Source organism: Nuphar pumila, chromosome 14, assembly GCF_984573655.1.
Source record: "Nuphar pumila chromosome 14, dmNupPumi1.hap1.1, whole genome shotgun sequence".
NCBI classification, from domain to species: domain Eukaryota; kingdom Viridiplantae; phylum Streptophyta; class Magnoliopsida; order Nymphaeales; family Nymphaeaceae; genus Nuphar; species Nuphar pumila.
In genome coordinates, this window is record NC_143262.1 from 84178877 (window position 1) to 84250965 (window position 72089).

At 37.5% G+C, this 72089-nt stretch overlaps 2 protein-coding genes and 2 pseudogenes across 7 annotated transcripts; 2 read left to right on the plus strand and 2 right to left on the minus strand.

The window, feature by feature from the left end:
* The first annotated feature begins 3870 nt into the window (after positions 1–3870).
* Positions 3871–5526, plus strand: LOC149817177 (putative pentatricopeptide repeat-containing protein At5g37570 pseudogene; annotated as a pseudogene).
* Positions 5527–9484: 3958 nt separating this feature from the next.
* Positions 9485–38661, minus strand: LOC149817178 (uncharacterized). Of its 4 annotated transcripts, none has more exons than XM_089987161.1 (19): positions 38430–38661; positions 34472–38147; positions 34104–34350; positions 28238–28404; positions 28065–28144; positions 27611–27742; positions 27402–27518; positions 27067–27159; positions 22124–22201; positions 20878–20934; positions 18609–19215; positions 18471–18526; positions 17806–17885; positions 17554–17636; positions 17399–17478; positions 15124–15203; positions 13575–13620; positions 10138–11639; positions 9485–9554 (listed from the first exon to the last, which is right to left on the minus strand). In XM_089987161.1, exons 2-19 carry the CDS (start codon positions 38115–38117, stop codon positions 9542–9544), a joined length of 7164 nt encoding a protein of 2387 aa, XP_089843287.1. In that variant the 5' UTR covers positions 38118–38147; positions 38430–38661; the 3' UTR covers positions 9485–9541. The 4 variants fall into 4 exon arrangements, with proteins under 4 accessions (XP_089843287.1, XP_089843286.1, XP_089843284.1 ...); XM_089987160.1 differs by having other exon boundaries at positions 9487–9616; XM_089987158.1 differs by lacking the exon at positions 9485–9554 and having other exon boundaries at positions 9796–11639; positions 34472–35212; positions 35315–38147.
* Positions 38662–53003: 14342 nt separating this feature from the next.
* LOC149817179 (succinate dehydrogenase subunit 7B, mitochondrial-like) lies at positions 53004–61082 on the minus strand. 3 transcript variants are annotated; one of them, XM_089987755.1, is made up of 6 exons: positions 60982–61079; positions 60798–60905; positions 60239–60297; positions 60082–60156; positions 55609–55711; positions 53004–53906 (listed from the first exon to the last, which is right to left on the minus strand). In XM_089987755.1, exons 3-6 carry the CDS (start codon positions 60293–60295, stop codon positions 53830–53832), a joined length of 312 nt encoding a protein of 103 aa, XP_089843881.1. In that variant the 5' UTR covers positions 60296–60297; positions 60798–60905; positions 60982–61079; the 3' UTR covers positions 53004–53829. The 3 variants fall into 3 exon arrangements, with proteins under 3 accessions (XP_089843881.1, XP_089843880.1, XP_089843882.1); XM_089987754.1 differs by lacking the exon at positions 60798–60905 and having other exon boundaries at positions 60982–61082; XM_089987756.1 differs by lacking the exon at positions 60982–61079 and having other exon boundaries at positions 60855–60899.
* Positions 61083–62970: 1888 nt separating this feature from the next.
* The window catches only part of LOC149817180 (UDP-sugar pyrophosphorylase 1-like), a 16971-nt pseudogene continuing 7852 nt past the window's right edge, over positions 62971–72089 (plus strand).

A 72089-nucleotide genomic window follows, 5' to 3' on the forward strand; every position in this document is an offset into this window, starting at 1 on the left:
AGTTTTTGAGCCGAGCTGAATGGAGAGCTGCTCATCTAGTGTTTCAGCCCTATGATCCTATCTAAGGGTGGTTAGAAAAGGAATTGGATCTCAGCTTGATCATGGCTGGTCCAGATCCAGGTATTTTAGATTTTCGAAGCATTTAGTTCAAGAAGATTTGGGTCATTGTAAGTACAATATCATCATATTCATTACCATAATCAATCATTAAACCTAGGAAAACTTATAAAAACATGCCCAACTTTTGATCTATATTTAAAAACACCCCCCCCCCCCCCCCTAACCTGTGAGATATTAGCCCTGGTTAACAAAGCAATTTTCAAAAGCTAAGTGTGTATGTGTAATATTTCAAAAGTTAGTCAGATTTCTGAATAAGCGAAAAGTAGGGAGTGTTTTCATAAATTTTTCTTAAACCTATTACCATCTATATGTGGAGAGCTTTAGAAGCCTGTTTTTTTTTTTGCTATTCCTTCTTGTCTAGAACTAAAACCAAATGTCCAATCAAAATTGAACTTGATTAAATTGTTTTTTCCTTTTCTTTTTTATTTAAAAACAAAATAATATGAAATGAACTAATAAGCTATCTATATCTGACAAAATATGCTGGGATTTTACAGTATCCCAACCTGATCAATAACCAAACAAACCTTATATTTTAGTCTGTATCCAAAAAACGTGTTCTGGATTTCGTTATGACCTCTGCACCACTTTCACAACAACAAACAAAAAATTCAATGTCTACAAGTAGAATTCTGAAAGCCTCTTGAGAAAAGAAACCAAAGTCCTTCATTTGGTGCATATGAATGGGGAAGGTTATTTTAGGTTTTGACTACAAATTCAGGCAGAGTTTCATCATACATTCAATCCTAGCTAGGGGTGGCAATTTCTGACACGACCCGCCAACCCGCCTCTTAGGCGGGTTCGGGTTGGGCTTAAGCCAACCCGTTTAATAAACGGGTCGACCCGCGTAACCCGTTTATTAAACAGGTCGGATTCGGGGTATGCCAACCCGGCTGACCCGTTTAATAAACGGGTTAGGCGGGTGGGTCAACCCGCCAACCCGTCTGCCCGACCCGTCAACCCGCCAACCCGACCCGTCAACCCGACCCGCCAACCTGACCCGAGAACCTGAAAACCCGTTTACCCGACCCAACCCATTTATTAAATGGGTTGGCGGGTCGTGGCGGGTTACCCGTTTATTAAACGGGTCGGGTTCGTGTTTGCCACAGCCGCCCCGTTTAATAAACGGGTCGGGTTCGGGTTGAGGTATGCTGACACGCCGACCCGCCAACCCGACCCCATTGCCACCCCTAATCCTAGCCATCCAATCAACGGCTAAATAGTTCTTCTGGATGGCTAGGATTGAATGTATGATGGAACTCATCCTATTAAAAATGATGGGATCCGTGCTCAAAAATTGTGGTCCATTTGTGCTGCTAAGAGTCTGGCATTTATCTGCATCTATATGTGGGTGGAGCCAACTGTTACTTATGACAATCATGGCTACAAGACTATATACTTTCTAACCCATTACTGTTAATTTCCTTTTCTGGTAACATTTTCCTGTCACCCACATGTATCATGTAGCGTAACGGTGAACATTATTAGTATTATTGACCATATATGAATAAAATATGGATTTTAATATAATATCAGGGGTGTCAATGGATCTGGTTTGACCCATACCAAACCCTATATGGTCAGGGTTTGGTGACAAATAAGAAGGCTAGATTAGAATCTGGGTCAGACCTGAAAGGTCCGATTAATATATGGATCCGAGTACGGCTTGTGAAATTTCATACCAGACCTGGACCCAACCCCAGTTCCAATTAAGATCGACAGTTTTTTAATGTAAAAATGGTAAAAAAATACACACATTCAGCAAAGCTTCATGAACAAGAAGACTTGGTGATTAGAAATCCTACATTTAGTCAAGCACACATTTTGATTTGATTGTGATTCAACGGATTCAGATATGGTTTTGAATTTTTGCTATTGAACTCGAAAATTAACCTAATTTGATGGATATCCAAACAGGATACCACCATCAGGATTTGAATCTATTTACCCAAACATCTAATTAGTCGAGTTTGGTATTGGCTACATCTGACCCAAATTCGAACTGTTTAGATCCGTAATCCTCTATGTAAAAATATATTCCGGTCAAAGAGAACTTCATGGAATTTGAAATCATACCTCTCTCTCTCTCTCATGGTTGATTGAATATGTAAGTTATTGAAATCTACCTAAGGGTAAATATTTGCTATTAATGAAGGTACATAACTATTGAGTGGAAATCACTTTTTTCTTTAGAAAGTTTCAATTTTTTTAGATCAAAAGTTACATAAATATCTAGATTGTTTGTTTTGTTTTGGATCATGTGATTATGATACATAATTAGGTTTTTAAAAGGGTTCAAAATCAATGGCCCACAATGTGCCAAAACTTCATAACTCAAGAAAATTGTATTTTTACATGAGAAAATCACACCTAACAAACAAACTATGTTGAACACATCCATGTGGTTACATTGAGTTGATACAACTTGGACTATGATTTCAAGCTCAATAGTTCTTCACCTTCATTAGTACCAAACATAGTGACAAAAGTTAACAACAACAACTACGCCTTCATCCCAAAACAATTGGGGTCGGCGATATGAACCAACAAAGAAAATCATTATGGGTCTTCCACATGAATCCTTCTCCTCCATTCATTTCTATCCAATGCCATGTCCTCGGTGAGGTTCAAAGCATTCATATCCTTTCTTATCATGACAAAAGTTAAAAACTGCAAAATCAAAATTTTCAAAAACAGATAAGAATTTTAAAAAATTTCATAAATTTTCATGGATAGGTTTGACTTTTTACACTGCCACCGTGTAGATTTCTAATTTCTCTTATTTTATCGAATCAATCTCTAACATGGTATTTATACCCGATTTTAGTGGACTTATGAGTTGGGAATATAGACCTATAATGAAAACGGGTCGGGTCTTGGGTATTGCAAATGAAGACCCAAACCTGTTTGGATTTTTTTATGCTCCGCCCAAATGGTTCTTCATATTGTGAACCCAAACTGGCCTGTTTATGTACCTGAACCCGTTTTATTCTTGAACCCACTTTGTATTCCAACCGATTATGTACCCAAAACCTATTTTATACGTGAACAGACACGAACCAAATCCAAACTTGTGATACATTTTGAATGTGATATATCATCGATGTCTTTTTTTCTTTCAACTTCAAATGATAGGTTGACATAAAAAATACTTTTTTATATTCAGATTTTGGGTTATTTGCAATAGTTAATAAACTTCTTATTTCTTAGCAGTATAAATGAATAGTTGATTCTATTAATTTACATACTTTTTTATTGACGGGTAATCAGGTTTAGAATACCAATCATATCAAGGCCGAGCCGAACTCGAACCCCTTAAAGACCTGAACCATCCATACCAAAACCCAATAACGCATATGGGTCTACTTTTTCAGTCATACCGAGACCCTAATCATATCCGAATCAAAATGGATTTATTAAAGACCAACGTGATACATATACCCGAACCCGTTAACCCGGATGAGTCCACAATTTCTAGCCCTAACCCAACCCAAATTACATTGAGTCTTAGTTTTAGGCCCTATACAAAATCGGGTCTGACAAGGCCCCACCGCGAGCTGACCCAGAGCCCATGGAATGCTGTCATGTGATTGGCTTTGTGTCACATAAGCAGGCACTTAAGCAATCCCACATGATCTGGTTCAATGACTTTACGGATGACCGGATCCTGATCGTCCAAACGGATCAAACTCGACTGCTTCCATCCCCTCATGATATCTTTCTGTCATAGGAAGCCATGCGCCAACAACCATGGGGGTTGATGCCACGGCCTCCCTTCTCAAGTCATCATGCACCTCCTTCCCACGCCTCAAGCAGATCCACGCCCACATCTTCAGAACCAACATCCACCATAACAACTCAATTGCAGCCACCCTCATCTCCCTCTGCAATCCCCTTCAAGCCACTCCTTATGCCAAGATGGTCTTCAACTCCCTGCACCAACCCAACCTCGCTGTCTACAACCAGATGGTGAGGTCCTTGACTAAAAGCTCTCTTTGGTTGGACGCCATCCTCCTCTACCGCCAGATGACGAGGACCAACATCAAGCCTGATAATTTCACCCTCCCCTTTCTGCTCAACTCTTGCGCTGGCCTTTCGGAGCTTTCCGTAGGCAGCGAGATCCATGGCCGCTCCGTGAGAATTGGGTTGATGTTGAACCTTGAATTGCAGAATGCACTGACAGACATGTACGCGAAATGTGGTGACCTGGATCTTGCTCGCCGAGTGTTTGATGAAATGCCTAAGAGAGATGTTGTGTCTTGGAATGCTATTTTAGGTGGGTATGCTCGAATCGGTGATATGAGTGATGCCCGCAAGTTGTTCGATAGAATGCCGGTCAGAAACGTGATTTCTTGGAATGCCATGATCGTGGGGTATGTGAGATGTGAGGATATGTCTGCAGCGGCCAAAGTGTTTGAGGAAATGCCTGAGAGAAATGTTGTGTCTTGGACCACCATGGTTGTGGGCTACACAAAATGCGGGCAGGTAGAGAAGGGATGTAGTCTCTTTGAGCGGATGCCTCACCGCAATTTGATTTCTTGGACTGCTATGATCACTGGGTATGCGCAGAATGGGCAGCCGAGGGAAGCTCTAAAAATGTTTGATAGAATGCGGGATTCTAAGGTGAAGCCTGATGCTGTCACTATGACCAGTGTCATCTCCGCGTGTGCCCAATTGGGTGGTGCAGAATTGGCGAATTGGGCTGATTCCTTTGTGATTCGCAACAATATTGAATTGAACAATCACGTGCTTACGGCGCTTGTTGACATGCACGCTAAATGTGGAAACGTGGAGAAAGCATGCCAATGTTTCGATATGATCCCTCAAAGAGATGCATTCTCTTATAGTGCACTGATTAGTGGCCTAGCTTCTCATGGTTATGGTAACAAAGCCCTTGAAGTGTTCCAACGCATGCAGATAGAAGAAATTGAACCACATGAAATTACGTATGTTGGTGTTCTAACTGCTTGTAGCCACACTGGGCTAGTCGACGATGGCTTGCGCTTTTGGGAAAGCATGGTTAAAGATCATGGAATGGTGCCTTGGGCAGATCACTATGCTTGCGTTGTGGATCTTCTTGGCCGGGCTGGTCGCCTTGAGGAAGCACATGAGCTAGTGAAAAGTATGCCAATGGGACCTCATGCTGGTGCTCTCGGTGCATTACTTGCTGCTTGTAGAACCCACAACAACATTGACATAGCAGAGAGTGTTGCAGAGAAGCTCTTTGTGTTGGAGCCTGAAAATACTGGGAATTATGTACTCCTAGCTAGTATCTATGCCTCGAGGAATCAGTGGGCAGATGCTGCTCGTGTGCGGTGGACACTGAGGGAGAGGGGGAACAAGAAGCTTCCCGGATGTAGTTGGATCGAAGTAAACAAGGTAGTTGGATTGCCAGTGCCTAGATGACTGAATTGGTAGATTGCTAGAGTCGCTAATATTGCTTCAAGGGCATGTTCAAGGTGTGAATTGAACCAATTTTTTGAGGCATGTGCTTTTCTGGCTTGCTCTAGTTCACTTCCTTGATTGCACTCTTCGTACGAAGGGGAAGACCATCCATCAAGTTTGTGCAATTGGCAAGTATTCTGTTGCATGTGAATCACATTCAAGAAGTTACCAGCGATTAAAGATCGATTTGATGCTTTTGATCAGCTTGTCACTGTGAAATGAAGTGTTTTGGAAGTGAGAAGGGAGTCCATGTGGGGAAGCTCAAGTCTCCTGAGCGCCAAGTAGAGCCGTTGCAATTGTAATGCCCACCTTGCTATGTAACTAACCATTGCTGGTGGGCTCATAGATTGGAAAAATTAACGAGTAAAACTGACAGGCTAGTAGAGTAATCCGTATTCCAGAATATCTAAAGCTTGATTGAGGATGAAGTACTGCATTGTGGCATGCTTATTTCAGTTGATAAACTGTCATCCTAGTTTTCTGAGATGAAATTCTGGGATTTTGCATATTAAAAGAAGGCTTAGACCTATATAATTTGAGAAGCTGTAATAACACAAAGGCTTAAGAATTTCTCATTTCTGTAAATATCAATGTCTTCAAGCATACGATGACCAAAAGATGAATAAAACAGTAAATTCTTATGGAGGTTGATGAGAGATCTTGATCGTACCCCTGATGTAACTAATAGTCCAAATTTGTTACTCTCCTGTAACATGATTACATGAGAAAGTAACTAATTAGTGCTAGATCTTGGCATCTGTAAGACAACAAATATGTTTCATGTTTATGTTTGGCTTTTGCTTGGATTTTGCTAAGCAGTATTTTCAGGCCCGCTTGGGAGCTGTTCATCAGTTCATCTGAAAAAGGCCAATACTCCACCTATGCGGGTGCATGCACACGTCTCTACATTTATGTGGCTGGTGATATGATGATGAGTTGGTTGTGGTGGCAGGCATCTGTGTAGTTCTTACTCCTTAATAGCATAACCCATGAAATGGACTAAAATTTTCATGAACTGCTCAAGTATATACTGAAGTACTAAACCCCAATGAACAACATGCCTGATCTTATCCCCAGCATGTGAAAGCTTCCCTTATCAAGTGTTGATTCCAGAAACCAGCACCCACTGACTCATTTCTTCACAACCATCCATGCATATGTCGGATCCTAGATCTTCCTTTCAGAGGTTTCTCATGATATCTGCTGCATTTGCCCAATAGAGACTATGAAGTGTATGGTGCTTCAGCTGTTTTAAAGAAGATTATCTTGACAAGGGAGTTTAGGAGAGACTTGTGTTTAACAGAGAGATGCAGGAATACCAGTCTTGCACCATATTTCTGATAGATTATACATGAGAAAACATGAGACATGTCTTTTGTGGGCTGGCAGCACCGAATCAGCTCTTGGCAGGTTCAATCTGACCCACCAAAGTCCTGATCATCACAGTTGCACGGCAGACTCAAGTGTATGAGGAGCACATGCTGAATGCCTTTTCATGGTTATTTATGCAGTCAAGTGCCCAGCACTGGAGGATTAAGCAGTGAAGACCTTGTAGTGGCGTTTATCATGCACCCACGTGCCTATAGAAAACAGCATTAAGTTGGAAAATTGCCTGACGATGCATCCTAACTTATCCCACTTGTTCAGGTAAGCAGGAGCATTGAAACCAACAATGAACCAGCTTACCATCTCTCAAGGACAATGGACGCAATCTAAGAACCCTTGAGGCTACAATCTTGAGAGATTTCATTTACTTTGATGTTCCTACCTACAGCGGAAATTGAAACCAGAAAATTTCAGGAAACTCTATGTTTCAGGTGGCACCAAAAACAAGTTTTTTTCTTTATTTGGGTAAGCATCCATACAAGAAGCCAGTCATTTGGACATTCAAGAAAAAATCTTGATTTTCAGCAGCATTTTGTATTTTTATTAAGCCTTGCTGCATAAGAGTCTGCTATTGCTTTAAACAGCATATTCACATTGGGAATAAAAGAACATCTTTTTGAAGATTCTACTTGAGATTTTAAGTGCCCACCTTTTGTGGCAAGCACTTAAATGCCATTAATGGAGCCTAAATCAATGTTGTCAGTATAGGTATCGGCCCTGTATCGTTTGGCCAACTATTCAGATGAATCAGCCAACACCGCTACTCAAGTGAACAGTTCTGAATTGGTCAAAAAATAATAATAAATATTATGTGTCAATCAGAATGTGATGTGTTAAAGCCATTAAAATAATTTTAAGTATTTTTTTACATTTATTAAAAATAAGCTGATTCAAGGGTGAAGTGTATCGATTCAGCAGACTGACAACATTGGCCTAAACGGCAACACCATAATCAAGTGGGCTTATTTTTCATGCTGATCAGATTGGCTATGTAGTTAAAAGCCTCGACTAGGCACCGACTAGTCCGCCTAGTCGGTTAGACGTAAGTAAAACGCAGAGGCTTTGCAATTCTTAGATGGGTACCTTAAAAGGTACAAATTTTGCCTACGAGACACCGACTAAGACGCCTAGTCGGCGACTAAGCTGCCACCGCCTAGGCACAAGGGCAGTTTAGCTATTTATTATTCTTATATATATTGTTATTTTTTGTATATATATAATTATATATACCTGTATGTGTGATTTGTGCTTAGTTATTATATATATGTTTGTACATGTGTGTGCTACTTTGCTTTTGGAATTTTTTTTTGTGAAACATTTAAAGCTTGCACAGTTAATTTTAATTGATTATGCTTTTTATATATGTGTATGTTCCTGATGAATTTTTCTATAAAATCCTGAAAGCATCTTTAATATTATGAATTATGTAATATGTTATTTATATATGTATGTGTTATTGTGCTTCTATGAAATGTTGAAAGCATATTTCGTTGATTATACTGAATATGATATGAATAATTGAAATATATATATATATATTCTGATTGTGTATATTAATATCTTTTGTGAAAGCATGTGTAATTTGTACTTTGTAATGAAAACATCTTATTAGTAAAAGAATTGAACATATTTTTATGTATATTTTGTGTAGTTTTTTATATTTTAATTGAGGTATCGACTAGTCCAGCCTAGTCCTCGACTAATCTTTTTAGGGGTCTACCCATAGTTGGCAAACCGGGCGAGTCAATCTAATATTGTTCAATGAAAAAAGTTAATAATCATGTATAATTATATGTTTTTGCAACTTCGCTATTGATATATGAGCTCGAAGTTTAGTTATTTTCATGTCTTATTCATATGCTTACACTATAAAATATAGAGTTCTTATTCGTCCAAGTGACTCAGTGACCCAATAGGGATCTGATCCGAGCCCGAGTCACGAGTTTGCCAACTATGGGTCAATCGACTAAGCACCGCCTAGCGCTTTTGACTACATAGCAGATTGGACACAAAAGTATATTTTGACACACTCAACAGCTTCGACAGAAAACTATGTTGCATTCATAATTGATTAGAATACCATCCGGTAAAATGCTGTCATTTCATGAATAGGGATGGCAGTGGACCGGGGCAGAGGACAAGGTCTCCACCCCCACCCCGTCTCAAAATTCTATCCCTTAACCTCCATCCCCGTTTCATGTCCTCCATCCCCAGTCCAAACGGGGTGAGGAGGGCCGAGGCCCCGATTCTCCCCGGTCCACTACTATCTTTAAAGGTATTTTAGTTATTTTACTAGCGGGGATCGGGGACGGGGTGGAGCGGGGCGGGGCGGGCAAAAGCGTAAGTCCATCCGCGCCTCCATCTCCATACGGGTTTTGAATTTAACCTTTATCCCCACCTCCATCCCCGGTCCAAACAGGGAGAGGCGGGAGCCTGTTTTCCCCTGGTCCACTTGCACAGATACATGGGCATTTTGGGATTAACAGAAAGAAGAAAATTGCTCAAGAAAACTTAAACATAAAAAGTGGCATACCTTTAAATATGGCAGCAGATAATCACCAGGCCTCATTTTCCAAACTTACCATGCCCGTCAGTAATGCATTCTGGCAGCAGATAATCACCAGACCTCATTTTTCAAGCTTAACATGTGCGTCAGTAATGCATTCTGAAATGGAAATGCTCTAAAGTTAGAAGAATTGTCACAGTCTTGGACAGAAGCACATTATGGAAACAAAAGGCAGCTGCTTTTGACCATGCAATATATTCATCTGTTTAAGACAAGTTCAGGCATCCATCACATGGAAACAGAGGCACTGTCCACATCCGATCTGTTGCGACACTCAATTCGCTCAAGAATTTGGTACTATATAGATAAAAAACAGAATATATTACAATGTGACAAAATTAAGAAAATTTTTGGAAGATTTATAAATTGAACGATCCATTTCAAACTGGACCCTTGTTCGTTTGGACCAAAAAAGAATGAGATACAGGAATTTAATGCTCATGCAATTATAACATTTTCAGTGTTGTTGCAGTTGATGGTGTTGCTGTTGTTGCTGTTGGTGTGGATGTTGGCAGTGATGACATGGATATTTTTGTTGCTGATGTTCTTGATGATACTTATGGTGTACTTCTTGGTGGTGAGGGTGGTGGTGGTGGAGGGGGAGGGGAACAGTACCAAACCTTTTGTTTACAGCCTCCGAAGAATGAACTTCACCACCTCCTCCACCACCCATCTGCTCCACATGCACCCCGTGGACACCAAAACCATCCTTAACCACATTCCTTTTGTTGCCTTTGAATCTCCAGCCATTCCTACTCCGGATCCAAGGTGGCCAAAATTTCTGATGGCAACGAGAATTCCACCTCTGAGGCAAGAACAGCCGCCTTCCCATACCATCCGTTCCATAGTTTGAACTCCCACCAAGAGGCAATGTTGCACATGTATCAGCTGCATCTGGAGGCCTTGCCGGTGTCAAGCCTTGCACTGCAGGTGCCACCTGATAAGGCTGTCTGAGTCCTTCAAATCCAGGGGGCACCAAATCATTTTCTGGTTGCTGCATAGAAGGTGAAAGTTCAGGAGGAAGAGGTGGAGTTGACTGAACAGGCGGACTGGGAGTCGACCAACTTGTATAACCACTAGTTGTAGGTTGGGACAGGTGCACGCTTGGCTGATGCACCTGCGACACCTCAGATTTATATGATGGAGGTGTGTGAGATGCAACCTTGCCACACACAGTAGTCATGGGATCAGAACACTGCTGCAGAACATTCACATCTAATGTGGAAGGATTAGAAGGAAATTCACAGCCTTGGATATCATCAGGTCGAACTTCTCGGATTTGGTTCCCAAATGACTGAGTTGCCTCATCACTCACAGAAACAAACTCTTGAACCTGCTTGCTTTCCTTGCATTCAACCATAACTGGTTGTTCAAGCCCCTTAGATTGCATGGCGACACTTCCTGCTTGATCATTCAAATTTTCTTCTACTATCTGAACTTTATTTTGCTTGACATAATACAGTTGAGCACGAGTCTCATCCAAAGGTTCCCACCTACTCTTGCGTTTGCGCTGCTTTGATTCAACAGTTACTGCAATGTCAGACTGCTTTTGTTCAATGCAGATGGATATGCAACCACTTTTATCAGTTGAATCTTCACAGCATCTGATGCTATTATGAAATCCAGGAGGCAGTTCAATTTGCTGACTAGTATCGGAATCAGGATTGACACCAACAAATTGATTGGTACAGTTGCTAGATTCAGTTTGTTTCGCATTCTGACTGTGCCAGCAATTCTTATGCCATGTGGTGCCGCTATACTGGGTCAAGAGTGTGGAGGTCTGGACAGGGTTATGACAAGGAGGTGAATTGACTGCTTGACTTGTAGGATTGACATCCATTTGTCCAGACAGCTGATCCCCCCAATATTTACTGTTCTCAATGATGCCAGGTTGGGTTGTGACAGAGGATGTGTGGACAGATTTATGAGAATCTGGAGGCAATTCAGTTGGTTTACTACTGGTACAGTCGATCGCATCAGTTTGTCTTGCTACCTGACTCTGCCAATTCTTGTGGTTAAACCGAATCCAGTGGCTGCTTGCATCATCACGGTCAGTGCACCTAATCTTTCGGATTGTGAGCGGAATGTATTTATCCCTGAAGCTACGTGCTATTTGATGGACCTGCAATGATAACCCATAAAATTAAAATTTGCACAGCATAGACAACTATCTGGCCATATGAAAATCATTACAGATGAAAAGACAACAAATTCCCATTACAGACGATAATTGACATTACTTCAGCTTCCAACAGAACCAATTTGTGCACTTGTGCATGCCTGTGCACACCGTTGTCTGTTTGTGTTAACTAACAACCCTATGTTGTAGCTTGACAAAATACCCACATTTGTGATGATTCGAAGAACGCATGCCCTAACTATCACCTAAATAAAAGCTCAACTGTCATCACTCAAAACTTAATTTTCATGTACATAAAACAAAATGACAATTTCTAGAGATAAAAAATTAATAGCAAACCTTAATACAACATAACAGAACAATATTGTGACAGAAGCAGCCCAGAAATATTAAATGCAAGGCAACTAAGTGTTCCTACCACCTAAAACATTGTGCAGTGAAATAAGCACAGAGAAAAGGGACTCGTCATCTTAATGATCTCTGAGAATAATTTAACATTCTTTTGTTTCCTTGACCTTGAGAATCAATCTAAAAAAGAATGAATAAATATACACAGTTTTTACATTTGTGTATATTTATGTGTCTTATATATATTTAAGGATTTAATTTTCTATGTACTTTTCTTCATATTCATTGGATATTCATTGGATAGTTTTCTATGTATTTAAGTTTTTACATTTGTGTATATTCATTGGATAGTGTGTTGTCTTCACACACTCTTAATGAACATTTAAAGTTCATAAGTCACCAAACACCCCAACACCCTGGTATACACACAGACTAGTGATGCAGCCCAAACGAGAGAGAGGGGAAGAAAGGGAGAGAGAGAGTGAATCTTCCCCTCAACCTGGAAGAACGAGACAGAGAGAGAGGGGGGACCGCGCTACTACGCTGCCGAGCAAGAAAGTCCTCCACCGCACTCCGCCACCGCCGAGCAAGAGAGAGAGAGAGAGAGAGAGAGGCTTCGAGAAGAGGAGAGAGATGGGAGAGAATGGGGAGGGGCTCGAGAAGAGGGAGAGAGATGGGAGAGAAGTGGGAGGAGCTCGATAAGAGGGAGAGAGATGGGAGAGAGAGAGAGGGAGAGATGGGAGAGAACGGGGAGGAGGGCCTCTTCCTCGAGAAGAGGGAGAGAGATGGGAGAGAAGGCAGGTGTCGAGGCGGGGAAGGGCGGGTCTGAAATACTCAAGAACCGAGCTTTATCGGGCCGCCGATCAGACACAGCTGGTTTGCTTGGTCTGAGCCTAAGAGCTTGTACAAGCTCAGTTCATTTACGGTACGAACCGAGCCTGAGCCGTGCATCCCAGCCTCAAACACCCATTAAATCATCAACCCATAAAGAAACATAAATATGCACACATGCACATCAACATATATGAGGCACAGGTCATCTACAATGTAATACCAGTATACCAGACCCATAACAGCTCAAGATCAGTTGACCTAAATAGAAAACCAATAAACAGACCATAATATACAGAGATTAAAGAATATCTACTAACCCCACCCAACGGACATCCTTACCACATAGTGCATAACTATTGGAGAGAAACATTTAGAATATAGTAATCCTGAGCTTCAATGTGTCATGACCAAAAACTAAAAAAGTTAGATATATGCCTAAATGCAAAGAGAAGCCTGACAAAACCAGTCAAGAAGCCCCTCATCCACTTGTCAAAAACACAGCAATAATCAAATAACCACTTCAAAACATGATATCACGAAAAGTGCCATAATATTCAGTCAACTTCCTCAAACCTTTCGAATCAAACAAAGAAAGCTAAGATAAAACAAAGGAATTTGTAAGAAGACAGGCAGCTCTCTAAAGAGATGCTTATGCAGAATTTCACATGCAAACAAAAGTATGATATGTAGAAATTAAGAAAATATCTTAAGATAACTAAGAACTATGTATGAAACCTGAACATCATTATGCCTGGTCAAAGCCATTATGGACTCCCTGAAACTGCAAATAAGAAATATCACAAAAAAAGTATTGTCAGGATACCATGTAGCAGTAACTTTTCTCAATCATGTGACCAATTAAAAGGTAAAAAACAAGAGACTGTAATATACAAAAACTGCAGGCAATTGGAAAGCTGTGAATTGGTTTAAACGCTTATATTCCTTTCAAAACTGACTTGAAAGAAAATTGTTAAAAGTTCTTATTAAAAGTGGAGTTCCATTAATGCAACCCCAGCAGGTAGAGAACTAATATATAATTTTGTCAATAGTTGGTGATATGTGACAAAAGAAGCTCACCGGCGTCACAAAACCAAGCATGTCTAAGCAGTTCATTACAGTATTTGATACCACATCTACAAACTAAAAGAATATTTTATGGGATCGTTTCTCAATTGTCACCCCAGTAATCAATCATCAGTTTGTTAAAAATAGGGCCATCATGCTTGAAACCCTAGATGCATGTGGTTTAACGATAAATTTGAAAAAACAAGACTTTCGGATGAAGTTTCAAATCTACAATGTTAGAATGCAGAAATCAGCTTGTTAATGGTCTGAAGATCTATACCACTTAAAGGTGAAAATACTGCCAGGAAAAAGAAACAGAAGCAAGAAACCATAATCATAATCCACCCAAAAAGGTTTGATGAAGCCACAGTTGTAAGACTAGGATACATTTCTTTCAAAGAGAAACAAATGATATTGAATCCTCCTATCACAGCCTGGGAGGCCCGAAGAGACAAGTTGTGCTTCAAGATTATTATGCAATCATTTTTTGTATAGGATAAGCATATTTCAGAGAAGATGTTGCATCATGGACTGATACTCCGGTGAAATCAATGATGAAGCAACCAACAGCACTTGGTATGAGATACTGTTTCTGTCAATGGAAATGTATCTACAATCAAGGAATAGACACAAAACTTTCATAAACTCACAGTAATCCCATTCAAGTGCGACAAATGTTCAGGGTTCTCCTTGGCTAATTCCATCAAAAAGATGTATATAGTAGGTTTTCTTGAAAATGATCAACCCATTTTTAAAAGGTACAACTAAATAATATTTGAAAAGAAATATTTTCCAAGATAGGAAATTTGAAATAATATAAAAAGTTAATAATAGCAACTTCAAAACTTCTGAATGGAAAGAGACTAACAAAAAGTTTCACCGACTTCATACGAAATCTTTCATAAATATTATTGTGTTTGTGCCCTAAAAAACAAATCTCAAAACATAATAGAACAGTTCACTCAAAGTTGAATGTAACATCCACAGATTGTTTACAATGAACAGTTTATTCAACCTTAATATGCAAAGCATAATTGGACCTCTACACCCATTGCCAATAATTCTAGAACATGTGAACCATGATTAAAGACCAACTACATTCACCACTAATGAGTAGTGACAAAAGGAAAAAGCATACAAGTTATCTACAGGAAAAGGAGAAAGGGACCAATGATCAAGTACAACAGTAAGACATAAAATCACGGAAGCAAAGTCTAACCTTTCCATTCCAGTACAAGGAGGCCCAGCATTTATGTGTTCCAGAGTAAGAATTTCTTTTGCAGCAAGGAAGTCTAACACCTGCAACAGAGGCTGATATTAGCTATACTCACATACTTAAAAAACTGAATAATATCTGAAACCTACAAACCAAACTTATGTAAGCAAACTGCACATAGATTTACCTCCACGAATTTGGTCATCGGAAAATTTATCTTAAAGATTATTGCAAACAATATGTTTGACAATATTAAAGTATCTAAAAGCATCAAATCTCTTAATGATTTAGGTAGGGTGAAAGTGCAAAAAAGAAACAAAAAAACATGATTATACATTCGCTCAAATTGCAAATTGTTTGAGACCGAGTAAAAAAACATAGCAAAGCGGTCGGATAAAGTTAAATCCAGATGAAGCCTAAAATAGACAACCAAATAGCCATAACAAAAGGGTGGACAACAATGATATGTGGACTCCAAGAGATATTTGTCATGAGATTAACTTGCAATTATACATATTGTGCATATATCTAGAGCAAATAAGATAAGTCCCAAATAAATGGGGATTACTATTCTTAATACTCCAACAGTAGTAGACAGATAATTGTAATAACTAACATGAAGAGAATTGTATTTAAGGTTAATTGCAAAACTTATCGACATATTAACAGAAAGACTAAGAAAAGGGAAAAAGAAACTGTGTAACTAGTGAGGCACTCTACTCCTTAAGGAAAACAATACAAGGTGAACTAGCAGCAAGTGTGGCATTACCAATGACAACATTCACTGCCCCTCCCCCCAACCACCCAAAAACGGGCACATATGTATGTTTTTCATGTGGAAAACATTAGGTTATTTGAACTTTAGCAAATCAAACCAGGTTTATATAGTTGATTTTTCAAAATTTTGTAAGACCTTTCTAGCCTCAAAAACAAACTCATCAACCTTGTCACCTCCAAAAAAAAAAAAGCACAAGTATGTTTTTCATGTGGAAAACATCAAGTTATTTGAACTTTGGCTAACCAAACCAGATTTATGTAGTTGATTTTTCTAAATTCTGTAAGACCTTCCTAGCCTCAAAAACAATCTCAACAACCTTGTCACTTGTTCCCACTCCATTGAGACATTGTGCCGCAATACTCCCATATGTCAGTTACTTGTCCATCTCATATGGAGTATTTACACAATAGATCATCTCATACTTCATTTCATATGGAAATAGTTGTTTAAATTAGGGAATAAACTAACCACACAACAAAATGGCTTTCGTAACTCTTGTTGTCCTTGCTTGAGCAGAACTATACTTAGATGCATATAACAGAGGTGACACTATGACAGTGTGCTATGTTATTCCTAGTAACAGCCATTATAGCATCGTGAGAAGCATAACCATGTCTCCCCTTCACTAACCCTGACTGCCGATTTTGGCTATAACTGTCCCACGTATTGTGGCCGAGACAGCTTTTGGTAATATTTCTGTTTAACATTTATGTCTCATAGCAATAAAATATCATCTACTTATTATTGGACAGAGTTTCTACCAAGTGGCCAAGAACAGATTTAATGTTAGTTGAAATCTCTAAAATGAGTCAGTCTCTTGATCTCCAACTTCTTATCAGCAAGCACTCATAGATTTATCTGTTAATTTTAGGTAGTGTAACAGGAACATTCTATCTTCTGCCCCTTTGTTATACTATTTTTATATTCCTTTTTCCTCTTATTTATTTTCTTTGATACATAAATATGCATACTACATGTATATACATCCGAGTGACAGAAAATTTGTAGCAATAATAACAAGTCACCAAAAAGTACAATGCAGCCTCAACAATCATTAATGAGAATCCACATCTCACCTCACTCAACTCATTATGCAGACAAAAAATTATAAAACCATTAATTAACAATGACAGGTATAAAATATTTATAAAACAGACAGATTTACAAATAAACAAAGTCATAATATTAAAGATAACAAAAAATACGAAAGAACACAGAAAGCAAGAGAGAGAGAGAGAGAGACTAAATCCAACCGATTGGCATTGTCCACCATCATAGCTGCACATATGTACATGAACACACACAGACATATACATGCATGCACAGATGCAGACACATGCACACACGCATGCAAACATGTCTGACTCAGATCATATCATAATTGGACCTAAGTATAAATATACTCATACAAATCTATGGACATATGCATTCTTGCGTACATACAAATAAACATACAGACATACACGAACAATAGACTATACATTCATGCACCACACACACCTTCAAAAGCTTTCGAATAATAGGAATTTTGTTAAAGTTCTTTTGGTTTTGCTTCATTATGTTGTGCAGCATTTGCAGACCTGCAAACAAATAAGATGTATCATAGTTTTGAACTCCATGAAAGTCAAGATAAATGACAAGGCAGCCATTATTACCATTTTTATTGATTATATCAACTAAAACGGTTCGGGACTTGGTTTTCAACAGTGCATCAAGAATTATTGACAAATCTCGTGTGCTGCAAAATAAGAATAGAAAGGAAAAAAAAAAAGATCAGCCAGGAACATGGAAACCTCACAAAAAATCCAGAACTATTATCTTCTGAAAAGGAAATTAGGAAATTGATAGCCAAGTTTCATTAAACTTGACACAAAAGATGTTCTAGGGAAATGATATCAATTTAAGACCTTTGATGAGACCCTCCATTAACATTATCACCAGAAGATGCTGTGATGAACAATAGCTTCAAATAACCTTTTGCAGCATCCTGCCCACAAAAAAGATGCTTAAGAGAAAAGACAACAGTGTAGACTAAGGACAAAGATTAACATAATTGAAGCATGAAACGCTATCATTTTTGGCAAATATTTTGAGGACCAAACAAGACAAAGGCAACTGATCTAAGGGGAAGGAGTCCATTTGTGATTTCAATCAAGCAACATAGTGGATAAAATCTGCCAATTAAAAAATTAAAATTGCCACTGAAGTATACTTTTCACTCCAAGAAAGATATAATCAAAAGCTGCCCAGCATGCGTTTTCTCAGATCATATAACCATTCCACAGAGGCAATAAAGCAGAAAACAAAGAACTTAAAACAAAATCAAATAAATAAAAGCAGCACAGAGGATGGCATTCCAAAAAATACCAAACAGTTTCTTGTCTAAAACATTTCTTTGACACTCAGAACATTGACGACATGATCTTCAGATATTATAGATATATTATAGATTGGTAATAAATTCCAGATCCTCAAAGCAAGAATCAACTGCATTCAACTTCCAAACAGTACAACTGGTCCAATTCAAGCTTCAAAGTGAGATATTAAAGGTAACACAGTAAAGAAATATTACTTTTCGTCTGCTGATCCCGCCTTCCACTTCCAGCAGTTCATTTAGTTTTTCTTCAACTGAAAAGAGAAAACAACATGGAAGTGAATTTGCTTATATGAGTTAACAAAAGGAGCACAATCACAGCTATAAAAAGTTTACCTCCTTCAAACCGATTTCTGTCAGCAACTATTAAAATCTTTTTGGGCCTGGATGCCCTTCCCTGGAAAGTGCCATTCTTTGTCTTTTTTACTGTTTTAGAAGATTTCAACAGCACAAGACGAGTTGGAACCTTAGTGTTGCCTTCTGTAGGCAGTGACAAAGGTTTGCTTTTAACGTCAGCAGTTTCCAAATTAGTATCTTTAGGTGGAACAAGAACAGCATCCTTGATGTCTGCAGTTTCTGAAAAGGTCACCGGAACAGAAGCAACATTCTTGGTGTCGCTGCAATCTAAAGAGGTAGCACTAGTTGGAACGGGAAGAGCATCCTTAATACTGGTGGTTTCTAAAGAAGTATCAGTAGGTGGAACAGTAACATCTGGCAATTTATTTTCAATGACCATTTCAACTTCAAGATGCTCATTTCCATCAACTTCTTGAAGCATTACTGGTTCAGGAAAATCTTCTTCTGAATCACTTTCAATAACGGCTTCGGCATTCAGGGGATCACCACCAATATATCCTCTGCATCCAGAAGCACCACAGAAACATTTTTTTGCAGCAGCTCCGAACACTCGCACATAGTTGTAATCAAAGGTTACTTCCTCACCCTGGGATACAGTTAAAGGAGAGAAATGAAGCAACACTTACATAAAGTTGAAAACAAAGGATATCCCAAAAAAACACAACAATGTCCAAGAAGTGAAACATTGACTATAATTGAAGACCAACCACAACAAGTAACCAAAAGTAAAAAACAGGCTATGAACCATAGACAAATCAAATACTGAAAAAGGATATGCTGATCATCCATCAATAAGTACTTTTTCCTCTCTAGAATAAAAAAATAAAACCCTTATCTTGGGCTGGCCAAATGAAGAGAGAACATACATATAAGTCTCTTACTATATGGTGGATAGAGCAGTATGTATTATTTTCCATCCCTAAGTACTGTATTCTTGGTCCAAAGGGAGCAGAACATGAACCAGAGCCACAATCCGTTCACTGCTTCTTGGCTACCCTATTACCCAACACACTCCATGCGAAAATAAGGACATAGCATCACAATTGCGAAACAGATATCGAGCCATCTCACTGTACCACAAAGCATGCAATTACCAGATGGGTAAGAGCCTGTTTTTTATGCAAACATCCAATGCAAGCAATTTGATTTCATAATAAGCCTAAGAAGAGAATGATACATATTGGATCCCATGCTCAGGGCTTAAGAAGAGCTTGGTCCACAGAACTTTTGAGCTGTATGACACAGACAGACCACGAGTACGAGATACGACTCGAACACACTTGGTACAATACGAGAGTTTTGCAAAACTAAGATATGGGGACACAGCAATACATCATTCATATAAAAATAATTTTTTGCTTGTATGCATTTAAAATTCTTATGAAGCAATAAAGCATCAATACCATGTTAAATGCAAAATCTCCATCAGCAATTATAAACCATTATGATTAATAATAAATACAAGTCAAAAATTAAATATAATGTATTCAATGACAAATTCTAAAAGAAAAACACACAGGTAAACCCAAATTAAACAATCAAGATCAGAAAAATAAATAAATAAAGTACAGGATACAGTTTAACCATATTCAGCATAGGTTTGACTGTGTCCATGAACTTCCATATCATACCTAGTGTTGTGTCAACACAGAAAACACATGCCAAGTGAAGTGAAAATATGACAGTTCTCGAGTCATGTGTTTGTTCATTATAAAGCCAATTTGTTGGATTTAGAGATTTACTATTTATCTTGATATCCAAATGTGAATTGAGCATGGAGAAAGCAGACCATTCTAGAATTGAATTTGATAATTCATCCTTCATGTGTGTTCTATTCTTTTTTTATTTCAAATGCTTTTGAAAATTAAGTATGACAATAATATAAGCTTTATTTTTATTTTTTGACAGTTTATTATTAATTATATTTATGAAAAAAATACAAAGTCCAAAAAAATCAAAGCCAACACACTGACCCATGAGTCACGGTCTGGGCAACCTGATTCCTAGTCACGAGTTGGACAACTATTGGCAAAAATGACATAATAACAACATAACAAGATCACTCAACAGACATTGGCATTATCAAATTGAGTATGAGTCATCCTTCAACCAAACTACCCATTAAATTGTTAACTATTTCCACATGCACCTTAATCACTGGAAGAATAGTTTGGAGTCTGGACCTTTGAAATTTTCAGATGCCCTAAAGCTAGAATGAATAAGATAACATAGTAGAAAAGAAGATTACCTTCTTGATGTCACGTAATGCAAACAATCCAATGCAAACTTCACCATTCACCATCCACTAGTACAAGAAATAGAAATTAGAGTCAACGTTAGGGACAGCACAAAAGCCAGTGAATAAGAGATGTTATTACTAGAGAATAAGTAAATCATAACACGCACTCCATCATGGAAACATAAATATTAAAATGGAATAAATAGGAGAACTTTTCAGTAGTTCTACAAGTCTCAAATGTCTGAAAGATAATTAAAAAGAAAAAGCTCGGTTTTGGCATCTTCTCCCACCCTCTTGCTTGGAAACATATGGTTAAGGCCAGTTGCTCACGTATGAATATTTTGATTTTAAACCCAACATCAATGACTACAAGCATAACAACAAAATCAGCAATATTCAGAAACACTGAAAAAATGTGACATTTTGCTCAATGTTTTAGATGGCCAAAATATCATGATAATTTTAAAAGACCGCAATTTCAATAAAAATATTATAATTTTACATGATATTTACATTTTTAATGGATATTTATCAGAAAAAATAGATTTTTTTATTTTTTGTTCTTTTCACATATATAGTTCCTATTCTTAAATTTACTATTTTTGTCATTTTTTGCTGATATGAATGCAAAAAAGATAAATTATCAGCTTTTCACAAGATTTCACTGCCATTATTTTCCCACTTTAAGCTTCTGTCACTATGACTACAAGAACGTTTAACCAAACTGGTTAATGAGTATGATGAAACCATACTCATCAACCTCAAAAAAATGGAGTTGAGTGCACTTATTTGTTTTATAATATATGCAAAAAATGAAATAAAAATTAAAATGTTAAAAACATTAAAATAAAAAGTACCAATATTAGATGATATGATCATATCAAAATAAATGTGTCCCTTTACAAATAGGTGATATTTCAAAAACCACAGTTTTTCAAAGTGGATCAGCATTTGACAACATTGCAATAACATTTAGATATTTTCAAAATACCACCAATATTTGTGACTATGGTCTAAAATTGCTCTCTTCTTCCAAGACACTGAAATGCTATATAAAAAACAGTTGGCATAAACCTCATTAAGTTGTAACAGAATAACTTTTAAGACAACAGAAATTAGTACAAAGATAAGAGAAATAAACCTCCCCGACAGGATTATCAAAGTTCATAACTATAAAAAAAGAACATATACACAATTACACATCAAGAAGTATGAACGGAAGAGAGATGGCAGTAACATAACAAGGGAATTGTACCTTCTCTGTACGGCAGTTAGGATCACAACTATGATTGATAAACCGTCCCAGATTGCCTTTGGCACAAGCGTCAATTACCTATTATCAGTGCAGAACAGAAAAATGTGTAAAGAAAACTGCTGATACTCAGTAGCACCAGAATTGAGATGAACAATAAACTTGAAAGAAGTAGTAGTTAAAAGAATGTAGTAAAAAGCAGCAGGCAAGCATAGCCATCCATGACCTTACAGAGACAATTCTTTCAAGCATCAGAGTGAAGGAATGCAAGCATATGATTAATGAACTGGTGCCATGAAGGCAGCTAAATAACATAAGAACATCATTCTTACAAGAACACAAAAAACACACAGCAAGAACGACCGAATTAAGAACCAAAAGTAACAAGATTGAATGATTAAAGTTACACCTTGAAAATGCTCTCAGAAACAAACAATCAAAAAATTGATGCAGTTCCTTTGTCTTTTTACTTTTCCCGTATGAAAGGATTAAGTTTGCATATTTATTAAGACAAGGTGAGAAAAAACCACCAATTAACATTCACTGAAATGGAACTAAATCATAAATCATATTCGAGGACTAATTCAAGACAGGTCCAAGTAGGCCATCTTCCAGTAGCACAAATCAATACATCTTGACTGAATATGACAATGAATGGAAATCAACCTGCAGGGCTGCTCCACAGAAATTCTACTGTTCCTCTCTAACTAGGTAGTAACCACCACATGACGTCAATGTTTACTCTTGCTGATCAATGTTGTAATAAGCAAGAGTTTCTTAATATAGTTCACAGTTCCCAAAGAGAGTGACAAGTACAGAAATGCATGTTTGAACCATAATCACCTGTATTGTTCAAGGCAATTTCTCGCCAATTGTTTTTCTTGGAGAGATTTTCAATAAATGGTTTTTCTCAGAAAAATCTCAGGAGTTTTAAAATTAAAATTAAAAATAAAAAATAAGATAAGAAATAATAGGTTTAGTATCACTTTTCTTAAGTTTGAAAACTTTTTGAAATACAAAAGAAATAAAAGAATATAAAATCTTGGCTTAAAATATATCAAAATAATAACTTTTCAAAATTATTGCAAAAATGTCATGATAATATCGCCATATTTTGATTTCTAGCGATATTTTGAAAAAAATCACGATATCTTGCTGATAGTATCGCCTTATCTTAAATTGCCATGCCAATAACTTCGTGATAGTTTCAAAATATTGGCAATATTAACTATGGTTTGAACTATGTCACAGGGACTCTCCAACTATGTGCCGCACCCGCACCCACACCCGATGCGGTCAATCTGATCTTGGGTGCAGTCAACACACCCAGGGCCATTTATGTCCAACTTTTGAACTTCATATATATATAATTTTTTATATTTTTGCTGCACCCCCGCACCCAAGTTTTTTAAAAGTGCCGCACCCCCGCACCCGCACCCACACCCATGTGACATAGGGTTTGAACAACTTATGGAAGAACGGACAAACCGCTTAGGGTCTCACAAGGTACATCATCTTGTCATCACAAGCAGAAAAGTTAGGTTATATCATTTCTTTTTCTAACTTCATGATTATTGATTTTATCCTGGGATATCAGTTATAATAAAAACAGTTCTGCTCTCAGGAAGTGCCAAACTCCACATAGAATTATCCGAAAGCTACTCTACTCCTGTCTCTATCAATGATCAAAAGGAAGATATAAATAACTACCTAACCTATTGCACCTCCACACTGTAGTCTTCAGCATCACCAACACAAGGCTTCCATGCAGTGACCCTATTCTGGATACCATCCAATTTGCAAGATTGATGCCTTCAAAATTCCTTCTGAATGTGAGGCACCAGCCATAACCCTAGAACCAAAAGTGGTTAACAAGCATATATACATCCTGTGCAATGTTGCAAGAGCAAGGGAAACAATCAAATCAAGGTATCTTCACGACAACATTCGTCTTCCAAAAGTGTACATTGTCTCCATTCCATAGTCACAAATATTGGTATTGGTTATATCTCAGCAAGGCTGTTTCTCACGATATTATAGGTTAGGTGATAAATCTCGGGAAAATCTCGAGTGGCTTAAAAAAAATTAAAAATATAAAATATATAAAATATAAGTAAGAAAAATATCATGTTTAGACAATAAAATACATACATAATAAAAGAAATAAGTAAAAAATGTAAAAGAAAGAAGAAAAACATATTTAAGATGTAGAAAATAAATAAAAACAGTAAAAATAATTGATAACATCACAATATTATCACGAAAATACAATATTCTCGTGATAATATTGTGGTATAATTAAATTGGCAATATTTTCAAAATATCATGATATTTTACCTTTAATATCATTAGTTGAAAATACAGCGATAATATTGGTATGCTCCTTTCTCAATTTAGCTGCTACCATAGACTTAAAATCATCTAAAATTGTTAGCCAACCGTTCTTTCCACCACCTACAGTAATAACTATGTTCCATGGCCAATTGCTGATTCCATATCTAGCACTGACCATTCTAGTCCAAGGGTTGTCATCCATATCCAAAGCCCATGACCATTTGGCACAGAGATCCTTGTTCAATAAATCCGGTCTTTTGATATCAAACCCACTAAATCCCACAGGAAGAGAGACATACCTCAATTTACAAAATTACATCTCATACCACCATTTGACCCTTTTCAAAGAAAATCTTCATCTTTAATCTTTAAAACAGTGACTAATGACAAGTTGGTATTTTTCATTTTATGGAAATTCAGATGTCGTATATACACTACCAGCTATGAGGAAAATATTAGCAATAGCTATCACTGGTGTGCAATACCAGTCAAACATAGATGTTTGGTGCTTAGCTTAGTCAACATAAAATGAGAAGTTCAACCTACTTTGACCAACTTGCTTTGCAAAAAGTTGAGGAAAATAAAAATCCATAAGGAAATAATCACTCTTGAGGATCCCATTCCAATATTGAAAATACTAGTCAATTAGTAAAGATGTGGGAAAATGATGACAATCCTACAAAAGAGACCCGTCAATTGGTGGTTCAATATCAATTACTTCTCTGAAGCTAGTTGGTTTTGTAGCAGCAAAATTTCATGTTACAACATCAATTTTTCAAACTACAATATGTAGTAAAAGTTACCACTCACTACTTTTTTTAGAGGAAAAAGATAAAATATTATTTCAGAAACAAGTGGTGAGAGATCACCCCAAAGACAATGAGGAAAAATAAGAGAGAAAATACAGTCAGCTATCATTTACTTCTAATTCATCACAAAATCTACAAATACATGGAGCTTTATTCATATGCCTCAAAAACCACACATGCATTGCACTACAGTATTTTTTTCTCTAGCTATTTGCTGAACAACCCAGCATTGGATCCAACTTGAGTAAGATCAGCCATCCAGGATTCATGAAACAAAATACAGGCTCCATGCAAGCACAAGCACTTGACAGTTGTTCTCTTTTGTACAATACCACTTGATGAAACCACATCTGAATGTTCTAAAAGACCCTGGGAATTGGAACCTAAGGTCATAGACTGAAGTCCATTAGTATGAGGCGCATTCTTTCCTGATCAAGACCCCCTAGAATATGAAAGAACGAAAAAATGATTAAACCATTGTGGAATAAGCAACTTTTGAAATCCAACTTCATACAATAAATTTATTAGATGCATTAGAATGGGATCCACTTTTTGGTAATATGTCAAAGGCAATAATAAGAGAACTTCACTATAATATATTTCACAAATCACGATCCTTGGAGAGATGGTTCACAAATAGGCCACGAGTAACTTGACTCATTCATGCACAGACGTACAGTTTGTGAATGCCTGGGATCCACAAATACAAGAAGCCATTGATTTGTATTTAATGGAAGAATTAACTAAATCCAATCCATTTTCGGCATGCTTAGCAGAACCATTCAAGGCTGACGATTATATAATCACTATCATCAATATCCACATTACCAATAAGATATCTCTATTACAATCTAGAACGTATTTGTGAGTATCATAATCAAAAGAATACAAGAACTCAGTGCTAGGTGTTTGTCCAAATATGATCATCTAATACATCTAAAAACTATCAATGAAATGCACCTAGAAGGGGATGGGTTCCATGAAGCAAAGAGGTTTCTCCATGAGAGGGACTAAAAAAATATTAGCACTAAACAAGTCTATGTATAAGCTATTGCCTAACGATGAATAAGGAATATCCATCTTTCACTAAACAATATACATTAAATACAGGATACATTAGGTTCTTTTTATTTATGTAAATGGATTCTGGTTTTTCAGTCATTTGATAAATGATCAATAAGCCTGATTGAACAGAATCTGATCAATCTCAAGGCAGAAGGCAGAAACAATGTCTTCTGAAATCACTGTCATTACCAACAGTTTTTAGGTTGAAGGCCATAGACTCAAGCTGATACTATAGTAAAAGTTAGATGAGGAAGGACAAAAATGATGTTAAATTAGAACTGGTATTAACTAGCACTGCATTATACTGAGCAAAAAAAACAAAATGTTTAAACACACTTGGAAATCCTTAACCATAGACCAATAAAATTTTAAGAAGAAACATAAGTGTCATATACCTTTTAAAAAGTAAAAAAAGATATGGCTGATAACAGCAAAGGTGTTGAATTTGATCTACTGTAGCAACAACTAAGCCATGCAAAATGCTTTATCCAAATTGTCAATAAAAGAAAGTTGTTACACTCTTGATTGGGAAAACTGTCTGTTAGGCATATGCAATAAAACCTGCCCTCACATATTTCCACTAAGGAAACAGCCACAATGGTATTCATCACTTAAAACTTTAAAGCAACTAGAGGAACATTAAAAATGGATAATCCTGGAAAAGGCATTTAGTAATAAGCTCTATCTAGGCTATATGAGAGCTTGCTAAAACTATGTATTAGCAGGTAAATGGCAAACCTCACTGTTGTTCAAAGTCATGAAGTAAAAATGCCTTTGACCCCGGGCTGCATAATCTCTTTGTCGAGCTTCATACATTTGTGAGTCAAGCACCTGGTTAGACCAAAAATTCAGAAATGAAGATCACTCTCACACAATCATATGTACATATATGACTTGCAAAATTTAAAAAGGAATTGAAGAAGAGAGGGTAGGAGACATAAATAGGAAGATAGTAGTGCCATTCCCAGGAATTACAGACTGTTGCCAATTAGAAAGCAGAAGGAACATGCTTCAAAAGATGAACAAAACTTGCATAATATAAACTTAGATGATTTTGAGGTCTAAGCAGATACCTCTCCAACATATTCAATAAGAAACTGCCCCTGTGAAATATCTTCCTGCAACTGCAGTCCATATCCTTTCTTTCCACAGCGGAACGACTTAAACTTAACGTATTTGTGCTTCTGAAACTGAAACGTACCATTTATGGTTGGAAGGAGCTATAGCCACAGCTATAGAAGGCAAAAGAAAAAAAAGCATAACATAATGTTAGAACAGGAACCTGCTGGTTTGAACACAGTTCCCCACAAGGACATGTCCCTTGAACACATTCAATATTAAGCATCCGATTCAAGCATTCATCTTGACAGCCTCGACCCCCATCTTGTGGAGGTTTGCAGTGGCACACCATAACCTGGTTTTAGAAATTGGAAGCCAGCCAAACAGGTTAATTAATTAATATCCTTTAACAAGCATCAGCAATTCAGCATCAACAGTATCAAAATACCATTATCCAGTTCTAAAACAAGAAGAATTACAGTAGACATTATAGTAGATCATGAAATTTGCATTTATAAAATTTTTATGATAGTGCTACCACCAACTTGTAGTTGGGAATAGCATTATGTCAAGAATGCAAACAATCACAGGACTCAGCAGGATAGCAAACTCAGCAAATAAAATATGCTAAAATTATGCTTGACATTTACCCAGAGGAGAAATCCCTTGTGCATTACCTCATCAATTGTTTGGGTTTTCTGGCTTCGGTGCAGAAAGACATTATGTTTAATAAGCGTCCAAGTATCCTGCTGGGGGACTGCCAACAAACAGGCCAAAGGACAATAAAAGGGACTAATCATTTAGCGCTTAGAATACAAAAAGATCAAAATTGTGAACATAACTTGCACACCTGCCACTTGTGGGCTTTCATAGCTGTTAGCATATGGCTGTGTACCAGGAAAATCTTCATCACATGAAGCTTCCGATATATTCAACTCAGCATTAATTTCAGCATTAGATTTCTCTTGAGGAATTGAACAATCAGCAAATCTCTTGTCTGTGTTATCCTTGCAAGTCCTTTGAGCAAAGAAAATGTTAAATAACTCACAAGATATTTTAATGACGTTAAGTAAATAGAAACCACGGCATAGCCTGGTTGAGTAGTGACTTCCTTAACTTCAAAACAAGTCAGAAAAAGGAACTCAAAATCAACCATGTATATCCACCTTTCTAGAGTTGACTTAGATTAATTATTCAAACAACAGCTTAATAACCAACCAAAGGTTTAACCTCTTGGAATCAAATAATAGCATAGGTCAGCCACTAGCTTCTTGAAAATGAGTTACCTCCTCTTTGCAGCCAGAGGGCACTTGTTGTACGGTTCCTCGCTACTAAAGGTAATGCAAGTACTCATATATAAAACCAGTTATCTTGTAGAAGGGCTGAATGTTCACTCTTTGTTGTCCAAAGGAGCCAAGAGGAAATAATTTGTCACTTGCTAGAAGAGACAAGATAAATGTTCTACCAAAGAGGGTGGTCATGGTACGAAATGAAAAGGAATTGAAAACAACCTTGAGTTCAAATCAGAGTTACTGAAAATGCCTAGGTAAGTGGAGAAGCGCGCTTCCGAAATGCTCGAGGAAGCGCCTTTTTTTTGGGAAGTGTGCTTCCCTTTAATGGGAAACGTGTTTCTTTGGGAAGCGTGTTTCCTTTTTTTGGGAAGCATGCTTCCCCCGCGCTTCCCCCATTTTTTTCACAAGTTTTCACATGATTATCTTCTTGTTTTCACACGATTACTCAAAGGAATGCTAACCATTCCAATCATCTGAGTGCAAGTTTCATATATTTTTCTTTGAGTTCTAGATTCAGACATATTGATTTTAATATGGGGTTGTACATCTTAATTTCCAGAATGTCACTTTTTTTAGTTTGTGGCTTTTGTCTCATTTCCTAATCCAGCACCTCTCTTAGTCTCTGATTATTGGGTGGATGAATAATTCATTGGCACGAAGGATGAAAGGGATTTTGTGATACGCCTAGAACCAATTTATAAAAAGTATGACTAGCTTGCCTATTGTTGTGGAAGAATACCACCAAAGCAATGTTTCCAGCTGCAATTACTTAGATATGACATTTACTTTCCAATAGGGAGATCCTTGATAGATTGAGATGATAGAAGTTTACTGATTTCTATAATATGGTCAACGTAGAAAAAGAAATTGGAACTAATCAATATTTTGTGGGCAGAGAAGATGGAGGGTCAATTCACCTAGAGTTCATTAATAACAAACATCAGTACATGATTTGATAAGGACTTACTCACATGCTCAGTTATTTGGAAAAGAAAAAATGGGTCCAAATGTTGTACTTTATGTTTAGGCAAGTTGGTTGGAGGAAGTATCAGAAAGGTGAATATGACCAGGGGATTGGTGTATTGAGAGTACACATTGCCGTTATTCTTTTGATGTTTGCTCACCATAACCAGCTTGCTAAATTTTAAATCCTTTGTACAGAATATTTTGGATAAAATATCAACTTGTGCATTAATATTTAATTTGAGACCAATATTTTTATTTTTATTTTTATTTATTTTTTTCACTTTTTTTGCTTCCCCCTCGCTTCCTAGGTTGCTTCCGGTTCGCTTCCGAGACGATTCCTGATTCGCTCCTAAGTCGTCTCACGCTTCCCGCTTCCTAAAACTTTGAAAGTGCCTCGCTTCCCGCTTCCTCAACTGGCAACCATGATTCAAATGGTTATGAGGATTCTCCAATGAGGATGAAAAATCCTAGTCCAACATGATAAAGCACAATATAGTCACAGTGGTTTTCCATCTCATCAGCATGAGTTAGAGAATGAAACATGAATTCAAATTTGTGGCATAAGCTTCTAGCGCACTTCCATGACTTTTAAGTTTTAACACATGTTAGCAGTGTGTTTACTTGTTTTGGTTAGACTGCCAATCTATGTCACAGGGATTCGACCAGACAGGTGCCGCACCCGCGTCAACGCGACTCGACGCGGGTGCGGGAGCGGCACCCGGTGCGGTCAACCCGTCCCTGGGTGCAGTCAACGCATCCAGGGTCATTTTGGTCCATTTTTGGATTTTTTTTAAACAAAAAAAATTGGCCTGGGAAATGGGCTGCGGAATGTAAAAAATGGTTGTTCTGGTACCATCATCAACAAAGACGTTCAGGCCGTGACATTTTTTAGGTGGTGGCTGGGGCTGGTTGGAAAATCTTGAGACGAAACCAATTTTTTTAGAAAAGATCATTTTGGGCCATTTTCAGGCCTGGCACTTCGAATATAAATGGCTGGAATTTTGAGCCAGAGGGAGTGAAGGGGGGTTGGCCTCAATAAACTTGGTTACTGGTAAAGTTAGCACTTTTGTTAAACTAATGATACATAAAAGAATGCAAAAATATTGTGCCTTTGGACAAATTGAAATTTGAGAGAGAGAGAGAGAGAGACCCATCTGTGGCAATCCGAAGATCGAACCCTTTAATTTCACTGATTTGCCTCAATGCCTCCCTCCATTCTTTTATCGCCTTCTCTTCAATGCATTGCTCATGTTTATTAAACGTTGCCTCAAAGGGACCCTTCTGTTTTCGTACATCTGAAGGATTGACATCGTAGAAGATGGGAATAAGCATCTTATTGGTCTCAACCATCTTGGCCACCTCCTTGAGGCACCATTTTGATTTGGCATAGTTTCTGGACAAGATGGGTATGCAGACCCCTCAATCGCCTTCCAAAGGTTGTCTCCTATCTCCTCTCCGATCTCCGATCTCCAGTCTCTCATCATCAATGAACGTATGAACGCCTTTCGGAACGAAAGCCTCATAGAGGTGTCCTGCAAAACCCCTTTGTGTGTCCTTTCTTCTAAAGCTCAGGAATACTCCGAATTCCTCCTCCATAAGAGAAGAAGATGAAGGGTTCTGAGAGAGAGTTCAGCTAGTCTTATTTCTGCACTTGAGGAGGGTAAAGATCCATAGGTTGCAGGGTATTTCTAAAGCTCAGGAATACTCTGAATTCCTCCTCCATAAGAGAAGTAGATGAAGAAGATGAAGGGTTCTGAGAGAGAGTTCAGCTAGTCTTATTTCTGCACTTGAGGAGGGTAAAGATCCATAGGTTGCAGGGTATTATACTATTACTATAGAAAGAAGAAGAACGGCAATGCCTAAAAGGTGCTCTGGGCCTAGCGTACATTGAAAGGTAGTCAGCCCAATGAACTGATGTCACGCATCCGTTGATGGGACAACTGGAACCACGCGTTTTGGTAATGTTACATCACTAAGGTTGGATTATGGAAAGTTTTGTCGCTTTCATGAACAAAAAATGAAACATTTTGGGATATGCAGCTTGGTCCAAGAATCAACCACATAGATGAGCCCCATGAAATGTTTTTCAGCCGTTCAATTTTCAGATTAATCTAGATTGACAGCATCTAGAGCAATGTTGTCGGTGTCAGCAGAAAATAGATATGATTACGATACTAGCCTTAATCGGCTATTTTTGAATAAATATAAAAAATGCTAAAAATTACTTCTTAATATTTTTTAATGGTTTTAACACGTGTCACGTTTTGATTGACATGAAATATTTTTTAATTATTTGTTAACCTATTCAGAGCGATTCAATTAAGGGTTGGTATCGGCGGATTCACCTGAATCGTTGGCCCGATACTGACAACATTCATCTAGAGGATTCACCTGATCCACTTTCTTTTACTTGGTGTACAAGTGTCGGTTCAAGTCTGGTTTTGTTCGGAGATGTTACCCTACCCAACTCGATTCGGGTCTGAATCTGAATCCTGCTAAAATGGTAGACTTTTAGGGCATGTTTGAAAACGGGGGCAGAAGTTGCGCGGGGAGAACTGTTTTCAGTGAAGCCCACACGCCCCCATCAAACAACAGTAAATTTACAACCGCTGCTAAATATTTGGACGTACATGTGAACGGGGCTGCGATGGCCTCGGGCCGGCTATTGCATGCTCTACGCTCACTTGTACGAGAGAGAGGACCCGGGGAACCCCCTTTTATTTATATATATATATATATATATATATATATATATATATATATATATATATATATATATATATATTTTTTTTTTTTTTTTGCCGCACCCGCACCCAAGGTTTTTGAAAGTGCCGCACCCGCACCCGCACCCATGTGACATAGCTGCCAATGTAGATGAACATTTTAGGTGTAAACTACTACACGTGAAGGTTAAGGCCATGCCACCAAAAGCACAAGTTAGAAATCAACATGATTCAAGAATCCACAAAAGCAGGCTTCATGCATTGGTTTCCAATAACCCTGATCAGTATCTTATTTATGTCATTCATGCTGGATAGCACCTTGTAAATGATTGTTGATATACTCTTTCTTGCTTTATCAATGAAAACTGAAAAGTATAAAACAACAATGATGACAAGAACAACTACTACTATAAAAAATGACATAATATCCATAGAAAATTCTCAACAAAGTATAACAAATTCACATATTCAAAAACATATTAATCTCAATATTTGAAAATATTGGAAATTTTCAACATATTACTATAGAAGTCCCAATTAGTTTAAAATATTTTTCGAATTTACGCTTCCAAATTGCTTGACAATTTCTACCCTTCATATTATAAAAAAAGTACTATGTTTTCTTTATTTTCTTTTTAATTTTCCGAATACTCAAGTTCCTAACAGAATCTTTCCAATCATTTACATGTTCCAGCTTTTTGTATTAAAAAATGAATATTTTTCCTTATCTTTCTTTTTTTATTTTCCAATTCCATAACAACTTCCCAAGATTTATCCAACAAAAACAGTCATCTGTAAATTCTAATAAGAGAATGTGTCACCAATGAAACTGCCAAAACTAACATCGGTGACAAACTGTAACTTAACCTAAGATAAAGCAAAATATCTCAAGTTTAAAATCATATATAAAGTAAAACATTATTGAGAGATTAACAAGAAGTATATAGATTATATATAGCAACAACCGTATTCACACATGTATACATAAGATTTTTTTTTGAGACAACAGCAAAAACAATGTATTGATAAAATATAACACTGAAGCAGATGAGAAGGTTATTTGTATGGTGCTATTTCTACATAATGATAAAGCATTTTCAACCCAAGCACGGTCTGTTGGGGAAATGTACTTTTGTGCACTCAAAATGTTTATTGATTGTACAATCACAATTAGTTTTAGATAAAAGAAAACTGACATTACCCAGCACAGAATCACAAACTTGACAGCAGCAAAACCTAATGGTGATAAATACATTAAAAGTTGTTTCTTCAGGCAACTTGTTCAAACTTAGACGTGTTACTGGAAAAGAAAAAATTTTGAGAACCATCCTCAAAATTCTGCATTGTTTTTGTCAGGTTTATATCATTTTTTATAAATGGAAGATTCTTTGTAAAGATAGAGTTTCACTGTCGCCATAGCCAGATGACTTTTTTTTTCTTACAAGATGGTATCCTATGTAGGTCCATTAAATGCTTTTCCTACAGGAAAAGGTCATTGGTCCCTTGTACCCTAAGCACTTGTCATGCTCCTGCTCCTAGAGAACCTGAAGACAAAATCTTCATAGGATCTCAATGGATATGGCATTCTTCTAAATACATCCCTTCAACAAAAGAATGCATAATATCATCAACCAGTATATAAATAAATTACACTCATAAAAGATCCCAAGTGTCAAGTATACTAGCGTGAACAATCAGAAGTACAAGTGACTAGGAGTCAGTTAAGTAATTATACCATCTGAAGTCTGTGTCCCCTATACTATCTGCAAGCTCCGCTGGAATGCTACGCCATTTATGACAATCATCACATAATACCCATGCTAGACGTGGTGGCACTGAAGACTCTTCAATATCATGGTTAAAATTATTTAACTGAAGGTTGTCACGTAATGTTGCAACAGAACTTTGTGTATGGTCGCCAGCAACATCACCAGCATGGGGATGACGTCCATTCTGGTTATCTTTACCATCGGATATAATCTCTGGAGATCAAATATAGTAATTATATAATTAGCATTAAGTACTGCATAAAAAAATAGAATCAAGACTACCACAATTATTTATCAGGAATGCATGAAACACATAATTAAAAATTTTACTTACCCCATTCTTGGGGTGAATCACTTCTAGTTCTTGCCATTTCAGATGAAGACATCTTGCTTCCAGTTTCCATGATGACTGAATTCGTAGTAGCTTTCAACTTGTCAAACGTTTTCATCAGCACACCATTCTCTCTTAATTCACTGTTGTCAGATTTGCTCAATCTTTTCAATGTATCCCTCACCTTCTCATGGTTTTTTCCTTTTCTATGCCTTGTTGAGGCAGAGGAATTTGGTCTGCATTTTCTCGATCCAGCTTTTTTGTTTTTCAAAAGCTTATTTGGCTTATGTTTCCCTGGTGCCTTCAATGACCCCATATCACATTCTTCAGTAACAGTAGTGGTACTAAGAACTGCACAAGCTGCAGGTGAATACTTCAATATCCCTTCGCTTTCAGTCACTTTGCCAGACTTTCCATCAGCATGACATGAAATGGATGGGTTTCCAACAAGTCCTGCAGTGCTTGAATTCCTAGCTTGACAATTTCTTCTTACTCTTCTTCTTGGCACAGAAATGTTCTTTAGGCAGTCCTGGTTAGCCTTTTTAGATCTGCATTTCGGTAGTTTCTTAGAAGCCTTTTTTTGGATAGGCTTCTTAGATGCCTTTGGCCCCAATTGACAATTCAAAGTTCTTTCTGCCACAGAGGCATCTTCTGAATTGTCAAGTCTTCCTACAGCATTTGCTTGTCTTTTCCTTTTCCTCGAGTAGGTGTCCAATTGTAAAATAGTATCTGCAACAACACCAACTTTGGAAGAAGTAGAAACTACATCAGGTACATCTGCACAAATGCTAGACTCTTTCACAGTTGAACCAGATTTTTCTAGATCTCTTGAGCATAAATATTCACCTGTGGCACCTTGGCATACTGTAGAAACAGTTATGTCAGAAGATGCAAATTGGATCTCAGAACTTTTATCAGTTGTCACGTTGCAAGATCCAAGGAAAGTAGACTGGCTTTTGCATACTTTGGTGTGGAGAGGATCAGTCCCATCAATTAAAAACAAGGATCCGGAATGCTTAGTTCTAACTTCTTCATCCAGTGTCCCTGTGCAAGTTTCAGATGAACCTCCTTGATTAATCCTGGAAGTGTTCCCAGCAGAAATTGTTTGAGCAACACTCTCGTTATCTTCACCTCCATTCTGAGCATGGTGAATGGAAAGATCCAAGTTAGTGGCTGTTGAGACTGCACTCCCATCATCAACTTTAGAAGTGGCAGCATGTTCCGATGGCTCAGTTTCAAGATCAGTGGTCCCAGAACCTCCAAATTCTTTTAATGAAGTACTTATTATTTCATTTTGTAAAAAATCACCTTTATGAGTGACATTTCCAGTTGCAGGACATTTCTTACCAACCTTGGTCAATGTACCCTTCTGTTTTCTCTGTCTTCTCTTCACGGCCACTCGAGCCTTTGTGCATCTGCGATTACTTGAAGTAGAACGCTTAGATACTTTTGATATTTCATTGTCTGCTCCTTTTTCATTAGCTAGGCCAGATTCACTACCAAGCACCCTTAACTCTATATGACGATTCCCAGACTCAGAACCTAGAGACCTGTCATTTTGTTTGAATAACTGCAATAGAATTTCCAATGCTCCCCAACAAGACAACCTTCGTGGCCTACAAATTCCACTTCTTTTACCTCTTGCCATTTTCAAAAATAGCACATGAATTACATCTGAAACCAATTTGGAACTACCTATTTGCCTACGCTGCCTTGCAGTGTTTCTAGTTCGAGTTAGCCTAGTGGATTTCCTGCCTGAGATAGTCGTTGAAGTCGAAGATTGTGTTAATTCAGCATTTTTTGATTCAAAGGATTTATTACCTTGGACACAGTTGACATCATCACAAGCCACAGGTACCAAAGAAGACACTATACTGCTGCAACAAGTTGATGTGATTACACCATCTGCTTCAATCTGATTTGACACCGATAACCGTGATGGTGGTGAACCTGTTTCCTCTGCAGGATCATAAGAAGCTGTTTCAGGGGAATAGCCCACAGGTAACGTGGAAATTTTCTTCTCTTTATATGGCAATTTATTTCTATCAACTGCCTCTTCAATTTGATCCAAAATACCACTTTCCCTGCAGCAGTTGGCATCATAAGAAACATTCTCCTGTAATAATTCAGTCTTCTCTTCATAAGTTTCCCGAGTAGCAGAATTACATAATGTTTTCTCGCTGTTGCTCTCATTGGGCACAAGTGCAGCAATAACACATTTAGTCTCTTTTGCCAAAAACTCAATCCCTTGAGAAACAATGATATCTTCTCCACAGTGACTAATATCAAAAAAAACTTTCTCACAAGGAACGTGTTCAGAATTCACCTGCTCTTTCATGAATGTGGAACTGCGTAATGAGTTCTCTACACCACTGTCATCAGAAACAGGAACAGAAGGCCCACACTCTTTTTCTGACCCCAATGCTTTTCTACTTTGCTCAGCTCCTGTTTCTAGAACAACACTATTTTCTTGGCAATGAGAGGTGTCACAAAAAACGACTGTACTTAAAGATTTAGTTTTCTCTTTAGAAGGATTCATTGTGATTTCTGAAATATATAAACGGTTCTCCACATGGCTCTCTGCAGACACAACTATAGACGCACCACATGCTTCGTCTGCTGCCAATATGTGACCAGCATCCTTGACCCCTTCAGTGTCAACAACATCACCATTTTCTCCACAGCAACCAGTCTTGCTAGAAGCATTCACATGTGATGTTTCAGCTTCATCTAAGTGGTATTCTTCTGTGATTTCAGAGGTGCAAAATTGGACCTCTGGAAGGTTATATCTAAAAGCAACAACAGAACTGACCCATTCTTTCTGCGTTGTTGCTTGCCCACCGCACTGATTCACAGTTTCAACTGTCACAATAATTTTATTGCAAACACTAACTTCAGAAGAAACATCCTCATGAAGTGGCTCAGTTTTCTCTCGATAAATTTCATCAATTATTCCCAAACAATCTGACTCATTTTCGGAATGCTGCTTATCCATAGAAACCTGACAGTCGGGCTGCACTGCCGATACATTACAACAATCCTCAGGCACATCACATTCGACAGAGGCACCAATATTTTGAACCTGAGCATCGTCATATGAGACATTTTCATGCAACAGTTCAGGTTTCCCTTCACAAGGCTTGAAAATGGTTTCCATACTAGAGGATGATTCATCCACATTGTTCTCATTAGGCAAAACCATAGGAACCCCATATTCTTTCTCCACGGCTGGCATTTGACTACAATCCCCTAAGCTTTCATGTTTTACCGCAATACTATCTTCCTTACAAGAGCCGGCATCATAGCACTCGTTTTCCGGCACGGAAGCTTTCCCCAGATGATCATCTTGTCGACCCGCATTAGGCTCATCGACGAAAACACTAACTCCACCCACCTCTTCCCCAAGATTGCTACCTGCCTCAGGAAACGACTCACCCGAAGAAACCCCATTCACCAACCTCGTCCCCATCTCTTCAACAATCGATTTTCCTCCAAACTCACTAAAATTTCTGGCAGAATTACCACCCGAAATCCTCAGAAAATCAGATTCCCCAGCAGCATTAGCCCCGGAACTCAATCCTTCGCAGCCGGATCGCTCCATCGGCTTCAGGCTAACCGCGGTTTCGATCGGCGGAAGAAACGAAATCATACCCAATTCATCGATCAGAACTCCCTATAACTACACCCAAAAGACCCCAATAAAACGAAAATAACTAGAATCAGAACGACCACCATCCAAATTCCAACAGAAAAAACCCAAAAAACTAGAAAGAAGATCCAAAACCTTCCGTTCGAAATAGTAAAAACTTCCAAAAATAAACATCTTCGAAAAAAGAGAATTAGGGCAAGAAGGGCGATGGTCTCAGAGGGGGAAACTCTGGAAACCCTAGTTTTCAGGATTGGGGGCGAGAGAGAGAAAGGCGGTGGGGAAGGGGAGAGAGAGAGGGAGAGAGAAGGGTACCTGGAGAGAAGGAGCAGCAGATCATAGACGACCATGGAGAGGAGAGAGAGCGATGGTGGACGGCTATCCTCGTCTTCCTCCGCGCTCGCTTTGGTTTCGGTGTTTAGGCCATGTCCCTGTGTTCGTGCGCGTAATAAGAGCGCCCCGCAGCGGTTGACAAAAGGGAGAGAGAAGGAGACTTTCTTTTTCCGCTCTCCTTCTTAGGATTTTCTTTTCTCTCTCTCTCTCTCTCTCTCTCTCTCTCTCTCTAGATCATTTTTCTCTCTAAGTAATATATATTTATCATATGAGATCTATTAAAAAAGACTCAGTGAGTGATGGTCTGGTAGGGAGCAGGCTATCCTACCCATGGTGCGGGTGTCAACGGTCGGGTTTGGTTCGGACACAGGTGGAACGAGACTTGACCCCACTTTTCAGGTATTGTATCAGGTCCGAACTCGAGTCTAACCAGACCTAGGTCCTGATAAGAACTACATGAACCAGACCCGGATCATACCCGATAAAACAATATTTTTTATCATTTTTACATTGAAAAATTACAGGTCTTAATAGAAACTCGAGTCAGGCCCGGGTCTGATATAAAATTTCACAAACTATACCTGGGTCAATGTATTAATCAGACCTTCTGGTCCAAACCCGGGTCTTAATCGAGTCTTCTTATTTATCACCATACCCGAACCCTATAAAGTTTGGTTTGGGTTGGGTCCGAATAAACCGGGGCCTGTTGACACCCCTAATCTCAAGGATGCTATTCTCATGTTTTTTTTTTGCCCTTTTGTAGTTTTCTTTTTTCCTTCTTAAACGCATACCCTAAAACCATGGAAGAATGAAGTATGATTGACTTTGTTTTATGAAGTACTTTTTTCCTATGAAAAAAAGGCAAAAGTGGTAATTTTCACCTCAAAAGTACTTAAAATGCATTCATATAAACTGGACTGATGAATGTAATATAATAACTCAAACATTTGTCAGTTCTTTTATGTACTCGCACCTTCATGATCAGTAGTTATAAACTTATAATTAAAGCAGTTCTCTTAAGGTGCATTTGATTGCCTCGAATCTCTTCTAAGTGAGGTAATATAGGATCATAGAATTTTGTATTCTATGATTTGAGATCTAATATACAAAAACCATCAAGAGATCTCATGTTTGTATGAAGAGAGGAGGGCCTTTCATGAATCTTATATTCACTGTTTTGTAAATGCTTGAGGCCCTTTTGTAAATGTTTGAGGCATCTTTCTTCCTCCACCTCCCTTACCTAGAGATGCACATCTAGCTGAGCTAACTCGGGCCTTGACTCCTTTAAGATCAGCTCGAACTAGTTCAAAAAAATAACTGTGGGTCGAGCTTCAACAAGGGTGCAGACTCAGTACAAGTAAATGAGCCGAGCTTGAATAGGCAGTCTAGCTCGAATAAGCTCGTTTAAGCTTGATAAATCCGATTAAGCTCAACTCACATAGTTATAAAATATATATATATATATATATATATATATATATATATATATATGTATTTTGTTCATAATGTTAACAAGAAAGAAAGAATGGTTTTGCCGTCATCGATCATCGGAAGTGACATGAGTTTAAATCTCGATGTTTTTCTCTCTTTCAAAAAAAATATTTTACATAATTTAAAAAAAATATTAAAAAAAATAAAACAGGTTTTCAGCTCGAGCCTATCCTGAGTCATGGTTGTTCAAGCACGACTCGAACTCGAGCCCTGCTCATGTGCATCCCTACTCTCTCTCTCTCTTATCTTTTCCATAGTTTAGGTTTTTTTTAAATAACTGGAGAAAAGCATGCCTCTTGCTAATGAACTTGCCTGCACCGGGTAGTACACCTAGCTTTGGACTTGTGTAAAGAGCGTGCATCCATGGAGGGACAGACTCAGAAACTTTTATTGGGGGGGCAAACATAAACCAAAAAATTTTCTTAGGGTGGCCAGAAAAAAAAGATATTAAGGGGCCAGAAATTTGTTTTTTTACCTATGTTGGGAGCAACCAGATAAAAGCTCCAATGTAAGTTTTAAATTCTTGGGGGGGGGGGGGGGGGGGGGGGGGGGCGTCCTAATTCTCTGCATCCATGGGTTTAGAACTCATGGCCTCCCTTCAAGTTGGTGACATTCAGGAGTTTTCCTACTAGATTAAGTCTACATATATGTATAAATCATAGTTGAATAAATGTAGAGTGCATTGAATTTTGGTTAAGATGATAAATTAAATCCATGTTATTGCCTAGGAATTAATTTAAATGCTAATAGTGCCTAAAATTTTAGGAAATAGAATTGCTGCTTAGGTAGACAGCTATGTCACAGGGACACACCATTTGGCAATGTGCTCTTGGTGACATGACCGGACATGTTCAGGCACGTAGACACTAATGTTGACACGTATCGCTTTTATCTTCATATTGTTTTAATGTTATTTAATGATTTTTATATTGTCTTAATAAAAATACAAATTTGATTAAAACATTAAAAATATTTTTTTATTAATTAAACAATCTAAACCGTGTGTCCTCGTGTTTTATTTCCTTTAAAAATTTTAAACTTGCGAGTCAAACCTACATCACACATCGCCATATCTAGATATCTTTATGACCATAGTCACAAAAGTTAAAAATAGCAAAATATCTGCAGCCAAAATTTTTGGAGAATTTTATTTTTTTTTAAATATTGTATTTTTTGGCAAAAACTTGACAATAAAAAAACAATTTAAAATTAAAAAAAATATTTTTTATACAAAAATATAAACACAAATTATTTAAAAATAAAATGTACACAGTTTTTTATGATAAATAACTTACAAAAACATAAATATCGTATTTAAAATGTGATATTTATGTTTTTTACGAAAAACGTGTGAGAAATTGAAAATATTGCAAGAAATTACCGTTTTTAACGTTCGGATAATTTCTCGTGATATTTTCGTCAGATTTGTCATTATGTTTATGACATAGGTAGATGATAAATTGGATTACTATGGTAGAATCCTACAATTTGTTAGTGTCCTACAATTTGTTAATGTGGAACTCACAATTTGCACCTAATTATTTTTTTAAATAACTCTTGTGCCTGGATTGTAAACTTAAACAAGCTAACCTTGTTAAGCATTCTTATTTGTAGCAGAGGGGGAAGGCATAACCTACATTGAACACTTCATGAGTTATTTATGTGCTATTCATGAAAGCTAGAATTGCTAGTTCCTTTTGGAATTTTGTTAATAACTAGCTAGCTATCATTATAGATGATTTTGTTTTATGAAAACTTTTTTTTTGGTAATCTAAGGAAAAAAAACCTCTATTACTGACCACACATTGGTTGGCCTTAAAGAAAAACACACAAGAACAGAAGACCAAGATGTTAACATGGTTCGGTGAGCTGATCACCTACGTCCACGATACTCCACTCTCAGCATACTACGTGTGGAATTTTTCACTATTAAAAATAGTTACCAATTTAGTTACAGAGTTGTCATAGTTTATCGACTCTTCTTGCTTTAGTGGATTATCCTTATCCAATTACATTCGGTTACAACTTTTTAAGATGATAAGTGCATTAGATTCTTGAGCTGAACCGTTATTATCTTCAGTAACTTCTTGAGCTGGGTCATTATCTTCAATAACCTCTTGAGCTGGATTGATAAACTCGAGTTTATTATTATTATCTTCAATAACTTCTTGAGCTGGGTCATTATCTTCAGTAACCTCTTGAGCTGGATTGATAAACTCGAGACCTTCTGAGCTGAGTTGATAAACTTGAGTTTATCATTTGGAGAGGGATTAGTGTGTCTTGTGGCATCTTCTTTGCTTACAATCCTCCTCAAACTGGTTGTGGGTGGAACAAAGAGACCCAGTTTAACTTGTAAATCAAGAAAGTGAGTGTGAAGAAGCCGCTTGGTAAAGATGTCAGCAATCTATTTGGAGGAGGTCACATAATGAGTAATTAGAGTGCCCAAGACAACTTTTTCATGGACAAAGTGATAATCGATTTCAACTTTGATTGTAGTCTGAAGAACCAAAATATTATTACAAAAAAGAATAGGTGGTTGATAAAGGAACGATCCTAAATCAAGCAAAAGAAATGTGAGTCAGATAAGTTTAGCAGTAGTTGATGCCATGGATTTGTATTTCACTTCAAAGCTGGACCTAGCAATAGTAGGATGCTTTTTGGTGCTCTAGGAAATGCAATTGCTACTGAGAAACATGCAAAATTCAAAGGTAGATTGCCTAGTAATAGGACAACCTGCCCAATTAGCATCAGAGGACATATATAACGACAAAGTGGTTTGAGAGAGTAGCCAAATATCATGGTCAATAGTGCCATAAATATACTGGAGAATTCGTTTGACCATTTGAAAATGAGCATTGGTCGGGTTCTGCATGAACTGACTGACAAAATTAACACTGAATGATAAATTTGGGCAAGTCATTGTGAGATATTGTAGACCTCCAAAATGACTCTGATAAAAGGTAGTCATAAAATGACAAATCGTCATCTTTTGAGCTTGTAGCACGAGTCACCATGGGCATAGATATAGGTTTGACACCAACCATCTGGGCTTTATCAAGTAGCTCATAGGCATATCATTTCTGATTCAAGAATAAATCTTCTGAGAACCGTTAGACTTCAATTCCTAGAAAAATAGTGCAAGAACCTCATATCTTTCATTGCAAACTCTTTACTTACTGATTTGATAAAATGACTGAGAAATTGATTATTATTGTCAGTGAGAATAATATCATTGATATATAGTAAGAGAATGGCTATCATAGATCCACTTCTGCAGATAAACAATGGGAGATCAACAATACTTGAGAAAAATCCAAGAGATAGAAGGAAAGTGTCAAACTGATCATACGAGGCTCGAGGAGACTACTTTAGTCCATATAAAGCTTTCTTCAATTTACAAACAAAATCTGGATGTTTAGGATCTTGAAATCCTAGGGGTTATTCAAGAAATGCTATTTCATTCAGATGACCATGTAAAAAGATATTTTTAACATCTAGCTATCGAATATCCCAGTTATGAGCCAAAGCAATAGTGAGAACAATATGTATAGTGACGAGCTTTATAACTAGAAAAAAAAGTTTCTATGAAGTCAACACCTGAGATTTGATCAAATTCCTTAGCTACAAGATGAACTTTTAACCATTCTACTGAACCATCACTTTTTAATTTGGTTTTGTAGACCCATTTACTTCGGATTATATGCATTCCATGCTCTTTAGGCACAAGATCTCATGTATTGTTCACATTGAGAGCATGCATCTCTTTATGCATCACATTATGTCACCCTTTATGAGCAAGAGCAACCTTGAGACTCTTAGGTTCTATAGGAATGGATAAAGCAATACAGTATTTGGGATTGGGCTTCAATATTTCATCCCTCATACGAGTGACCACATGATGAACTCGAGAACCATGTCTGTCGAAGGTGCCTTCTTCACTACCTTCATCAGCAGATGATTGACTACTGTAACTATCATCAAGACTTAAGTCTCTAACTTGAGTACCCTGAGTTGGAATGCTAGGTGGGTCATTTTGTGCAACCTCTCTTGGTATGACTGACTCTTCATTACACTCGAAATCACCATGCCATTGCTTGCAAGTCAAGTTTCTTGGATCCTGTTGGTTATTAGACTTAACTCGAATGCGATGATGATGATTTAAATCTTTTTTAACTAACTTATCCAACCATTCTGCCAAACTTATTAACTCACTTGTTGGTTTTCTGATAGTAGTAACCCTGATTTTTTGTAAGAAAAAACATATTTATTAAACACGACATGTCATGATATATAAACTCAACCGGTAGGGGAAAATAAACAACGATAGCTTTTGTGATGATCACTATAACTCAAGAATACACATGGTAATGTCTTCGGGTCAAATTTGTTTGTGGCATAGTCTTGAAGGTAGGTAAAACACTAACATCCGAAAACTCTCAAACTTGTGTAGTCAGGCCTCTTCTTAAACACCTTTTCCTATGGTGTTTTCATAGATAAATTAAGTGTCGACAAGCGATTGATTATCTAGACTACAGTTAAGAAGGCTTCAACCGAGAAATATAGTGGAATCTTAGCATGAAAAAGCATAGTCAACCCTAGTTCGGTGATAGACCTATGCTTTCGTTCAACCATTACGTTTTTTTTTTGGGTTTTAGGCAACTTTTATAGTGAACAATTTCATTCGCCATTAAATATGTCATGAGTTCAACACTTCCAAACTCACCCCTTTCATCCGTTTGAAATATTTTTATTTTTTTTAAACTAAGTTTGGACATATTTATGAAATTCAATAAATTTTGTACATAATTCTGATTTATGTCTAAGAGAGAATATTTGCGAAAAACAAGAATATTTATTAATGAAAACTACATAGAATCTAAATTTTTGATGGGAGTTAACAAGAGAAGGGCCCCATAAGTCACAATGAACTTTTCAAACAACTCCGTGCAATGATTATAAACAAAGAGAAAATGAAGTTGACTCATTTTACCCATTTGGCAACTTGCACATATCACACTTTTAATGGACTTCAACTTTATTGAAATAAACTTATTTTTTCAAGAAAATCAACAACTTGCCCATGCACATGCCCAAGTCATTGATGTCATACTTCCCAACTAGAATTTTTAAACCTTAAAGAAAAGAAAACTTGTTGCTCACAACCAATCTTATTCCTTGAATTGTTGAAGCCATATAGATCTCCTACTCTACTCCCTGTCGCCACTTGCTTGCCCGTCCTCTTATCCTTTATCACAAAGTCATCAGATGAAAACTCAAACAAACAAGGTGATGCAACTTTTTCAATAAAGCATTTTAAAAATATATTTTCAATAAAAACGTTTGTGCAAACTGTGCATCAAATAATAAAAACTAGCTCGCACGAGTGGTGGAGTCTGGGTCAAACTCAGGGAATGAAAAATATTTTATATTCAAAGACATAATTAAACTACTCTTTATTACCAAAAAGAAAAATCAATTAATTACGTAAATAAGGAATATAGTGCAATCCTCTATGGAGGACTTTAAACAAATGAATAACGGTCTTATTACAAACCTAATTAAATAAATAAAATAAATAAAATCCTAATCTAAAAATAAAATAAAAGTCGTCAATGCTTGAGTCTTTTGTCCCTCTTGATCTTCTTCTAGGTTGAGCACTTTTGCATGGTTTGATTAAGGGCTCTTTCTGAAGGACCTGAAGGGCCTTTTGAGGGGACCTTTTAGGAGCTTCATAGAGCTTTTTGAAAGATTTGAGGGCTCACCGCATGTCTGATCGCTTTCATCCAAGAATCAAAAACATAAAACGCAGCAGAATGAAGAAAACTAAACTAATTCTAGACTTAAAAATCAGCAAGAACAAGATTTAAACTAACTAACTACAACACTAAAGACAAAATAACATAACAACCTAACAACTATGTAAAGTTGCATACGAAAAATAGTCTCATAAGCAAATTAATTAATACCATATGAACTAAATGGATGAAACATGAATAAATTCACGTAATACTTGAAATCACAATAGATGAAATAACTAATAAAGTAAATAGCCAATGTATAACAAATAAATTGCAGCTAGATATACTATAGACAACGAATGCAAGACGTGAATTTTAAACAACCACTAAAATGACTTCAAACCAGCCTAACCTAAAACACATTAAACCATCTAACTATTTAACTAAAAAAACCCATGAATAAACACTATCGACTAACCTAATTTATCATCACATGAACTTAAAATAGTGGCATGTAGCAAACTGACAATAGCTAGTTAAATAAAAACAACAACAATTGAATACATGGTTAGTTGACTGGCACACAAGACGTTAATTCCCTACTCATGTATTTATCAAATAGCCCCTAAGAACATTATAACCATAGACATATAACTAACTATGAGTTGAATAACTAATAAAGTAAATAACTATGAACTGCAGCCAAATATGAAATAAACTACCTGCAAAATAAAACACGTTAACAAAACTAATGAAATATGCACACCTAAAAAGAAAAACGTTAATGTTAAGACTATAGAAATCTAAATAAAAACAACAACAATTGAATACATGGTTAGTTGACTGGCACACAAGACGTTAATTCCCTACTCATGTATTTATCAAATAGCCCCTAAGAACATTATAACCATAGACATATAACTGACTATGAGTTGAATAACTAATGAAATATGCACACCTAAAAAGAAAAACGTTAATGTTAAGACTAGAGAAATCTTAGTCAACTAAATCAAATATACACTCAGCAGAAAAAACCTATCAACGATGCAGCCTCAAGCTTCCTTCACAGTGTGCAACAAGACACTCTTTTCCTTTTCTTGAGTGGTTTTGGCATTCGGCTGATTTAAACCAGATTTGCCTTTATTTTGTTTGAATGGACTACCACCTTGACTGACTTGGATAAAGCCACGACCTTTTGAGCTGAATTGTTGCTTTGGATTGAATCAATTCCTCTGATTGTTAATTTTTTGCCCAATAAAGATGACAAAATTCTCATTCACACATTCTTCATGCATGATGCACATGGTTTCACGCCCTTGAAGCAAGTTGACCACGTCATTATATGATGGAATGGGCGGCTTTAGCATTGTTGTTATAAAAGCATCATGCTCATGGCCAAGCCTATTCAAGAGTCCAAACACCATGGTTTCATCTTCCATGGGCTTGCCAATAGCCGCAAGTTTATCACAAATTTTTTTTAATCCATTCACATATTCATTTACCAATTTTTTTTTTCTGTAGGATTACAACTTTTGTGTCAATAAAAATTTGTGTTCCTTAAAAACATGAGCAAAGGCCTTAATGAGAGTATTTCATACCTCACTTGACGTTTGACGTCCAACGATGAGACCTAGCACTTTTTTTGATAGATTGTCCGTGATCCATCCTTGCAACAACTGATCGGATTTCTTTCGGGCAATAAAATCCAGATTTGAAACACCATTGATGGTTTGAACTGGAACCGGAGTTTCACCATCTACAAAACCAATCATGTCTTGCCTTTCAATGAGGCCGAGTAGTCGTGTTTTCCACAACAAAAAATTTGAGTGATTGAGCTTGATTGTGACGAAGTTTGCCACATTCAAGTTGAAGGGGTATGCGAACTTGATAGAGTTGTCGATGGATGTTGAAGTCATTGAAGATGACGATCACAATCACCCAGGACACTAAAGCTATGATACATGTGTCATTCAATGGTGAAAAAGTATTGATTCACAAATGATTCGATTCAGTGTTTTTTTTGAGAAACTGATTCACATAGTGAACCGATTTTAACAACAATGACATGGACTCGGTGCAAGCTTTCATCTGGTGAAAATTTTTGGAACTCCATCTAAACTATCTTTCATAGTAAAAAGTACACCTAAGTTTAAGAATTTGATTAAGAGCACACTTAAACTTATGTATTGTTAATCAAACTGACATTTTTCACTTGGGCTATCACTGTCACGGGCCTATTTCCTTCAATGGGCCAGCGCGGCGCGACGGTCCTTCCTCACCTACTCGTCAGCTCGCTTGCCGATCGCAGAAGCGTGTAATCAGAGTGCAAGAGAGCAAGAGAGAATAAATGGAGAGAAATTGCAATCACAAGAAGCAATCACAACGAGGGTGAACAAAAGAAAGCTCAACGCATTTACTTCATTCACAATTTTGCCTGCAGGCTATTACAGTTCAAGTATACGGGTTGCCCCTTCGGGGTATTGATTCGTCTGAACCGGGCAGCTTACATCAGACTCAACAAAAGCAAAACAGACTCTAAGCGCAACTATACACTGTAAGTCGCAAGGGAACACTCACAGACCCAAGATGAATTTTGAGGATAAATTTACCATTCTACACTCAAATTTCTTTTCTTGAGCTTTTTCAAAAACACTTTTTAGGTCAAAATGGTAATTCCAACACACTTTTAGTACCAACTTTGACAGAAATAAACTCTAGGTTATTTATAATTAACCATAAAAAATATGTAGATCCCTTTTTTTAACATGAAAAACTGCACCTGACACGAAGACCTGATCGCGCTGACTCATCCTTACTTGATAGGTTACCTTTACAATGGGATTGGAGCAATCTAATACCGACATTGACCAATCAAAAATTGAGATTTACTTAATTAATTTTTACTTTGCATATGTTGGATTTGACTAATTGTCGTCTAATTGTCTCTTAAGTTAATTTAGAACGAGAGAGAGAGAGATCTATTGGTTTTTATAAAAGGTTACAACAAAATATAATAGGCATTAGTTGCTTTTTATGGAGGAAAGAATAATCTCAAACCCTAATGTCATATAGATGTCGTCCTTCATCTATAGCATCAATGGCTTGAAAAATTTTGTGGGACCCATTAAAAATAAAAAAATACATTAACAATACTAGAGAGAGCTGAGGGAGGATCAGGTGCAATGTGATTGGAACCCAAAAAAATGAAGGGTGATAAGCTCCAATGGGAGTTTGATGGATTACTATTAAAGCGGCCTCTGACCTTACATGCTCTCATTTCTAATTGTAAAAAGATCAGGTGCAATAGGATTGCACAAATATTTGTGCATTAAGCACCTGATCACCTTTCATCTTGGGGATAGGGCCTCTCAATTGTGGGGTTCAAGGCTAGGGGTGGCAAAACCTGACACTACCTGCCAACCCGACCCGCCTCTTAGGTGGGTTCGGGTTTGGAAAAAATGAACCCGTTTAATAAACGGGTTGACCCGCCTAACCCATTTATTAAACGGGTCGGATTCGTGTTAGGGGTATGCCAACATGCCAACCCGGCTGACCCGTTTAATAAATGGGTTAGGCGGGTGGGTCAACCCGTCAACCCGACCCACCAACTCGTCTGCCGACCCGTCAACCCGCGAACCTGAGAACCCGTTTACCCGACCCAACCCATTTATTAAATGGGTTGGCGGGTCGTGTCGGGTTACCCATTTATTAAACGGGGCGGGTTCGTGTTTGCCACAGCCGACCCATTTAATAAACGGGTTGGGTTCGGGTTGAGGTATGCTGACCCGCCAACCTGCCAACCCGACACGATTGCGACCCCTAAGTCAAGGCCAGATGGAGGGCGCTCTTGTGGTTAATGCACAAATTTAGTGCCATGTGATTGCACCTGAACAGGACTCTTTGGAATTGACATGAACAAAGTAAGCCAGCACAGTGATGAGCAGTGTTGGACACGCAGTCATGAGCCTACTTTTGGACATGACTGTTGGAAATTGATCCGCACATATTTACACGATTGCCCCGTGTGTAGGGCAGTTCCTTATTGGAATACTACTCTATAAATTAACCAACATTGAAAACGTTTTTCCTTATTATTTTTGCTGTGTGACGCAAAGTAATAAATGGTAATGATTTTTCTATTAATTAATGATATTTATTTCGCTTTCCATCATGGAGACCAAGTCAAGTTTTTTTTAAAAACTGACTATTCTTTTATTTATTATTTTTCATGCACTAAAATGATTGTGACAGCATGAGATGGCAGTGGGGGACAAGATCTCTACCCCACAGCGTCTCAAAATCCTACCCTCCATCCCAGTGTTGTGAGAGGCGTACGCTACCTGAAGGGTACGCCTCAAAGGCGAGGCGCATGCTCAAGGTACTGAGGCGTTCTGTGATGCACAAATTGCCCCTCATCAACCTTCAGAATCCCCTCCTTCATCCCCAAGTCTTCCTCCTCCGCCCGCTTCACTGGCTGTGCTAACCCCAAGTGCCGGTGGATCCACCGGCACGTGCCGGCCAACTGCTTCTCCATCGCTCCCTGCCTCCCCTCCCACCGCTTCACTTCCATACCAGTTGTGAGAGGCGTACGCCTCAGAGGCGAAGCGCAGGCTCAACGCCTTGCTTCGCCTCATCGCATATAACAACCTTGCTCCATCCCCATACCGGTTTTTATTTTAACCTCCATCCCTTATCCATGTCTTCCATCCCCGGTCCAAAAGATGGGGTGGGGCCCCATTTCTCCTCGGTCTATTACCATCTTTAAATAAGAATTGGAGATGGGCGGGGGAAAGCATAAGTCCATCCCTGCCTCCATCCCCCCACCGGTTTTGATTTTAAACTCCATCCCCGTTTCATGTCCTACATCCCCAATCCAAACTGAGCCAGGTGGGGGCAGGGGCCCGTTTTCCCCGGGTCCACTGCCATCCCTAATCATATATGCCCATTAGTGGGAGACCACTCATGACTTTGCTGTGGATCGGGTCAGATACTGACATCCGCTACCTATATCCATTCTCAAAGATAGGGTTCTCACATCAATACCATATAAGGATAGGTCCATATGCATGTAGCAATACAATATTCAATGAAATATGGACTATTTAAACATAGGTTATATATGAAATGGATTTGGATTTGATACATTTCCAACTCATTAAGCAACAGAGAGTGGTTCAAAAGACATAGGTAAATAATGGTAATATAAATAATTTGGATTTGAGTCGGTCCAGTCAAACGTGAACTTCGATTAAGGGGGATTTGTAGATATGTGCAATTGGTCTCGATCCATATCCGTATCCACGTTATGCTGGGCAGATAGACAGTGGGCCTTGCCTAGACCCAATTCCAACTCTAGTTGGAACTCATGTGGGCTGGTATTTTGGGTCCGACCCGACTTGAACCAGGGTTAAAGCCAACTTGCTGAAAAGCTGAGGCAGGCTCCATGGCTTCTCAACGGGCTGGTCAGTGACAAAAGTTTAAAAAGACAAAATAACAGCAGCCAAAATCCCATTTTCCCATTAAATATATATCCGATATTGATATAACGGTAAATACCGTGATAAACTTGTTATGATTTGGTGTAAACGATAATACGTGAAATATTTGAAAATATCATGATATTTTGGTTGTTTAAAATGGAGGCCAAAATATCTCCTTTTTATCATATTATTAAATTTTTTCCACAAGCTGAAGAAGTCACTCCAACAAGAAAAGGCCTTCTGACATCAAACCCATCAGGGTGTGACCGAACCCACCCAAATAAGCCCGGTTCAGGTTCGGGTCTTGTGGGTCAGGAAAAAGAGATTGCAAACTCATATTTTCATATAATTTAAGGAGCTTACTTTCATTAAAAGTACATATAAAGCATACGGGGTCAAGCAGGATCGGGTCAAATATCCCACAAAAATCATAATTCATACCTGACCCATATATTACTCGGTTTAAGTTCAGGTTGACCCGAATAATATTTGGGTCGGCAGTTTTATGCTCATACGGTCATACCTTAGAATTCAGCTTCTAGTCATCATGTCGGAAATCCAGTACAAACCCGACCCATTGACAGCTCTAGACACCAAGCCTGATCGTGGGTAGTTCATCTATTTGACCAGCCAGACTAGTCAAAGACTTGGATCAGATATCAAGCAAAAATGATAACCTGAACCTAACCCACATGTACCTAAAGTTGGGTTCAAATATTTAACTACAGGTAGGGTTGAGTACCCGGGACAGACCCAACCGACTGACAGCCTCAGTCAGGGCTTTTGGTTGTGGTGTGGCCAACCCTAGTATTTTTTGGCAAGTATGTCTTTGAGGGTAGGGATGTAAACGGTTCGTATGCAATCCGATACCCCATGGAATCTGAGTCCATTATGCAGGTTTGGTATTAAGTTTTTCATTCAAACCCAAACTCGAATCCGACTACAAACCTGACCCGATTAAGTGTAAATACTGGGTTTAAGCTAGTCGGATCCGGGTTTGGTTTTATCTAGTTTCTATCCGAATTTGAATTCTACTTGCAACCCGATTAGGCCAAAAACAATTAAGTTGGACTTGGCAATGCCCAGATCTGACCCAAATCCAAACCGCTTACATCCCTATTGACAGGCCTAGAAGCCAACAAGTTTAAGACTCCCTTAACATGAGGGAGTGTGCACCCATACGCAATCATTTAAAACTATATTCGGGCTTTTTTTTTATTAAAGGCAAACTGGGGTAAGGCCGACCCCTACCAAAACAACAGCCACCCATGCGGCAGAGCGATTCGATCCCAGGCCTTCAGCTTGACACAGGACCCCGCTTACCACATGGGATACCACCTCGGTGGTTATATTCGGGCTTTCTTGGCAAGGAAAAATCGTGTAATAAATTTGAAATATTTGTTTATTGGAGGAAAGATATATAAGATTTAATATTTAAGAAAATATACAAAAACGTAAAGCATAAAAGTTATATATTTTTAGATAGGCAAGCTGGGGTTAGGCAGACCCCCACCAGTTATAGAACTATACCATTGGGATTTGAACTTGCAACGTCCTTTGTTTGTTTGGTAAAATAATGAAATCAATATAATATGAAGTACCTATACGAGCAATTTCTAGATAAATTAGGCATTCATTCGCATTTTTTGATAGTACTGGCACTTAAATGTAAAATCGCAATCCCTTAGCTGGCTATATGTATTTTCTCTTATTTTTATTCAACCTATGTCACAATGATTCGCAGACTCCAAGACGTCGGATTCATATTCAACTTGAAAGATCGATTTTTTTTCAATTAATAAAAAATTATTTTTGAAAATTTTAACATTAAACATACTTTTATTAAATTAAAAATAAATCAATAAAATATTATTAAAAATATTAAAATAATGTTGTATACGTCGGTGTCCAAGTCTGTTCGTGTCACCAGGGACACAGCCAAAATGGAGTGCCCTTGTGACAGGGTATTTAACCAGTACAGGGGCATGCACGCAAGATAACATAAACAAAAGATCACCAAGCGTGCGAGATTCACGATCATGTATACTTGGTTATTCCAAGCTCATGCTTCTGCACCAGAAATTTCACCTTCTTCCCCAATACAATGATATTACACCTGCTGCGTGTTTGATTTTTTATTTAACGTAGAGAAACCACCACTATGGTTTGGACATCCTGTTACAGTCAAGAGGTGCCACGTTGACCTTGGAGCCGAGTAGGTGTCCGCAGTCTCCCCGACCAGCGGGGACGGTATCACATTTGGCATGGCCTTGCAGCAAAAGACACAGCCCGAGGGCCGACCTCTAGACTTCAACTTGAAAACCTTAAGCCAACCCACCAAGCCTTGTGAGGAACTGCATCATATGTTCGATTGCTCATAAGTAAATGAAGAAAAATAAAGCAAGCCTTTGAGTTTGATGACTGTGCTACAATAATGATCCTGGAAGGGACTTCTCAGTTTCAGACTTTATTGAAGCAGCAAAGAGAGAAGGCAGCAGTAAAGAGAAACTACCGTTCATTCAAGCTCCTCTCAAACTTATCTGATACAAATAAGTCTTGTCTGCCTATATGAACCATTAAAATCTATTCTAAACAGTATATCACTTTTATTAGCAGCAGACAGGCAGACACCAACAGCAAATCAAGTTGAGAAGCTTGACAGGAACAGCATGATCAACCACTATGAGTCTGCTCTTGCTCACGAGCTGCCTTCTTCATCTCTGCCCTGGAATATATCTCCCAGCAACAACCTGAGATACATAAATTACATAAAAAAAGCTTCAAAAACAGCAGCACTACCATTGCTTTATTCTAATTCCAACCTCAGCCTGCTTATGTGGTGTAGACTTGTGAAAAAAATGACAATATAAGCTCTAACAAGTACAATTATTCTATCCTTGCAATAGAAATTCCAAACATTTTACCATTATCGTGCAACACAACACTCAAAAGACAGAAGGTTACAATGCAAAAACTAGGAAGAAACTTCTAGCATATAACATCCACCCATATGGACGTCAAGCAGTACCGTGCGAGCGCCAATTATTCAACACTCTACAGAGTTTAATATCAAATTGATTTCAAAATAGTGATGCATGTGAAAAAGGCCATGAACTTCCTCTGCAGAAGCAGTCCTATAAGAATCTTCTGTTTCAAAACACAGCATGCCAAGACAAGGAAAATAATTTTTTTACCTCAAGCCCGGATCCATTTTGTCAAAGGATTTACCATTTTTTCTCTTCATTATAAAGTTCAGAAAATCTTAAGGTGGTTATCAAAAAATTATTACCGAGTTGAGAAAAATGTAGCCACAATTTGTCACAAAATGACAAAAACATTGCAACAAAATTTTCCTTCTAAAAATTGTTCAGTGTCTGATAACCAAGTTCAACAGTGATCCTCTTGCTGACCAGTTTAACAAAGCCTTATAAACACATGGGCTAGATATTTTACAATTTCAAATGAAAAAGGTTTCCGAGGATCCTATAAATGGGAAGTTGGGGACCACACCCACATCCAATAAGCAATAAAGAAATGGAGTTCTAGAGGTAATGTAAAGCTATTATTATATATAACCTTAATTTCTCAATTCATCCTTAAAGTGAGGTCATTTTCACCTGAGAAACTCATATAGAGAGAACGAACGAAAAAAAAAAGCTGAGAAAACCAGCACAAATGACAAGTGAAATGGTAACCGATGGCTGCTGACTCTAGATCTATAGATTCACAGAACCATCCCATACAAGATTTCTTTCCCCACATTTTGATCCATAATCATACAAAACATGAAAAAGAATAAAATATAAGAGAGAAAGGGAGAAACTTATCAACAAAATCATGTAAAAGATCATTCCATGCATTCCGGAAAAAAGGTCAATATTCTTGCACATTGAAGATCCCTCAAGTTAATTAGTTGGATATTTCAGTAATTGGGCGTGTGTTTTGCATAAGAGTAGCCATCTAGGATGGATTGCTCTGTTTGATGTATTTGTGTTGCTGTGACTCATGCATGTCAGACTCAGAACAGACTAATGGAAGCTGCAAAGTCAGCCAAGATCAACAAGTCATATATCTAGGGCAGTACAAACCAAAATGTGCAGCCTCAACTACTCATTATTAACTGGAAGATATGCACATAAAGAGCCACCAGAAAATACATTGTCAAGGACAAAGTCTTCACCAAATGGATTTAATGACCCTGAGTTGCTGTTTCGGGTCCAGCATTAAGACCAACTTCCAAAGGCAATAACATAAAACCAGTAATTTCTCAAAGATCTCATCCAGCCCTACAACCAAAACGTTCTTTTTCTGTAGTATTTACCCAGTTCTAGAATTGCAAACATTAGAATGGCAGCATAATAAGTTAGCATTTCCCAATACACATAAGATTAAATTCATTGTGATTAATAGTTTCTCAAGCCTTCAGTAAACAACCAATATAGGAAAGCTTACCTGCAACAACGACAATTGTGAGTGCATCTCCAAGCCTTTTCAATCGCCACACACTTCTCTTATGTGACTTGAACCTTTTCAATGCAGGATCTTCTTCCAAGAGCTATGAACAAGCAAACATTACAAAGGGTCGTAATGGTTAACACATCTTTGTTCCTTTTCCGAGAGTAGGTATAATAGATACTATACAAAATATCAAAGTCCAAATTGTAATGTTTGCACACAATATTTATAAGAAGTGAAATGAGAGAAAGAATGATTTTGTGAAATCAGATCGCTTTGACATTATCCTACCACAAGTAAACACAGAAATACAGTATGATATATATAAAAAGAAAACCATTACCTGAACTAAGGAAGCTACCAGAATGCAGCTCACAAAAGAATATATGACTAATCTGCATATCAGAGTTATTATGGAAGCTATATATGCAAATACATACACTCACATGCTTACAGAAAAAAGTTATCCAGTTCTGTCAATCAGAAGTATAAAAACTTTGATTACTTCATGAACATTAGAAAAAAAATAGTGCAAGCAAACAAAAAAACACCAAAAACAAGATGCTGCTATAGGCAACCAAATAATGAGCAATTGACTAAACTGACAACACTATAAATATAAAAAAGTTTTCCCCCTTTTTAAACATAAAATAAATAAAAAATCACATAAATTGAGAAGCAAGTTGGAATCAAATCCTCCGACAATGAAAAAACATTAACATAATTTGAAAGAACAGGTGAAGACTAAATCAGGAAACAGTTCCATCCTGTTTGGACCAAATAATTGAAGGTTCACTCCTGTGCAGGTACTAAGATCTGACGAACAGCTAATGACTAGACCTGCAAAACTGACTGGCAGAGATGCTTATGATTTAAATATTTATTGTCTATCTTTCACATATCAAGTTAAAAGATTTTATTTTTGAAAAAACAGATGGGAAAACAATGTATATAGTCACATGAAAATATAAGGATTCTTAGATGAAACCAAATATTCCCTTTCCAATGGCATGTGCAGCAATTTAGCAAGCAATATATACAAACTGCATGATAACTATCCAGTCCGTGCCACAACATTTCTTTATGTTCCTTTCATGATTCCATTCCAGCACTTCAAAAATCCAGTGTACAGGTGATAATAGATGTGTAATCACTTAACACTACTTTTACCAATATCAACCTTTTAATGAAACCACAGAAAAGATTCCTATTAAATGATTCAAGAAAACCACAACTACATGGAAAAATCAATATATTAAATATTGCCAATATAATATCCCCCAGCACTTTTGCAGATTGGGATCCCCTTGAAACACAATAAAGCCTGATATACACCAAGTTCATCATAAGATCTTTTCAAGTATTTAAGAATAAAATTTCAAATATCCACAATTTCACATGGCTTGCTTCTAGAATCACAACCCCAACCCCTACTCCACTAGAAAGAGTTATCCATAAATTCAATCAGAAAAATGCTGTCTTTGGTCCACCATGTGCATCAAATGCAAGAAGGCAAAAGCTCTAGACTTCTGTCTCAAAAGGATAAGAAATTGGGGATTAAGGAAAATGTCCGATGACCTATCTCAGAACCAGGTAAGCCTCATAGAGTTATGAAACTGCAACTAACTAGAACTGAGTATCAAATCATGCAAATGCAACATAAAGATCTAATACCACTTAAAACCAGAATCCCCTTCTCTTGATGGACGACATTAGGAATCTTATTTAGCAAACACAAAACCTGTTGGTAAGCTCTCGAACTCGGTTCCTTACTTTGGCAAAAATAGTATTGTTACTGGAGATGGATCTCACCATCATATTTCTCACATTGGTAATGCAATCATTCCTTTGTCAAGATCATCTCTCAATTTGTCAAATGTCATTCATGCTCATGGCCGTTTCAACAATATGCCAATGCTTTCTCTCAGCAATCCCATTTTGTTGTGGCGTATGTGGACAAGACACTCTACGCTTTATTCCATTACTTTGGAGAAAATCAGTGAAATCCTTTGATGTATACACACCACAAAACCCTCTTCATAATTACTTTTACCTGACCACTTAACAAAATTGCTTTAAATATATGCAATGTGGGTGCTTTTGCACCCCCAAAGCGCACCCACATCTATGTGACATAGGTCCAAAATTATCCAAGCTTAAGAAAAACTTAGGGGGCATTTGTTTCACGTATGAGAAAGAGAAAACTATTTCATGTGAAACTAACTTCTAATACAAAAGTCAAGTTCTATGAAATATTTTTCACATGAAAGAACATTTCTAGAAAGTCATGGATGTGTTTGTTTCACATGGGAAGTATCCGCAATCGGAAGTGCTTCAGCCGGCATCAACAAAGATGCTCATTGATCCCTACTGTTTGGAAAACTCTGCTGCCGGAGACACCACCACCAGCAACATCGTCCTCATTGGCTCCTCGTAACGTATGCGCTCCCTCATTGACAAGGGCGTCCACCCCATCCTCATGTATGAGTGCTTTCAATGTGCAGCCAAGAAGGCCATCAAGGTCACTGTCAATGGGAAACTCGCTTCTCATTGACCATGGGCCCCACCCTGAGGGTGTTTGTTTCACGTTGGGGAGAAATTGCCATGTCACACCTTTTGCACCCGTACCTATGTGGCATAGCTTTTAATTAAGCTGATGAATTCAGTATAGGACCTTAAATAGATCGATCGGAATCTAAAAACATCTGAAACACCTTTCTCCTTCAAACAAGGACCAAGTACAACCTACTGACCAGTCATTGATTGTCTAAAATTATCAAACATAGCATCTCCTAATTGTGGTGCTTTATTTGCTGATTTATTGGGGATCACACTAGATATTTTAGTAGGATAGCACACACGAAACACTCCCACTAGATCTTATAGTGCGTCTCAGAGTTCCTGAAAGAAGGCAATAGATAAACTGCCCATGCTTCAAGCCTCACTTGTTTCAAGAAGAAAACTTCTGACTCTTTTCTATTAAGCCAGCCACTCCCATAGCTACCAAAAATTTCTCTATTTTGTGATGCCACCTGCTGCAACCAATGAATCAACATACCACAGCATAAGGGGTGTATAACTCAAACAGACCAATGTTCTGCAATATCTAGGTAGCTGTTGACTTGCAACACGTAAAACACAACCTCATGACTATGGTCACTCTAGCATGCCAACCTAGCAAGAATAACCTGAATGCAAACACCTCACACAAGAATTCCTTTCAAATAATTAACAAAGTTTGCAACCCAGCCTCCAATACTTCACAAGTGCACTCGATGAAGGTTAATAAGGAAATATTTTCCTTCAAGAATTCCCATATTTCTTTGCACAACCCATAGTCACAAGTATCAGTGACATTTTGAAAATCACACAGTTTTATCGAGATGAAGTCATAAAGTCATAAATTCATGACATTTTCAAAATATCACGATTTTGTCACAATAATAACAACGTTTTCTTAATCTTTTATGTTTATAAAAGGTTTTCTGTATGTCTTTTATATAATTTTCTTTGTTAATCTTATACATGCCAACACTTCTGAGACTTTTACCCAAAGAAACACAAATCCGTTAATGTATCATCATATTTTTCCTTTTTAAGGAAACCCCACTACAAGGAGTTGTTACATTAAACCAACCTGATGCCCAACTGTTCCCCGCCTGACTCCACTCACTCCCGACCCCACCCAACCAAAAACAAAGATTAAGGAAAAGGAGAATAGACAAAGTTTAAAAAAGCAAGAAATTATTCTTTTAATGCTCCTTGTTGGTTAGTTCCGTATGCACTGATACACAAGTTTGCCCCCATTCCTGACCAAAAAATTGATTAATAAGCTAATAACAGCAAGATAATGATCCCTCCAAATGACAACTCAGACAAGTGGTGGCTCATAACCCACTGTGAGAACACTATCTAATGCCCTAAGTATCTCAAATCCATCCAAATAGAGTGCAAAGAGCCCTCCAAACAAAATTCCAGAAATTCAAAGATTCTCCTGATACAAACATAGTCGCTTTCCATCACAAATTGTAATGATCCTGAACCACAGATCGAAGAAACTAACCACCGCCCATTTTGAATAACCAGTCAATTTATAAAATAAACAAGCACACATTCATCCTCGGCCAACAGATTAGCTAGATAACTATTCCCTGCCCCTCCAGCAATTTCTTTCTTAATAAACCACATATCACAAGATACTTTCCATACTAAAAAGCAAAGAAGAAGCCGATATCAGATCATCAAATAACACCAACTTAAAAAACAAAAATCATATGTAATAGATAAACCTCTAATAGTCAATGAAAGAAAATATGTCGTCACCTGGGATAACCAACGAGAATAAAAATCGAAGTAAACAGAAAATGGGTAGTCTCAAGAACATCAATTTGGCAAGGAATTATAGAGGATGATAAATCAAATAACGATGCAACGAAAGAGAGAGAGGGGTTTGTTGGGGATGTGACTTACGGCTTTCTCTCGAGCGCCGGGCTCGATGTGAAGGCCACGCGATTGGAGAGATGGTGATGGGCTCCCCGTATTCCCCTGATCCACCATGAAAAGAGACACCCCATTTGAGTAAAATCCATACAAAGGCAGAGAGAGAGAGAGAGAGAGAGAGAGAGACCTGTGGATGGACGTGGGTGAGCAGCATGCTTCTTGAGAAGAAGGACATCATTGCCATTCCTGCAGAGAGAGAGAGAGAGAGAGAGAGAGAGAGTCAATTCTGAAAGAAACCCCAAAACACGATTTCTAGGAGAATTTCAAGAATTGAGCAAGGGAAGTCGAGACGATAACACCTCGAAATTAGGTAAAACTGCAACACCTCGAACAGACGATAACAATTTCCGATTCAATTAAATCCCACTAAAACCCAACCAAAAAGGAAAAAAAACATACGACTTCGAGCTCAAGGGTCAAATAAACACATTTTCCTTTTCTGTCGCTGTAATTGAATGAGCGATCGGTAAAATTAAGGTGGGCAGGCATACGCTTAGCATATGATAAAAATGTCGGAACAAAACAGAAATTATAACACCAATGAAATTTAGCACAAGAAAAACGGAACACGGCACAAAATCGTGAAGAAGGAAACCCTAGATTAAATACGGGACGAAATCAATACGACGATAAAGATGCCATGAATGTGAAAATCAGGAAATAAACATATCCAAAAGAAAACAAACCGAAGAATTGGGGTTTCAGAGGGACTGTTGAGATCGAGGAGGAGGAGAAAAGCGAACCAGGTGCTTGGTGGTCTCTCAAAGAACTCCCCAAGTTACAATAAATCGTTTCTAAGAAATTTGCAATAGTGAATCATATCAGCCGAAGCAGAGGTGCATCAGGAAAGAGAGAGAGAGAGAGACTCACCGATGGATTGGCCGGAATCTTTCGCGCCAGAAATCCTTCAGGCACGACGATGCTGTGCCTGTGAGAGTCAGAGAGAAACGGGTCAGGGCTCGGCTGAGAGGGAGCACTTGTTAAAAAAAGTAAAACAAAGTGTTAAAAAAAACAGGCGACGCAATATTTACAAAATCTACCGATATTTTGTAAAACAAAGTGTTAAAAATATCGCGAGATTTATGAAAATATAGCATTTTTTCATAAATATATATTTGAAAAGTAAAAAAATGTCATGTTCTCGCGATATTTACAACATCTCACGGTGTTATCGTTTGCGACAGTATAACGCAAAAATATCGAGAGATTTTGTAAATATTGTGTCGCTTGTTTTTTTTTTGCACTTTGTTTTCGTTTTTGATGACGTAGACGCAATGATCGCTCCCGATGTAGAGAAAGTAGCTTTAAGGATTTGTTGGAGAGCCATGAATATTTGACCAAGGATCTCTTTGAAATCACCATTCTTGCCTTCATCTTCTTTGGTAGTAGATTCTTCAAGAGAGACTACCTTGGGTTTGAAAGTTTCATTGAGCTTTGGGCAAGCGGATTTAATGTGACCCGACTCATAGCAATGATGACAAATAATCATTTTTCTTCCTCCATTGTAGTTTTCTTGTTTACCGAAGTGAGGGGGTTTATAGATTTTTACATTATTGTTGGGTTTAGATACGACAAGCACTTCATCAACATTCTTACTCATAGCAAGTCTTGTTTCCTTTTGAGTGATTTCAGCAATGATAACCTCTATTAGAGGAAAGATAGATCTATGGAGAAGTAATGACCTTACTTGCTCAAATTTGGGACGTAACTCAAATAAGAATTGGAACAATCGATCTTGTTCAATTTGCTTTTGTCTTAATTCAACATCTTTTTCCATAACCCATTTTGGCTTTAAAAGAGCCAACTCATCCCATAGTGGATTTAAAACACTATAGTAATCTTGAATACTTGAATCACCTTTTTTGGTGGTTCTAATTTTTTATTGCAAAAAATATGCTCTTGTAAGATCCTTTTGGGTATACATACCCTTCATAAAAAATCAAGCCTCGTTGGCCCTATGAAATTTAGTTATATTAGCACATACCTTGAGTTCAACATTATTCATGAACCAAGCAAGGATTTTTGCGTGATTGTTTTCCCATTCTTCAACTTTTTTTTGATGATTTTCAATGGCTTTGAGGGGAGTATTTCCTTTAAAAGCCTTTTCTTGGCCACATTCGATCTTTGTGAGCTCCAATCTAGGTTCCGGAATGGAACCCATAACATACCCCCAAAGTTTCTTACCTTTGAGGTTGTTCTCCATAGCTGATGCCCACATCATGTAGTTCTTTCTATTGAGTTTGAAGGATAGGTCAATTTTTGCTTTCATAATGCCACCAAGAAGTGAAAAACGTGAGACAATAGATGAGAAATATACGTACCACACTTTTTTCTTCTAAAAACCGAGTGACTCTGATACCATGTAATGAGATATGCGAAAATATAAATGGTGCTATAAGCACTTGCAATGTCTTACAATGAACAAACAAAAGAGACAATAGCAAGTCCGGTAAAGGACAACACATACACAAGCCTTATGATAGATAAAAATATAAAGGCCTTTTTATTGAAAAAGAGAGAGCTCTCTAGCATGAAGAAAATACAAAGGGGTTCACCCCTATTTATACAAAAGAAATGAGAGGAAGTGAGGCCACATGGTCTCAAAAGGAGAGCCAAAAAGGGGGCTCCCATGGAGTCGTTGGGAGTCCCCAACGGCTCTATGGTGGGGCCCCTTAAGTGGCTTAAAGAAATAAAAAAATAAAAAATAAAAATAAAATAAATACAAAAAAAGAAGAAAAATAAGTACCCCTATCGGGTATTGTGTGAAATGACCATAATACCCCTATCAGGTATTATGGTGTATTTGAAGAAATACACACACACGCATATATATATGTATTGATACATATATTTTAACAACATGCTCGTACACTAAAGCTTTTAGAATCAAATGCTTATTTTTGGATGAATTCTTCTCAAGTTATACTCCTCAAGCAGGTATTAGCTTGCTGACTTTAGTGTATCATGTTGAAAATTTTTGATGTCCAGCAAGCTCATTTGCATTTTGTGCTTCCTTGTATAGGAAAAGGTTGCATGTTTGGCTGATAATGATGCTAGCCTTGCAGTAGCTAGACCCAAACAATTCAGCTAGTCATATACATCAAGCTTCTGGGGGCAAAGGTGAAAAACTAATGTACTTTATTTGTTATAGGCTTACATATGCATTTGAATGTTCTCTATTTTTCATGTAAAGGTTGCAACTAAAGCTAAATATGTTCTCCATTCTTTAATGTTGGCTGGTAGACAAAACCACATGGCCATGGAGATGTGCATGCCCTGCTATATTCTAGTGGTCTCCTGAATGTGTGGTACAGTTATATCATCTCTTTGCTTCAAAATATTGGAAGTATTAGTTTGGTTACTCTTGTGGATCTTGTTTCATGCTATTTGTATGTAAACAAAGTTAAAGGCAGTTGAATTTCTTTTATAAATTTGGAAAATGCATGAAATAGACAAACTTTTGATTACAAAAGTTGATCATTATCGACTATAATGGCTCTCTGTGTTTCAGGTATAAATCAGGCTTAAAGTGGGTTTTATTTTTTCAAGATACAAATGGGTTGCTCTTCAAGGTTTCGTATCACTACTACTTCCATTCAATGAATTTGTAGAAAATGGGGATGATATTCTTTTATATCCTTTGTTTATTGGAATCTTCAGGCAATTCCAGCTGCACTTGGTGTAAGTGCCACAAAATCTTATCATGTGAATTCTCTTGATGTCCCATGTAAAGCCACAAAAGCTATTGGTGGAATCACAAGACTTACTCATTCTGATGGTAAGTCATTTAATTCATATAGACTTGTCTATTTTTTGTTTTTAGTTCTTGAAGGTACCATCAGTTGACTAAGAGATGGCACAATAATGGCAAAGAGACTGCCTTCCAGCCATGTCTGTCATGCAGGAGAGATAAATGGTGCACAGGTTAATGGTGCATTAATAGATGCACTTTAATATTTATATAATAATTTATTATCTATTATATACCAAAAATGTAATAGAACTGTTCATTAGTTTAGTTACATTGAATTTCCTTTACCATACGCGAAAGTGAAAAGCTGTTAGGAAAACCAAAAAGAAATTCACATCATTGTCCCAAAGTTGCAGGGAAGATAATGCAAATGCACTTGCTTGTTGTGGAAGGAAGGATGCTAGGTCCTTGTTTGAAATATCAACTGCATAATACATGGTCGACTCTAAACAAAAGCAAATTTTTCACATGAGAAATGTTGGTGACTTTATCTTAGAATGACTGGTCTTTGGGCAAACTGTTTTTGGCAGGTCTACCCGGAAGGGCACCCTCATGTTTGCTTTAAAAGTGCTACGTGAAGCATGTGTTCTAGGCCACTTTTAACATGCTTCTCACATACTTCCCATTCTCATTTTAGAGCTTCTCGCTTTTCTTATACATTTCCCTTGTTAAGGAAACACATCTCCCAAACACCTAATGATTTGTTTTCTGCTTCTTGCTTCATGTGGACTTCAAAAATCCTTGTTTTGCAGTTCAACTTCATCACTTCTTGATTTTACCTCCTTTTCCTGGCAACCTTGACCTATGTTGATATGATTGGCTATCTTAATCTCCAAGGCCTAAAAATGCATAAGTTTCTCATTTAAGTATGCATAAATGTGAGGTTAACCCTTGTGCTTGGATTCACTATTCACAATGGTTTTATTTTAACCATCAACAAAGGCTTCCATGTATCCTTCCAGTATTTCCAGGTTCAGTTGTTGCTACCTGTTATGAGCTTTGTTTCATGGGCGTTGTCATTTTGTTTATGTGTGGAAATTGAGTTGTTGCTACCTCTCGTCGCTCGTCAACCTCCCATTGCCCGTCGACCGCCTGCTACCCGTCTACCTCCTGTCGCCTGTCGACCTCCCATCGCTTGCCTGCCGACCAACGACCTCCTCTATCGACGACCTCGCGTTCCCTCTCCCATTGCCGGAGGGTCGACAACCCCAGCCCACCGGTAGATAACCCTCCCCCTTTCCCCTATGCTGGAGCCCCCCTTCTCCCTATGGTTGCCAGAGGGCCAGCAGAGGCCCGACAGCCTCTGCCGGGCCCTCCCCATCCGTTTGTAGTCGACGGGGGATGGCAGAGGCCCCGATCGCCTCTGCCAAGCCCTTCCCTTGCCCCGATTTCCGACAGGACAGGGGGCTTCGCCCCTATCCTTTCAAATGCCAACAAGGCCCCCCTGTCCTCTTGACTTCTCCTACAGTGGGGCTCCGCCCCGCTGCCAAAGAATGATCGACAGTGGGGCTCCGCACCGCTGTCGAAGAATGATCGACAGTGGGAGAAACCCTCTGCCCTTTTGTTTTCCTTGGCAGAGGGTGGCTTCGCCCCCTGTCCTCGATAATTTTGGCAGGAGGCGAAGCGCCAAATCCCCTTAGCTGTTTTCCCGGCAGGGGACGAATCCTTCTACCGATAAATTTTGCCTCGGCAGAGGGCCAACGCCCCTGTTTGTCTCACTTTCAGTAGAGGACTGTGTCTCCCTGTCTGGGCTCGTTTTCAGGGGGTATCACCCTCCTTGTCATCCGGTAAATAATAATCATTTTAACACAGTGTCTCCTGCAGATTCCGCAATGGATCTCGCTTGTGCCCCACGACCCGTGGTAAGTAAGTGACAAAAACAATGCAAATCGGGTAAATACCCGTGGTGAGTAAGTGATGCATATGCATCACAGATTATTTAATTTCTTGGATGCAACACTTTTGAGTTCACATACTCACTTAGTTGTGGATATCTAGGACTGCTTTGATGGAGTTCGGAGATCATGCTGATCATGATTTTAATGTATGAAAATATAAGTGTTCTTATTTTTGGAGTTCGAATTTCATGCTAGTCGTGGTATTAGTTAGCAAGATATTGGAGTGTGTTTGCTCTAGGTACATGTTTGACATTATTTTGATATGAATGATTTGAATGTATTGCAATGTTTGATGTGATTGTATCCATGCTTGCATGAAGTTACTTTCAATCTGATTATGACTTTCATGTGAAATTGTATCATGAAAACATGCTTTAAATGAATGTATCGTGTTATGAATGATTTTGCACATGAAAATGAATGATAAGTTATCAATGCTTCAAACATGCTTCAAATGAATGGTTTTGCATATGAAAATATTAAGTTATCAATGCATGCATCATTGTTTTTGTGATTGAATTACATTATATATATATATATATATATATATATATATATATATATATATATATATATATATATATATATATATATATGTGTGTGTGTGTGTGTGTGTGTGTGTGATATATCAAATCATTACATCTATCATGAATGCATGATAAATTTGATATTTTCTTCATCATAGCATTCTGATGATTATCTTTTAACTGGTTAGGATAATATCCATAACATCATACGACAAAATGACTACAAACCATGAATTGATGTATCGTAGGATAGTTGACAATGAGGTATCGCTTAAATGTATGGATGGTGTTGACAGTTTTATTGAATTTGCAATGGCAAGTATCAGTATAGTGGATCACACAGGTTAGATTAGGTGCCCCTGCACGATGTGTAAGAACAATCGATTTATAGAACCTCATGGTGTTAGACATCACCTATACAAGAAGGATTTTGTGAGTGATTATCAGAATTGAACATTTCATGGTGAAAAATTTAAGAACAATTTTGACGCACAGGTAGATGTGGTGCACGATAATCCATATATGGATTTGATATTTGATGCCGCAAAACTAGAACTGGGTTCTGATATGGGTCTTAGTGACGTATCAACTGGGGTAGAGGAAGAAACACCAAACAATGCAACCAATAGATTTTATGATTTACTTAGAAATGCTGATGAGCCACTTTGGAATGGTTGTAAGAGTCACACTATCTTGTCTGCAGTTCTTCAATTACTGAATTTGAAGTCCGAGTATAATTTGAGTCAATCATGTTTTGACCGTCTGTGCTCTATTGTGAAGAGTATGTTGCTCACCGATGAGAAATTACCATAAAATTTCTATCGTGCGAAGGTAATGGTCAACGCTCTAGGTATGGGGTATCAAAAGATAGATGCTTGTCCAAATCACTGCATGTTGTATTTCAAAGATCAAGAAAATAGCAGATCATGTCCGTAATGTAGGCATCCCCGTTTTAAGCCAAAGACAAGAGGCAATGGTAGCACGTGGTAAAAAAAAGTGTCATACAAGTTGCTTCGCTACTTCCCTCTCACCCCTAGATTGCAACGATTGTATATGTATTCGAGGACAACTAAAGACATGAGATGACATGCAAATAAAGTTTGACATGATGAAGACAAGATCACGCATCCTGTTGACGCGGAAGCTTGAAAGCACTTTGATCATATTCATCAGACCTTTGCAATGGAAGTGAGAAATGTCAGGCTCAGTTTATGTACACATGAATTTAATTTATTTGGGGGTAGATCAACTCCATACTCGTTTTGGCCAATATTTGTCACCTCATACAACCTTTCTCTAAACTTGTGTATGAAGCGTCAAAATCTTTTCTTGTTTCTATTGATCCCTGGTCCGACCTCTCCGGGCCAAAATCTTCATGTATATTTAAGATAATTGATTGATGAACTGAAAATACTGTGGGATGACAGTGTTCTCACGTACGATGCCCACTAAAAATAAAACTTCAATATGAAGGTTGTTGTTCTATGGACAATCAATGACTTCCCTACATATGATATGTTATCTGGTTGGAGCACACATGGGAGGTTGGCATGTCCGTACTGCATGGATGATACAAAATCTTTTAGATTAAAGCATGGAAGGAAGCTGTATTGGTTTGATTGTCATCGTCGATTTTTACCCAACGACCATCCGTTCCGATGACAAATGAATGTGTTTCAAACAGGCGCAACTAAAATGGAAGGTCCACCTACAAGGTTGTATGACATAGAGATTTTAAGAAGATTATGATACTTTCCATATAGACTATGACAGATGTCCGTAGCCCGATGCCCTTGGATTTGGGAAGAATCATAATTGGATAAAGAAATCTATATTTTAGGAACTACCATATTGGCCAACCTTATTGATATGATATAATTTGGATGTGATGTATATGGAGAAAAATGTGTTTGATAATATATTCAATACAGAAATGAATGTGAAAGGAAAAATGAAAGATAATCGGACGGCCAGTATGAATTTAAAAGTAATATTTAAAAGACCAGAATTGAAACTCAAAGAGTACAATGGCAAAGTACTGAAACTAAAGGCAAGGTATGTGCTTGAACCAGATCAAATAAAGCAGGTATGTCAATGGTTGAGACAGTTGAGATTTCCAGATGGATACATCTCTAACATTACTCGAGCTGTGAAGATAGACGAAGGACAATTATATGAGTTAAAGAGCCATGATTGTCATGTCATTATGCAATGGTTGATACCCCTAGCATTTCATGATATGTTAGACAAACTTATATGGGGGTATTATCCGAGTTGAGTAGATTTTTTAGAACATTGTGCACATCGGAAGTCGTAGTATCTGAGGTAAAGAATTTCGAGGAATCTGTCGTCACTACTATTTGTCAGCTAGAGAAGATATTTCTGCCAGCATTTTTTGATGTTATGAAACATTTGATCATACATTTGCCATATGAACTAAGGGTTGGTGGTCCTGTGCAATATCGGTGGATGTACCCATTTGAAAGGTATATATATATTTTTATTTTTCTCTTCAATGTTGTTGAAAAATTTATTGTAATTCGAGATGTATATTGTTGACAGATGCATGTTTGACCTCAAAAAAAGGTTCAAAATAAAGCAAGAGTAGAGGACTCTATTTGTGAGGCGTACACTTTAGAAGATATTTCAAATTTCTCATCTATGTACTTTGAACTTCATATTCCAACATGTTACACATGCCCACCTCGTAATGATGATGAAGAACAATTTACTGTAGCTGACAAACTATTGATATTTCAACCACTTGGGCATACCTTTGGCAGTTGCCGATCAAGACTCTTGGAAGATCGAGAGTAAGACACAACACAAATCTATATCCTTTTTAATTGCTCAGTGATCGACCCATACATCAAGTAAGTATACTTAATTTGTAACACTAAGTTCTATACGTGCATACATGGTTCAGTAATATAAGTATTTGTTAAGTGCGACGATTTGATCTGGAGTTGCGAAGAGAACTTCCACATCTCACTGATGCAGAGGTACAAAAAGAATATGAAAATAAGTTTGTGGCATGGTTGAAAGAGTTGGTAAGGACGATGACATACATTCTTTCCATGTAAACAACAATAAGTTACTTAATTGGTCATGATCACAGTCGTTGTTTATGCTTGTAGGTCCGCCATGGTGATGTTAAAGATCAAGAAATATGTGATTTACAAAATGGTCCGACCAAAGTTGTGCAATATTACAACGGGTACATTGTAAATGGTTATCGATTCCATACAAAAAACTACGGTGTAAACAAGTCAATGATGAATAGTGTCGTGTGTGTCAAGGGTAGCAACTACGGTGAAAATGAACATGACTACTAAAATGTTATAGAAGAAATAATGGAGTTGACTTACTTAGGCATAAATAATAGGGTAACTTTATTAAGTGTTATTGGTTTGATCCTACAACAACAGAAGTCGACAAAGTCTCAAGCATTATGGAGGTGAATCATAAATTAAGGTTTGGAACATATGAACCATTCATATTAGCCTCGCAAGCTCAACAAGTTTACTATACTTCATATCCGAGTACAAGAAAGTCAGATAGAAATGAATAGTGTGTAGTTTGCAAGGTGAAGTCTAAACTATACGAGTATGATCAGTTATAGGAAGACAAGTTAACTGAAGAGAGTGATTACTATCAATCAAATGATATGTATGACTTCTCTTATGGTCACGATGTCACGCATGGTATGTATGTCATATCTCCATTGGTCGATGGCATATGCATAGAAGAATATGATCCAAATGATACACCAAGTGGATGGGCACCCAATGAAGAAGAAGAAGATGACAAAGATAAGGAGGAGGAAGAAGAAGAATATGAAAGTCAAACAAGTGATGAGGAAGAATTCTCGAGCTAGTGAAATATATCTTGTAATACATAATGATTTGAATGTATTAAAATGTATTGCAATGACTTGAATATATTGCAATGTTTGAATGTATTGCATGAAGTTATTTTTGATTTGATTATGTATCTTCGATAGGTATAAAGTTATGATTTGAATATATTGAAATATATTGCAATGACTTGAATGTATTGCAATGTTTGAATGCATTGCATGAAGTTATTTTTTATTTGATTATGTATCTTCGATAGATATAGAGTTATAATTTGAATGTATTGAAATGTATTGCAATGACTTGAATGATTTGAATGTATTGCAATGTTTGAATGTATTGCATGAAGTTATTTTTGATTTGATTATGTATCTTCGATATGTATAGAGTTATGATTTGAATATATTGAAATGTATTGCAATGACTTGAATAATTTGAATGTATTGCATGGATTTATTTTCGATTTAATTATGTATCTTTGTTAGGTATAGCGTTATGATTTGAATGTATTGAAATGTATTGCAATGATTTAAATGTTTTGAATGTATTACAATGTTTGAATGTATTCCATAAAGTTATTTTCGATTTGATTATGTATCTTCGATAGGTATAGAGTTATGATTTGAATGTATTGCAATGATTTGAATATATTGCAATATTTGAATGTCTTGCATAAAGTTATTTTTGATTTGATTATATATCCATGAAGATATAGAGTTGTGTCACTGATCCAATTGTATTGCAAGTTAAGGATAAGTTATCCATGATTAGTAAGTGATGTCATATCTTATATTTTAATGTATCGCAATATTTGATGTGAATGATTTGGATGTATTGAAATGTATTACAATGATTTGAATGACTTGAAGGTATTGCAATGTTTGAATATATTGCATGACATTTTTTATTTGTTAGAATATGGTTCGTGGAGGTTACAGTGGCCGAGCACCTAGTGGTAGCCAATCTCAGCCTTCATCTTCACGGGCTACTTCGATAGGTATATCATTTAACTAATTATATACTTGATTAGTTTAAATACACATTATGTGAATTTTTAACTCATTTTTCTATAGATGATGTTTCGCTTGCACATGACCTACCTACACCAGCTGTTCATACAAGTCACGAGACAACACTGGATGCAGGGTCTTCTGAGTCTGACACACGATGACTCATTCAAATAGTGTATATCGATAATCGACCACAAGTATTTCATTTTTACTTATCCTATACTTATCTTATAAATATTGTATATTGATAGTTAATGTGTACCGATTCATGTGCAACGTGAGGTTCAAGTCATAAGAAATAATACGAGAGATTAGGCATTCACTAGTTCAACATCTACCATGACTGATCGCTCAATGGAAAGAGTATCCGAAGGAGGTGTTGAACCAATTGTGGTCCTTATTCATGGTATACAATTGTTTCTCATAGTTAATGTGTTTCATATTTAATTTTTTATTATAGTCATGTTTACTAACTTTCTGAAATTATTTATAGGCTTCGAATTGCTTTGCGACTACGATGGAGGAGCAAGACATGAGAAACATTTGACAGAAGGTGGCTGCCAATCGATTTGCAGACATGCTGCATAATATGGAGACTGCAGCAAGAAGAACATTTGGCGAGATAGATGATCCACTGCAGTGGAAGGGCCATGACCCTCCTACTATCAGGTCAGATGTTTGGGATGCAATATGTGACAAGTGGGCAGACCATGAATTTCGAAACCGCTTAGCGAAGGCTGCACAAAACTGAGCGAAAATGCCCGATGCTCATCTACACACAGGTAGATCCAAGATTTTTAGGAGCCACCTGAAGAAAATGATAACTCATCAATATGTATTGTCAATTTTATAAGCATTGTTGCATATCTGTTAAATAATTTTTTTATTCTTTAACTTCGCAGGAAGCAGAAAAAAGAGGCATTGTGCCATACAAT

Coding starts and splice junctions, on each gene's coding strand:
- LOC149817179 (XM_089987754.1), bottom strand. CDS start 60,295: ATGGCAATGATGTCCTTCTTCTCAAGAAGCATGCTGCTCACCCACGTC. Junction 55,712..60,081: donor CCGGCGCTCGAGAGAAAGCC/GTAAGTCACATC, acceptor GCTTGTTCATAG/CTCTTGGAAGAAGATCCTGC. Junction 53,907..55,608: donor CACAATTGTCGTTGTTGCAG/GTAAGCTTTCCT, acceptor TATGTATCTCAG/GTTGTTGCTGGGAGATATAT.
- LOC149817178 (XM_089987157.1), bottom strand. CDS start 38,117: ATGATTTCGTTTCTTCCGCCGATCGAAACCGCGGTTAGCCTGAAGCCG. Junction 27,743..28,064: donor AAACCCAAACAATTGATGAG/GTAATGCACAAG, acceptor TTCTAAAACCAG/GTTATGGTGTGCCACTGCAA. Junction 17,886..18,470: donor GCGGGATCAGCAGACGAAAA/GTAATATTTCTT, acceptor TTTTGTGGGCAG/GATGCTGCAAAAGGTTATTT.